The sequence below is a fragment of the Triticum urartu genome, chromosome 3A, assembly GCF_056163025.1.
Source record: "Triticum urartu cultivar PI428250 chromosome 3A, HENAU_Tu73, whole genome shotgun sequence".
NCBI lineage: Eukaryota > Viridiplantae > Streptophyta > Magnoliopsida > Poales > Poaceae > Triticum > Triticum urartu.
In genome coordinates, this window is record NC_141875.1 from 4,544,854 (window position 1) to 4,616,942 (window position 72,089).

Genomic DNA, 72,089 nt, shown 5'->3' on the forward strand with positions numbered 1-72,089 from the left:
GCCAATGAATTTTCTTATCATGGTCCTGCTGCGCCCAGAAGTACCTACAAATCATGGCTGTCATCTGTTCACATAGCCCCTTAGTAAAATCAAAAACTGACATCGCGTATGTCGGAATAGCTTGTGCACATGCTTTAATCAGTATCTCTTTCCCAGCCTTGCTCAACATTTTCTCCATCCATCCTTGGATCCGTTTCCACACGCGGTCCTTAATATAAGCAAACACTTTGTTCTTGGAGTGACCCACAAACACCGGCAGGCCCAAATATTTTTCATTCCAAGTCTCCTTTTGCAGTCCCATGTTGTTCATCATACCTCTCCTATCTCTTTCTTTCGTGTTCTTGCTGAACATGATTGACGTCTTGTCCGTATTGATTGTCTGCCCCGAACAATCCTCATACAAATTTAGAATATGTTGCAAATGAAGTGTACTTTCCTCTGAGACCTTCAGAAGAATCAATGAGTCATCTGCAAACAGTAGATGATTAAAGCTCGCCGCATTTTGAAAAATCTTTACCCCTTCTAGCTGACCATTCATCTCAGCACTATTCAGTAGACATGAGAAAGCCTCGGCGCAAAACAGAAACAAATAGGGGAGATAGGATCACCCCATCGAAGACCCTTACCTGGCGTGATTTCCTCCGTGAGCATGTCATTAACCCTAAATTTGTACTTCACCGTACGACAACATTTCATTATTAAATTAACCCATTCCTCAGAAAACCCCATCTTTGACATCATAGCCTCCAAAAAATCCCACTTGACCCTGTCATAAGCCTTACTCATATCCAACTTCAACGCCACATATCCCACCCCACCAGACCTCCTATTCTGCATAAAGTGTGTCGCCTCATAAGCTAGCAAAATATTATCTGTAATCAACCGACCCGGAACGAAAGCACTTTGGTTCGGGGCTATAATCTCGGGCAAAATCATTTTCAATCGATTTGCCAACACTTTTGACACTAGCTTCTATACCACGTTGCACAAACTGATGGGTCTGAGATCCTTCATTCTTTCCGGGTTATTGACCTTTGGGATGAGTACTACACATGTTTCATTCCGCTCCAGCGAACTTTTCTGGTTTATAAACTTCCCCAAAAAAACCTTAAAAAACTTCCCTAGAAAAAACATTCTCCAAAAAAAAATTCTTATGTTTTTTCAGGAAATTTTTGATCTATCCACCATGCCATGGTAGTACAAAGAACACAGGAACAACACAAAAACTACATCCACATCCGTAGACCACCTAGTGAGGACTGCAAGCACTCACTACCGGGAAAAGGATTATAGGCGGGCTCAAATTACTAGCGGACATGGTCAAGAACTGATACGTATTCGCTGGGTCAGGGACGCCATGTCTGGTTTGGCCAATCCCATGACCTGGCCATGGGCAGCCCGACCCTGACGGCCCGACCCGAAAATCCCGGGCCGGGCTGAGACCAAGTGTGCCATCGGGCCGAGCTCGGGCATGGAAACTGAGCCCGACGGGCAGGTCGGTTCGGGCTCAGGCCTGCACAAAACGTGTTTTAAGCCGTAGTTGGGCCGGGCCGACCGGGCCGTGTCAGGCATTCTCAGGCTCGGGCCGATTTGTAGGCCCGATGGCTGGGTCGGGCTGGGCTCGAGCCTGGGTTTTTAGCATCGGACTTTTTTTTGACCTGGCCCGAAGCCCGACCCGATTTGTGGTTTGTGATGAATAAAACTTGGCTTTCCCCCTAAAAAATCTATAAATTTTTGAAGTATTCATGCTATATTAACATCTATTATATATGATTTTGGTGCACTTTATGTTATTTTTTGGACTAACCTATTGATCTACCTATGCTAGTTGTTGTTTTCTACATGTTTTTGGTTTTTATAGGTCAAAATAACCCCAACAATTTAATATGATTTTTTCTAAAACATATGTGATTTTTGGGTAAAGGAATCAACACGAGATGGTGCCCAAGGGCCCCACACGGCCAGGGGGTACTCACCCCCTGGGTGCGCCATGGGCCCGTGTGGCTGCTCCTTAAGTCGGTTGGAGCTCTTCTTTCGTCGCAAGCTGATGACCCACAAGTATAGGGGATCTATCAAAGCTTTTCGATAAGTAAGAGTGTCGAACCCAACGAGGAGCAGAAGGAAATGATGATAAGCAGTTTTCAGTAAGGTATTCTGTGCAAGCACTGAAATTATCGGTAACAAATAGTTTTGTGATAAGGTAATTTGTAACGAGTAGCAAGTAATAAAAGTAAATAAGGTGCAGCAAGATGGCCCAATCCTTTTTTGTAGCAAAGGACAAGCCTGGACAAACTCTTATATGAAGGAAAGAGCTCCCGAGGACACATGGGAATTATCGTCAAGCTAGTTTTCATCACATTCATATGATTCGCGTTCGGTACTTTGATAATTTGATATGTGGGTGGACCGGTGCTTGGGTGCTGTCCTTACTTGGACAAGCATCCCACTTATGATTAACCCCTATTGCAAACATCGGCAACTACAACAGAAGTATTAAGGTAAACCTAACCACAACATGAAACATATGGATCCAAATCAGCCCCTTACGAAGCAACGCATAAACTAGGGTTCAAGCTTCTATCACTCTAGCAACCCATCATCTACTTATTACTTCCCAATGCCTCCCTCTTGGCCCAAACAATGGTGAAGTGTCATGTAGTCGACGTTCACATGACACCACTAGAGGGATGACAACATACTTCTCATCAAAATATCGAACGAATACCAAATTCACATGACTACTAATAGCAAGACTTCTCGCATGTCCTCAGGAACAAACGTAACTACTCACAAAGCATATTCAAGTTCATAATCATAGGGGTATTAATATGCATAATGGATCTGAACATATGATTTTCCACCAACTAAACCAACTAGCATCAACTACAAGGAGTAATCAACACTACTAGCAACCCACAGGTACCAATTTGAGGTTTGGATACAAAGATGGATACAAGAGATGAACTAGGGTTTGAGATGAGATGGTGCTGGTGAAGATGTTGACGGAGATTGACCCCCTCCCGACGAGATGATCATTGGTGATGACCATGGTGATGATTTCCCCCTCCGGGGGGAAGTTTCCCCGGCAGAACAGCTCTGCCGGAGCCCTAGATTGGTTCCGCCAAGGTTCCGCCTCGTGGCGGCGGAGTTTCTTCTCCAAAGCTTGCTTATGATTTTTTTCCTCGACGAAAGACCTCATATAGCATAAGATGGGTATCGGAGGGTCACCAGGGGGCCCACGAGGCAGGGGCGCGCCCCCCACCCTCGTGCCAGGGTGTGGCCCCTCTGGAACTTTCTTCGCTCAATATTTTTTATATATTATGGAAATAACTTCCATGAAGTTTCAGGACTTTTGGAGCTGTGAAGAATAGGTCTCTAATATTTGCTCATTTTCCAGCCCAGAATCCCAGCTGCCGGCATTCTCCCTCTTCTTGTAAACCTTGTAAAATAAGAGAGAATAGGCATAAGTATTGTGACATAATGTGTAATAACAGCCCATAGTGCAATAAATATCGATATAAAAGCATGATGCAAAATGAACATATCACAAGCAAGCTAATTTTACGAAAAAAACCTCAAAATTCTAGCCTAATCGGAGTTACGGGTCTTTGGATATTTAATTACGGTGTTCGGCCAGAAAAAAGACCAAAAAAATAGAGAAACGGAGAGAGAAGAGATCTAATCATTCATTGTTCCATGATTAATATTTATTACGTTAGTAATTGCAAATCAATCCATGGTCATTTTTTCACGTCCTTGATTTTGTTGTTCCACTTGTAGTCGTGAATTGTTCCATGATGACTTTCTTCTATTTCCCCTTTTCATCCAATAGTGGGCGATGATTATTCTGTGATGGTTTTTTTGTTTCACTTTTTGCATCCTCTAGTTATCCTTGCTGATGATTAATTTTTAATTATCTGTTCACTCGTAGTCAGTGGCGGAGCTACTTGGGGGCCAAACTGGGCCATGGCCCCCCCAGCTCATAGAAAAACATGCACATATGCCTTTATATTTGGTCTAATTTTCAACTAAAATCAGCCTAAAGCAATCATGTTTGCCCCCCCCCCCCCCCCCTTCAGCCCATGCCCCCCCATAATTTCATCTCAAGCCCCGCCATTGCTCGTAGTTGTGAGTTGTGTTTTTTACTGTTAGAACTGGATAGGTTCTGAGCGGTATTTTTAGAATGGGTACATAGCTTAGTTAGATTACACTACTTCCTCCGATCCATATTAGTTATTGCTGATTTAGTATAACTCTGCACTAAATCAGCAATAATTAATATGGATCGGACGGAGTAACATTTACAGATAATAAAGCGAGCACTAGTACAATTACGAAGTTTAAATTATGAATACTCATGCATATAATGAACTGCATTCTTTTGATATATGGTATACATCATGGATGTGTTGGCAGCTAACTATCCCCTCCCCAACCAAGCGAGAGCGGACCGAAGACGATATTGGAGGTCAAACTACTAGTTGTCACTTCGTACAATCTAGAATCATCTATTGACTTTCACTTAAGCTTGGTAGCCTTGTTCTCTAGAATCCTCCACCGAGTTATTTGCTAGATTCATAAAATCTAGAAGACTCGAGTTTTGTAGTCTTGTAGATATTCAATGCGACTCTGAAAAGCAACACATACAAACACTTAGTGTGCTAATAATGGTTTGCTTAGAGTATAATGAAATCCAATGTAAGGGGGGAGTTTCTAAACTACTCACTCCGCCCCATATTAGTTGTCGCTCAAATGGATGTATGGGATACATCCATTTTAGCAACAACTAATTTGGGACGAAGGGGGTATATTTTTGGCGACAAACTATAATAAAATTTAGCAATAAAAACATATTTGTAATGAAAAACATTGGAATATTTCAAAAATATGTACATAAATATGCATTATCGTCTTTACATTGTTAATTATACTAAATGTACCAAAAACGGTATCTTAAGTTATTATGTAAAATAATGTATGTCATTTACAAAGATCATAATATGAGTTACGATGAGGTAAAAAAATCAGTATAAACATAAGAAAGGTGAATTATAACTTAAGAGAAAAAGGCGAAGTAGAGAACGCACATCATATTTATTCCTTAAAAGTTCATATCATACATATATATGATGAGCTATCTCAACTCCAGAAAAAAAAATCCATTACAAAAGAGCGCACCTTGCTTTTAGCCTTCATTGATTATTTTTATGAAAAAACCTCATAATTATCATTTGTGTGTCAGTGTTGATATCACTAGACCATAGTGGCGCGCATTGCCGCGCCCGTCTATTTTGGCAATAAAATGATATTCAGTTTTATTAATGTATATGCAGAGGCGCTGAATATGAAGGTGAAATTTTCATTAAGCTACTTCTTTGTCAGTAAAAAAATGTGTTCTGTTGCTGTGCCCCAAGAACAAACGGTGAAAAATATTGAAAAAAAAATTGAACAGTATAATGACATGACATCACTGTTAGGGAAATTATTTAGATTCAAAACCGATCCACCGACATGCAATTTTTTTAGTAACAAATAATGATGATGTTTCATCGAACCATCTCAAAATAAGAATTCCGATAAAATTATCTCCTTCACTTGTGAACCCATATACATACATGAATTTTTTAGCATTTTCAGTAGTAGTACACCATGTAAATTGTGTCCGCGACTATTTAGAAATTTAATTGCAGAACGGTGCTTGTTTTGCCCTCTTTTTCGCTGTATCAACATAACTCTTAAGCAAAAAGTACATCATGGAATTTATCTTATTTTCCTATGTAAATTAGCAAGCTCTTTTAGTCTGATTAGTCAAACTGAGGACATCATCAAGTTGTAAGTGTTGAAGTATCTAAGCAGAAAAAAAACATAAAGGACAATAATATCACGTAATAGCATGCTGATCTGAAACAGAATGTGCCGCCTTGTAACACCATGTCAATATTGCATGTCTTCCTCAAAATGATAATGCATCATATAATTTATACATGCAATCCACTGGTGCTACCAGATCTAAATAACTTCACCTTGTATTGAGCTAATTTGAAAGCAGTAGAGGTCCAAGAAGGTGTAACGCGCTCGCCTCATTCTTTTAGGGGAGAAGCCCTCGCCTCGTACCTGCTGCTTTGCCTAGCCGCAATGCGTGCATATATGCAGTGGATGATTCCCTTTTTTTACTTGCGACGAAGCGACGGAAAGAAATTGGATAACACGGGCCCAGCAGGCCCAAACAACAGTAGATCGCTGATTTCGTTGCGGGAGCATCGTCCCAATCCGTTTAGCGCTCCTAGCAGAGTGGAAGGTGCATCCAACGGCCAAAAACGCCTAAAACTGTAGATCCGATGGTTGAGATGCTAATAGCCTGATAGGGCTGGAAAAGTGCTCGATTATAATGTATCTAAATATTGTAGCAATAATTATTTTTCCAATAAGGTTCCAAATATTGCTATTAACATAATTTTACTACAAGTGATTGATAGCTATGCAGTTTGCATGATTATCATGCTTATTTATTACCCTCTGTTTTTATTTACTACATATTAGTTTTTTCTTAAATCAAACTTTTTATCTACGACCAAGTTTATATATTTTTTATTAACATCTCTAATACCAAATTAAGATCATTGGGTTCATTATTGAATATATCTTCACATCATATACATTTTTATTATAAACTAGCAAAAGAGCCCGTGCGTTGCAACGGGAGAGAAAACATAACACACGCTCTTAACTCAACAACCATCACTCAAGACCACAATAGGTCAATCTCCTTTATTTTTGCGAGGCATCATATTTGTGTTGCCGCTTATCCTCCTTCTCACCCTCGTCGGCGATGGCCTCGGTGGTCACACAAAACAACAAAAAATGTGTGTTAAATATGGTTAATCCTAAGACGTCTCTCTCTCCCTCTCTCCTCCCTCTCCCTCTCCCTCCCTCCCCCTCTCTCTCTCTCTCACTGTCGCGATGAGAAATCTGTTGTTTTCCCCTGCGACATTTTTCAGAGGTATGCATGTGTAGTTATTGATATTTTCTTTTCCGTATATGGTTATAGTGGGTGTTTATTTGCAATCTGGATCGCCGCCGGTATGAAAAAAACGAATCTTGCGCTATAAATTATAATTTTGCTTCCATAGCAATATTTTAAAAATATTTAACATGTAAAATTAACTTCATATTTAGATTCCACACATTTTTCTAATAAAATTTCATACATAATATGTTAAAATTAAAGTTACGGTTTAAAAGATACAGATAATTTAGAAAATCATTTGGTTTGACTCAAATATATTCCAAAATAATATTTAGAAATACTTAATAGGTAAAAATAATCTTATATTCATATTCTACATATTTTTCTAATCAAATTTCACATATAACACGTTCAAATCGGAGTTACGGTTTAAAAGATATGGATGATTTTAAAAATTATTTGTTTGACTTAAATATGATCCACGGATGAATTACCTAAAACATCAGGTTTTTTTCTTTCAAAAAATGTAAAATAACGGTTCGGATGTGACTTAAATCCGGACGGCGGGTTGATTTCAAGAAAAGACAAGGACTTTTGTGTAAAATACGAATATAACGATTCGTTTTAACTTAAAACAGGACTGCAGGTTGAATTCTCTAAAATAGAGAGACTTTTCTGAAAATGCCATGACGGATGAAAGAAACCCAATTTGCTTTATTATTATTATTATTATTATTATTATTATTATTATTATTATTATTATTAGGTATAAAGAGCCTGTGCGTTGCAACGGGAGAGAAAACATAACACACGCTCTTAACTCAACAACCATCACTCAAGACCACAATAGGTCCATCTCCTTTATTTTTGCAAGGCATCATATTTGTGTTGCCGCTTATCCTCCTTCTCACCCTCGCCGGCGATGGCCTCGGTGTTCACACAAAACAACAAAAAACGTGTGTTGAATATGGTTAATCCTAAGACGTCTCTCTCTCCCTCTCTCTCCTCCCTCTCCACCCGTCTCTCTCTCTCTCTCTCTCGCTTTCTCTCACTCTCGCGATGAGAAATCTGATGTTTTCCTCTGCGACATTTTTCAGAGGTATGCATATGTAGTTATCGATGTTTTCTTTTCCCTATATGGTTATAGTGGGATGTTTATTTGCAATCTGGATCGCCGCCGGTATGAAAAAAACGGATCTTGCGCTATGAATTATAAGTTTGCTTCCATAACAATATTTTAAAAATATTTAATAGGTAAAATTAACATCATATTTAGATTCCACACATTTTTCTAATAAAATTTCATATATAATATGTTAAAATCGAAGTTACGGTTTAAAAGATACAGATAATTTAGAAAATCATTTGGTCTGACTCAAATATATTCCAAAATAATATTTAAAAATACTTAACAGGTAAAAATAATCTCATATTCATATTCTAGATATTTTTCTAATCAAATTTCATATATGACATGTTCAAATTGGAGTTATGGTTTAAAAGATATGGATGATTTTAAAAAGCATTTGTTTGACTTAAATATGATCCACGGATGAATTACCTAAAACATCAGGGGGTTTCGAAAAATGTAAAATAACGGTTTGGGTGTGATTTAAACCGGATGGCGGGTTGATTTTAAGAAAAGACGGGAACTTTTGTGTAAAATACGAAAATAATGATTCGTTTTCACTTAAAACAGGACTACGGGCTGAATTCTTTGAAATAGAGGGACTTTTCTAAAAAATGCCATGACGGACGAAAGAAACCCAATTTGCTTTATTATTAGATAAAGAATATTCATATTATTTCCTATAAACTTGGTCAAACTTCATGAAGTTGACTTAGGATAAAACTAATATGGAGAGTGAAAAACTAGAGGGAGTGGAAAACTAGAGCCAAGTGATGCCCGGCTCCTCGTCGGACTTCATGTGAGTGAAGAGCTTGTCGATCTTCGCTTTCCACTGGTGCAGCAAACGACGGTTGGACTCCACCTCCGCCGCCTTTTTCACTTGGCCACCTCAAACTCCGCCATAGCGTCGGCCATGTCGAAGCCCGCATGCGCCAGATCTGCCTCCTCTGCCTCTTCCTTCTCTATGGCCGCCACCTTCCCCTCCTCCTCTGTCTCTGCCTCCTGCTCCTCTATGGCGGCCGCCTCCGGCTCCGGTCCTCCTCCATGGTTGCGTCCTCCTCCTTCGGCTCTACCCCTCCTCCATGGCCGTGTCCTCCTCCTTACCCGGCTATAGCGAATCCGGAACTAGGACGACGGCGATTCGAGCATCACGCCTAGTCCGGATCTCCTCTATCAGCTGCAAGCGCCGCTTCGGAGTGAGCATGGTTCCCGTTGACTACGAAGTCCTCCGTGACGACTTCATCAATCTCAAGATAATATGCCGGCTCAGCCTCTCAGAGGTGATCATGAAGATAAGATGTGCGTACATGCATTCATAGCAATGAAAAAAATAGCGCGCTATTTGAAATAGCGCAGCCTTCAAAAAAACGCTATAAACGAAATAGCGTGCTATTAGCGCGCTATTTTGCAAAATAGCGTTTCACAAAACATTATTCAGATTTCAGCATATAGCATACAAATGACAGATATATCAACACAAATGACAGATTTCAGCAGCTAAAACCAAGGCTAAAACATTGTTCAGATAACAAAGCATGGTCCAGATATAGGCATATAGCACTGTTCAGAGTTCATATATTCAGATTTCAGACAAACAAAGTAGACGGATAAATTAAACAACCTACAAGCAAGGTCCAGAATAGCAGAAATAAGGACTTAGGACTTTAGGAGCCAGCCAAGAACGATGCAGAAGCTCAATCAGAATCAGATGAACTTGCTGCCATGGCATCATCATCCTAATCAGAAGAAGAACCCACAGATTGCAGCTCATCATCACGAAAAACTGGGAGCAACTTCTTCCTAGGCTGACGAGCTTTATTTCTTTTTGATGCAACAGCTCTTGCTCTCGGTTGTGGTATTGGTTCTTCTTCAGGTTCATCTGTAGTATCCACAACTAGAACCGGCACAATTCCTGTGATCCACTCGTTATCTTCATCTTCCACAACATCTGCACGTGTTCTGTCCACAAGTGGATCCTTGTCTTTGTTCATTCTCTTTTGTTCAAGTTGGGAGTTGGCCTTGATGAAGACAAGATCTCTCATTTTGTCATGAAGTAGCCTGTTGCGCCTTTTGCTGCCTTGAACCTGATTGTACATTGCAAGTAAATAAACATCAGTAAGAAAAAGAAACATATGTGCATATAAAGGATATGTTGACAGTTTGTACTTTGTACTACATTCTTACCTGCTGAAAAACACTGAAGTTTCTCTCACAAGCTGATGAGCTGCATGTCAAGCTCAAAATCCGCATAGCCAGTACCCTGAGATTTGGTGCACTTGATCCATGATTGGACCACCATTCAGCTGCATCAACAAGTAACAAATAACAGTTAACAAAGCTGCAACATCTAATTTGCATTGCAGCCTACACATCTTATTTCAACAATGTAAATATTTAGTTCTTTACTTGGATCAAAGTTCTTGTTTCTCCGCTGCCTTTTAGCACTGTCCCTTCCAAACGACCCCTCTTCATTTTGATATGCCTGACACTCAGCTGTCATTATATCTTCCTTCTTACCATCTCTAACCATCTTCTCCATGCAAACAACAAGGCCATCTTTAAATGTTCCATCCAACTCAATCTCCAGCTTGTTTTCATAGTAGTAGTATGGGTTTAAGAAGTATCCAGCCCTATGTAGGGGCCCCTTCAATTTGTTGTCCCATCTGTTATCAATAATGTGTAGCACTTCCTGGATACTAGCCTCCTCATTGTCAAATCTAGCTGCAATCTCCTTCTTTGCATCCAAAAAAGCGCCATATATGAAACCCATAGCTGGTACATCGCTGTCCATTCGCCGCAGCAAATTAGCCAAAGGCTCAAAGAAGTTGACAGCACGTTCTACTCCTGTCCAAAAATTTCAGAGCGCACACTTCGGTTGGAATCACGTTCTTTCACCTTTTTTAAGTAACCCATTTCATCCATCTGATCTAATCTGAATAGCTTCTGCAGTTCTTTCTTGTTGTCCAGCATGCTTTTCAAGTTCAAGTAAGCTGTAGCAAACCTTGTAATGCCAGACCTCACCAGATCTTTCCCAAGGAATTCCCTCATTAGAGACAAAACTCTAGTGTGTGCATAAAGGAAAACAGTGACATAGTAGAGTCCACTTTTTTAAGCTTGCCAATATCCTCTAACATCAGATCAATAGAATGGGCAGCACAACCATTCCAAAATATGTTGGGGCGCTTTGCTTTCAACAAGGTTGATGCCGCTTGATTAACACTTGCATTATCAGTCACAACTTGAACTACATGCTTCTCACCAACCTCTTCTATGCATCTATCAACAAGCTCAAAGATGTACTTCCCATCTTTCTTCACGGCTGAACAGTCCACAGAATTAAGAAACACCACACCATGAGCACTATGAACTACAAGATTCATTACCCCTCTTCCTCTTATGTCAGTCCATGCATCTGTCATGATTATACATCCAGTAAGCTCCCAAGTCTTCCTGTGTGCATTGAAGGACTCCTGAACTCTTTTCTTCATCTTCATCAATATTGGGCCACCCATTTCATAAGGAGTAGGACCGTCCAAGTCATCACCATACTGTCCAATTGACTGAAGCATGAGGTCAAAGCTGGGAAGTGTGACTACGTTGAATGGAATGCAAGCTTCATAGAACCACTGGCAGATGTACTCACAAGCACGAGCCCTTTTTTGTTCTCTCTTCTCAGTTGTCAGCTTCCCCTGGATCGTGTTAGCACCACGTTTCCTCTTCCTTGCGGCAACAAGCTCTTCGGGAGTTAATTCACAGTATTTGTCCATAGGGCCACTTGAAGATTTAGATTTATTTCTTGTTGATCTCGATGGCTGAAGCACAAGTGCAGAATGGTTTAGTCCATCTTCATCACTTGTAGCTTGTTCTTCCCCCTCCGAGTGGCTCAAGTCAACTCCATTTCTGCGTCTCTTCTGCTCCATAAGCTTGGCTGCCTTTTTGTCACCCTTCTTTGTCAAGTACTGAAGGATCTCCTCTTTGACATCAGCTGGCACTTTCTCACAGTGATCCACACCAGACTTAGGAATGCATGCAAGGTGCAATTTGATTCGACTAGTGCCATTGCTGGACAAATGACCGCAGAATATGCATCTTAGACAGTTCTTCTTGCTGATGTCCGGACATGTGCAATATTTCCATGCTGGATCTTTTGATCTAGGAACAACCTGTGCTCCTTCTCCCTATGTAGCTGTTGATGCTGTGCTTGACACATCACCGCCTACATTCATGAATACAACAAAGTATGTTCAGAAATTTTAACTGGCTTGCAAATAAGGAACATATGATTGCAGCAAAGTATTTATTTACATTTACTAGTACCAAATTTGGAAAGTACCAACTCTGGTTGTACTAACTACAAGGTACAAGCACTGAGAGTCTGAGACTGAGAGCAATCAGCAAGTACTTACTAGCTTACTACTAACAAAGTTAACATGGAGATGATTTAATTAGAAAGTAGAGTACTAGATAGTAGACACAACTACACAAGTCATGGACAATTTAAGATTGACTAATTACGAATTTAAGATTGACTATTTTTGGATCGGTGTTCATCAAGAATCAAGATTGACTAATTAAGAATTTAAGATTTATGAATTGAAGCAACTCTTACCTGGTTCCTGGTTCGCCGCCGCTGAAGCTGGCGCCGACATCGAGTTGTGGAGCAAGAGGAGGCGACAGCGACCCGAGAAGAGGATTAGAGGAGGCGACGAAGACCCGAGGAGGCGACGACGACCCGAGGAGGCGGCCGGCCGTGGCTGGAGGAGACGGGCAAAGCACCGGCGGCCGCCGCTGCCACCGTCGCCTCGTTCGATTTAGGAAGGGCTCGCTCGGTAGGTTGGTTAGGGTTCGCTCGGCTGAAGGAGAAGATATGCTTGGTTACTGGGCCAGAAAGCCCAAAAGTATAGTGGGCTGATGAAAAATTCATCTGGAAAAAAACGCCGTCGAAAAAATAGCACCGATACGCGCTGTAGAAAGAAAAAACCCAGACTAAGGAAGTGCATGCATCTGGCTCGGCGAGTGATTGTAAACAACTGGCTCACTGCATTGCATGCGTACATGCATGCGCAGTACACACGCAGCTGGTGGATCCAGCCAGCGGATTGTCTGTCTCGCTGGCGGGAGAGGCACGCAGTACGCACCCAGATCATCACCCCACACGTGGCACGCCGGTCCTTCCAGAGGCCATGTCCCGGCTACGTGTCGCTTGACCTGTACATGCATGATCCATGCACGCATCAGCGATCGATACGTATGCGTAGGCTGCATGCACGCATGGCGCCAAGGAGGGTAGCCCAAGTCCCAACCCCCGTGACAAAACCCTCAGTTAATAATCCGCCGCGCTAGCCACCTGCTTAGCGTAAGCCATATATACACCCAGCCATGCGTCATTTGTACAGGTCGTCGTTGGCTCTCGTCCAGAGAAAAGCAGGGGAAGACAAGGAGAAAAGAGCAGAGCAGAGGAGCAAACATGTCCCGGTTCGTTGATCCGCTGGTGGTGGGGCGGGTGATCGGCGAGGTGGTGGACATGTTCGTGCCGTCGGTGGCCATGGCCGTGGCCTACGGCGCCAGGGACCTCAGCAACGGCTGCCACGTGAAGCCCTCCCTGGCCGCCGACCAGCCGCTCGTCCGCATCTCCGGCCGCCGCAACGACCTCTACACCCTCGTACGTCCCGCCCCGGCCGGCCCCATGCGTGCATGCACCTGCCCGCCCTCGATGGACTCGTGGATATACACACTTGTTCATATGCATGGGAACTTGATGGTGATTTATGTATGTGTGTGCATGGTGATCCATGGATGTACATGCTTGCTTGCTGCAGGTGATGACGGATCCTGACGCGCCTAGCCCTAGCGAGCCCACCATGAAGGAGTACCTCCACTGGTATGTACTACTACTGCTGCTGCTGCTGCTATGTATGTATGTATGATTTGGCACCTGACTCACAATTAAACAAGTGTCAATTCCATAGATCTCCACACGCACACACCCTGGAGATATGGATATCATCATCGTCCAGCTTCTTTATTTATTAACTGATTCCTACTGCACTCACTGCGTGCGTTTTATTCATTTGTGTCTGCAGGATAGTGGTTAACATACCGGGTGGAACAGATGCAACTAAAGGTTAGTACTTTATTTATGACAAATGGATCATTAGTTTCATATAACACTCACAATACATTGTACTCCAATTAACCATTCACATGTAAATTGCACTCTTATTTTATCGTTCTTGCGTGTCTCTCACGGTATCGCCGATGTACAACTTTGGTTATAGTAGAAATGTCATAATTAATTACTGTACTGCAATTTCAAATTTCAGTATGATGACTTGTACTTTTTTTGGGGGGGGGGGGGGGGGGGGGGTCTTATTTCTTTTTAGTTGCCCCCTTTTTATTTTATGTTTGGGTCCACACTTAGTTCTCAGTATTGTTGTTTTAGGAGTAACCATTTGAGCCATGGGAACACACACTGCGCCTCTCCCGCATCTCGACGAGTAGAATTATAGTTGTCTCGACACTTTGCATCTAGCATCATCTTAGTTAAGGCTTTTAAATTAGGAGCTAAATATTTCTCTATTCTTTCATTTCTTTAAGCTTCTTTTACCATATCTCTCGACACCATGAACAATAAGTGCTACTCATATTATTGTAATGTTTTCCCACACTGACGTTTCTAGTAATGGCCTTACTAGCAATCTTCACCTTTAGTGTCCGCTTAGGCCTTATAAATGATGATGCTCTAATAGACAAACACAACAAAAATAGAACACATTCGATGAAAATACTTGCATATAACTAAACCCCACCTCCACTCCACCCCCACGCACACACACACAAACACGTGCTCCAAACCTACCATATATTGCCAATACGTTGGTCATTGTGCCAAGTTCATCTCTTGCCCGAGCCGGTTTTGGATCGTACGTAAAGTCCTCTATCTCACCTAAGACCCAACCGTCACATGTAAGAGATAGCTCATGTCACCCCATGTGCCCTTATACATGTCACAACCATACACAACACATGTCGTTTTCCATTTATCATTGTATGTCGATACCTAGTGGTCCTGACATGCGTACATTCATACTATGATTGCTCACGCATGCCTTTTATTGCGATGGACGGTTAGAATTTGATTTGCCCAACAAGTTATTTGCCTTTCTACTCTTCAGTTAATCTTTCTTTCTTCCTTTTTTCACCGGTAGTTTTTCACCAACGAGATTAATTATGAAATTAGTTCATCAACCACAAAGGATGACGTTGTGTGTCAACTGGTCTCACATCCTTCTAACAATACAATCCATTGGTGCTAATAGAGTATTTTGTGAACCTTCCCATATATTTACTAAAATAGCTCTTGCGAAAAAGAAAATTCACTCAAATGCCTAATTCCAATATTTTACAAAACTGACTAGTACTTTTTTTTGCGAGAATCCACAATATGTAGCTGATATAAAATGAACAACATGTTACATGATTCCATACTTTTAAGGCCTTCCGCTATATCCGGCATTTACTTATTATGCCTCTATCTAGACCCCGTTTGTGGTTGCTGAATTGTGTTTGTATGCTAATTTAATAGTAAGTTGTAGGAAAGCAACGATAAACATAGGCAAAAACGAGTTAAACAAACAATAAAATAGAAGAAAAAAGAATAAACAAAGTGGAGTACCGTAACACGCCGCGATGGCAACGCAGCCTTAGACGACCGGCCACACCTACATATGTACCCAAGCCCAAGTAACAAAACAAACTTGTTTGGTGGCCGCTTCCTGCGATGACCACAGAAAAGAAGATACGGTGCATAAAATATCCAAGATAACGACAGTGCTCCAAGGTTTATATCTTATGTGCACCACGCGCGCGGTGCATGCATATGCGTGCGATCGCATGGCACAAACTTTCGAGCATGCACGCAAGCATGGCCGCCGCAACGGCGCCGCGCCGCCGGACGGCCAAGCTGCGACCAAGCGTTCGTCCTGGAAGCATCCCACGTGTCCGGCTGCGACACGTGTACATCCGCGCATGCAGGACACATACAGCTAGTAGCTTACATGTAGGTGTACTTCCTCGCCTGTTTTGTATGTAGTCCGCATTGAAATATCAAAAAAACTCATATTTAAAATGAAGGAAGTAGCAAATTCTGTCTTTTTTGCCGCCCATGCATTCATGCACGGTGGATATATTACGTCCGGGTGTATATATTTGTGGTGCATGCAGGTGAGGTGGTGGTGCCGTACATGGGGCCGCGGCCGCCGGTGGGCATCCACCGCTACGTGCTGGTGCTGTTCGAGCAGAAGACGCGCTTCCCCTACGTCCCGGCGGCGTCGCCGGACGACCGCGCCTACTTCAACACCCGCGCCTTCGCCGCCAACCACGAGCTCGGCCTCCCCGTCGCCGTCGTCTACTTCAACTCCCAGAAGGAGCCGTCCGGACACCGCCGGCGTTGATGAAATGGCGCGCCGGCCTAGCTACTCCGGCACGCCCGCTGCATGCTCACCGACCAACAATAGTTAATCCCGGTGAAGAATAATAACTAAACTTCCATAAACCAGCCAGCAACTGGCATGTGCTGTATTACCGTCCTTTAATTGCACTGTGCTTGTGTAATGTGTATGCATGCATGAGTTGCATGAAAATCATATATATCTCCGCGCGACGGGGATATTTCCTCCGCGTGTTCTTGTAATAATAGTACTAGCATGCAGTTGGCGCTCAATTTCATGTTGTTTCGTTTTCAAATTTCATCCATAGCATAGTCTCTTGCCGTCTTTCTACTTGTCATCATGTGTTAAGTTTCTTTCGATTTGCGATATCTTGTAGGTACATATATACGCGCACACTTTGCATGATCATACAAACGCCAAGGTTTTTCTTTCGATTCCGCTTTTTCTTCGCAAAGGGCTGAGAAAAACGGTTTCCGGAAAATCTCAAGTTCGGGGTACTTTTGCCGGAAACTTTTAAACAAATTTCGCATGCAAACCAATATAGCGTCAAAATATGTATCGTGATGATATATGCACACATGTTCTCTTTGGCATTAGCTAGATGCATCATGTGGCTTTATTTCATCGAGAGCCGTTGGTTTTACCTTGGCTCATAGGTAAGCCGAGTACCCGTGAAATGACACTCCAAATTAAACCGAGAGCCGTAAGCCAAGCGCAGCACTCGGTTATTTGAGACTTCGCCGAGTATGTTTCATACTCAGTTTTTTTGTAGTCACGTTTAGATTTAAAAATTTTAATTTTTAAACGCGGTAGGAATTTCTCGAGGTCCACCAAAATTTCCAGTAATGGATAGACACAAAGCTGGTTATATCTTAAAAACCTCGGAAACCATAGTAATATACAGTCTTTCTCATTGTTTTTTGTTTGACTGTTTATTTCTCATTGTTTTTTGGGTAACCGAGACCCAAGATCTCAGTAATTTTTATTTCAGAATCTCCCAAGGTCTCAGTTCAATTGAAGTGTGCAGGCAATAATCCTTTTGGCCCATTCTGGATAGGCCAGGGAGGCCCAGCTAGTAAGCTTGGGCCAATGTTGTCTCCATGTTTAGTACTCTATACTACAGTATGAAACTTCTCTCAAACATAAGTACAAGCACTCAAAATAAAATAAAATAAGTACATTCTCAGGGGAATACCATTGAAGTATGAGATTTTCATTCAGTCGTGCGCTGCCACCTCTTATCACGGTGCTGAAACCGCGGGCTATTTGTGCCAAAACTGCGGTGGAAAAATCAGTATCGCACAGGAAATGATTTTGTGGATTGCTTGCTTATGTTGTCTTGAGCCACACTTTTTGGTGTGCTTATAGTTAGTCCAAACTGTCATTTTAATTATATAGAATAGTTAGATAGTGTCGGCGTTCTGGGAACGGGGTCCCCAGACTTGTCTGCCTGCGGCTCCACCAACGGCCTGATACGGCCCCTCTTCAGCAGCAACCGCTCAAGACCCTCACGAGGGGTCAAGCCTCGCGAGGCGGACGACACAAGACCTCCTCAGGGGCGGCATCGCTAGGCTGGCTCCTGAGGAGCGAGGTGCGCGTGCCGTGAGCCGTGACGATCAAGGCCAGGCGGGCACCAACGGGCGCAGAGTACCAGTTGTCTGTTTGGTGCTAAAGGGGCAAGCGCAGGCGCGGAGTCCTGAGGCATCAGGCAAAGTTTTCTATATCGGTGCAACGAGACCAAGATCAGCAGGACGGCAGGAAGGAGGTCACCGCGGAACCCACGGCCGTGTCACCACCAGAGCCTTTGGCAGACGAAGACCACCTTTTGTCAGGATAGCTTGTACTAGTTGTCTCCCTTCAAACTTGGCCGTTGTGGGATCCCTTCCCGCCTAACATTTGGGAAGAGGATCAGGGCCTCTATAAATAGGACTAGCCACTACCATAAAGGGGACGGATCATTCAGACCATCCTCACACACACCAGCTCACCGAGTTCAAGAACACCTCTCCTCAGGAGGTTGTTCATTCCTTGTACCTGTTCATCCTCAGCCTACAAGGCAATCCACCACACCACACTGGAGTAAGGTATTACACCACAACGGTGGCCCGAACCAGTATAAACCCTCATGTCTCTTGTTCTTTGGGTTCGTCGAGCTAGGCCTTGAGATCGTTGCGAGAGCGAGCTAGGGAGAGAGAGATCTTTGTGTGCACCCCAGTGTTCGAACCTCAAGGGTTTGCCGGAATCCGTAATCCGACAGATAGATAAGATTTGAAGGGCTGCACTCCCTAGCTCATCATTAGAGTTGAGATATGGGGATATGAGACAAAACCTCCAACTCAGATTTTCTTTTGTTTCTTTTTTTTGCGAATAATTCAAACTACATATGTTACAACACTTACATTTACTTCAAAAATTTAAGAACATTGAATTTGCAATATCTTAATGGCAGCGTATAAAATTTGTTAGCATGAGTTTTGAAAAATATTGATGGCATCGAAAAAAATGTTTGTGACATTTGAAATACATTCACGCATTTTAAAAAAATGTACGGAACATTTAAAGAAAGCGTTTATACAATGTACATAAAATTAATCGTGTAATTCGAAAACAATGTTTCATACATTTACAAAAAAAATTCTATGGGACATTTAAAGAAATTTTCATGTGTTTAGAAAATGTTCCTGAAACTTTTAGAAAAAAAATTATGCAAATGTAGAAAAATGTTCACGTATTTTAAAAGAACGAATCTTATCAATCAAAAATGTTTCAGAGCTTATTTGAAATATGTTTAAGATGTATCTATTTTTTTCAACATGTATTTGAACAAAATTATAATCATGTATTTGATAAATATTAAACTTGTATAATAATGTTTCAATGCATACAAAAAATATATGATGTGCATGCAAAAAATAAATAGACATCAAAACATATATTTGATTTTTTTGTTAATCATGTATTTGAAAAAAATGTTAATCCTGAGGAATGAATTGACCCATGGAAAGGAAGTGCCTCCTACTGAAGTATCTAAATCTTTTCTCTGTAGCTACGTACCTTGCCCCAGTTCATCATTCTGATAGGCAAAGTGTTGAAAAAAAGTGTTGAGGAAATTAGAAAGGGCAAATCCCCTATGATTGATAACTTTTCCAACCTGCACCGGTTAGAGCATCTCCAGCCGTTGGCTCCCCAGAGGGCGCGTAAAATCGCCGTCTGGGGGTGAGCCGGCACAAAAATTGGGCCTGGGCGAGTTGGTCCCCAGCCGCCGGCCCCAGGCGCGTTTAAAAATAAAATTTGTATAGCAAATTTCGTCACCGTTCGGCAAAGTTCAGCTAAACACGATAAATTTCGGCCAACTTGGGCATATATTTCGATAAAGTTCGCGGATTTTCATTACATAGCACATATATAAACTAATCTAAAAAAACTGGCTAAAGTCGCCGCCGTCGCCGCCATCCTCACCGCCGTCGTCGTCGTCGGCCTTCTCCTCCTTGACGCGGGCGACCCTGCTGGACCCCTCCCCGGCGTCGCCATGGCAGACTGGTGGCGGCGCGTCGTCGTCGTCGTCGTCGCTGTCGTAGATGACGACGACTCCGCCTTCGTCACGGCCGCGTCGGCGCTCCGCGAAGCGGCGCAGGGCGGCGCACTGGCGCTCCGGCGCTCCTTCTCCATCGCTATGGAGTCCCTGCGCGCCCATTCCAGGGCCGCGTCGTCGTCGTCGAGCTCCGTCTTCACCGGCGCGGCCGGCTCCTTCTTCACCGGCGTGAGCCCCGGCTCCGTCTTTGGCTTGACGAAGCACGAAGGAGGAGCCGACGAGGAGGCGCGCCGGCCGCCCTCGTTGATGACGATGCCGGCGCTGCGAGTGCGCCGGCCGAGCGGCGTCTCCGCCGCGGGCTCGGCCTTGACGCCGAGCAGGGCCGGAGTACCGGAGGAGTGCGAGGAAGATCGCGAGGAGGAAGAAGAGGAGGAGGACACGAACCTCCTTCGCGCCCATGGCCCGGCGCGTCGGTGGTGCGCCAGGGCGGCCACCCTCGCCGGGTACGCCAACGACGGGTCGTTGCCGCCTTCGAGGTACGTCAGCACGCCCTCGAGTGTGCGCCCGGGGACGCCCCACCACAGGTGGCACCCCTCGCTGTTCTTCAGGCCGCCGACCACCGGCGCGCCGTTGGTGGACGCCAACCGCTGCTGCTAGCGGCGCTCGAAGTACGCCGCCCAAGCCGCGTGGTTGTCGGCGGCGTACCGGGGGAGGGAGAGTTGGGCGTCGGTGAGGGAGGCGCGCACGACCTCGACCTCCTCGGCGAAGTATTTGGGCTTGGCCACGGCGTCGGGCAACGGGGGAATGGGCACTCCCCCGTCGCTGAGTCTCCACCCCATCGGCCCAGCGCGCATGTCCGGTGGCGCCGGGATGTTCGCCTGGAACAGGAGCCAGGACTCCTGTTCGCAGAGCGAACGGCGGCCGAAGCCGTTGGCCGCCGCCTCGTCTCCGGGAAAACGCTCTGCCATGGCGACGGGCTCGGGAGAGGTAGAGAGGGAGAGGGAGGGGCTGGGCGGCGGCGCTCGGGAGAGGGAGAGGGAGGGGCTGGGCTGGGCGGCGGTGCTCGGGAGAGGGAGAGGGAGAGGGAGGGGCTGGGCGGCGGCGAGGGGCGGGGCTGGTGTGGGCACAGGCGAGTGAGGCCACCGGCTATATAGCCGCGCTGCGCCCGCGTGTACGCGTGCGAGGGAGGGGAAGCGTCGGCGCGCCGTCCCGTGACGCGCCGCCCGTGAGGAATCAATGGCAAGGCTGACCGGCGGCAGCCTTGCCATTGATTCCCCGCGGGAACCGAGGCCGTTGGGGGAAGACGAGGCGCCGTGTCGCTGACGCGGCTGGCCCGCGGCTTTTTCGCGCCAAAACAGCTCGCCCCGGCACCCTCGGGCGCCCCCAGCGCGCCGGATTCGTCCTGGGTCCGTCGGCGCTGTTTTCGACCCAAGCCGGCGAAAATCGGATTCCTGAGACGCGACTGAGCCTTTTTTTACGCCGGCGCGAAAAAATCATCTGGAGAGGCCTTCCTGAAAACGCGGCTGGAAATGCTCTTAGAACTCCACGCCTGCCTTGGACAAAACCACCCGCTGGTTCGGTGGCCCTATTAGTGGACGCCTCATTCGTGAAGGAGTCCGGTGAGGCAGGTGATTCCGTGGAATAGTGAAGGAGCAGTGATTCTTGCAGCATATCATCATTTATTTCACTGCAAAGATGCCCTAGAAGAAGAGATCAATGCCATCTTGGACGGCCTATCACCGAGTTCGCAATGGTCGGATTATCCAATCTGATAGTTCGACTGCGATTGCCTCTTTGACTGATGAGTCTCTGGACTGGTCAACTTATAGTCAATTAACGCGAAAAATCTAGACGCTTTTGGATCTTCGGGTTTTTGTTTCATTAAAGATAGAGCGTAGTCAAAATAGAGTTGCTCATAGTCTAGCCAATATTTGTCGATCTGGGGGTAGCACCGCCTGTTGGTTGCGCCATGTTCCAGACAATGTAAATGAGTTTGTATTAGCAGACTGTAACACTAATTCCGAGGAATAAAACCTAGGATTCACCCCGCAAAAAAGCCATATGAGCAGTGGCTTAGGAAGTATGGTTCGGGCCACCTTCGATCTTCGTGCTTTTGTTTTAAGAAGTCAACGTCGGGGGAAGGGGGGAGGGGGGGGGGGGGGAGGGTGGAAGACGCCCCACTTGAATTTACCCGAAGTGACGGTAAGCATCCTAAATCCTCAGTAGAGAGGGTTACAAGTTAGTGGAGGGGTTAACGGGAAACATGCGAGAATATTGGAGGCCTAAGGAAAGCAGCCGGAACACTCGATTTGAGAGATCGGAGACAACAACTGCTATGATTTGGTCATGGAGGGTCACACAACACAAAAGACAACTTGGTAGCGGCAATTCAAGATCCTCGACATCAGCAGAAGGCAAACCATGCTCTAGAAGTCGTCTGGGCCAGCGGAGGTGGAGAGAGCTCCCATATTAAGCCACATGAGAGGTTTGTAGGAAGTCCAAGCGCAGACTAGAGGGAGGCGACCTACATCAGTGAAACAATAGATGAACCGTGGTCTATTATGATCACACTGTAACTATCTCATATGATAGTGATAAATGAAAACATAAGTTTAGTAACTATGTTCCCTCATGATAAGATCTCAATAAACTACTCCCTTTGTTTCTAAACTTAAGTCTTTTCAGATATTTCAATACGAACATACGGAGGGAGCACATATGACCTTAGGGCCATGGAGGCATGGTGGTAGGTGGATTCTGTACCGTGCCGATGGGAGGGCTCCGTTTGTAGGTGTTTTCCTGAGTTTCGTGAGGTTTTGCATCTTGTTCTGGAAGGCGAGGCAACGGTGGCTTTCTGAATATGGAATAATAAGGTTCTCCCTGCTTATGCCCCATCCTGCCGGTGTGTCTAGCGTTCTCGGAGAGCGTGTGAAGGTATGTCTCCGGCGTATCTCATATGATTCGATCGGCGTTTGACTTCATGGATTCTCTTGGATCCTGTCTATGTTTGTGTGTCTATAGATTGAATCCTTCTGAATTTTGGATCTACGCTTATCTTGATCAACAACATTTACTGTTTTGATGCGCTGGTCTTGTGGGACCTTAGCACAACTACTTTCTGACTGTCTACTACAACAAGGTTTACCCGGCTCTGACGAGGGAGAGACAATGACAGCGGCTTGCCTTCGGATCGCTCGAGTGCTTGTAGTCACCGCTAGGTGGTCCACATACCTGGATTTTTTTTACTTCTAATATTCTTTGTACGACTTGGCAACAGATAATAGATTGGAAGGTTTTCCTGCGAAAAAAAGGTAATCCTATCCTATATACACCTAAGAGAGTTATCATCACTAACTTATTTATCTCAACATGTAATCATGCCACCTCATCATATAAATATGAGTGAGATAAGGCTCACCACGACATGCAATTATGCATGTGAGAAGACCCACCACAACATCTGATATGCATAGGAAAATATTTTCTATTTAATTATTCTACTTAGATTCAACAAATATTGTTACAACTATACAAAATCAAATATAATAAGTCATATGCATTTTTTTATTTTGGTTCTTATGTTATCAATCAAAATTTTCATCGACTAATTCCCACAGCGACGTGCGGGGTATCCTCTAGTAATATGAAAGCTCGAAGCACCATAATTCCAAAAAAATCAAAGAAGTTCAGGTGACGACTAGTGCACAAAGCAAACAGTAGCTAGTGGTAGTACACACTCGATACGTACACTCATATGTACAACTCTGCCACGTCTCACTCACAACATTACTGAAAAGCTGGAATAAGAAAACTGCACGAACATCAACCCTAAATGACCAAAAAGACATATAGCAAGACGATGGCGCCACTTTCACGAGGCGGTGAAGCTTCTTTTATTACAAACTACTATAAAGTAAAGTAAAAAGTTAATATGGTCATCTGCCACTGATTGCCCAAGACACCTCGCTGCAAACATTGGCCGATGACAACGCATTATCTCCATGTGTTCCAAGGGAGATGTCGGATGTCGGCTGTGACAGGCTTGGCAGCGTGACATCTTTGGACTGCAAGACGTTCATGAGCTGCATGACCGACGGCCGCGCACTCGGGCAGGGGTGCGTGCACCAGAGCCCCACGACAAGCGTGCGGTGCATCTGCCACTTATAGTCGCCGTCATCATCGAGCAGCTGCTGCCAGTTTCCTCCCTTTAGCTTCTCATCCACTGCTTCAACAACGGCCCCCTTCTCGTACAGATCCCAGATCCACCTGAGTAACGGAATGAATTTGTCGCCTGATTGCTCCATTTCCATGTCCGGGTGCCGACCGGACACGACCTCCAACAAGACAATACCAAAGCTGTAGACGTCGGCTTCGGCGCTCGGCCGACGGGTGCGGATGAACTCCGGGTCTATGTACCCAGCGGTGCCCATGATGATCTTGGTGGTCTGTGGCCCTGCTCCATGCTCCACGAGCCTCGCCAGCCCGAAATCCGCAAGCTTGGTGTTGCATGATGAGTCAAGTAGTATGTTGCTGGGTTTGATGTCGCCATGCAGCACACATTGATCCCACTCTGTGTGGAGATAGCGTAGTGCAGATCCTAGACCAAGGCTGATCTTGTACCTCTCTGATCTTGCGGCTGTCGGACTAGCCTAGCAAGTGCACAAGGTTCCGGTGCCTCAGGCGACTTATGATCTTCACCTCCGACTCAAACTCTTTCCTCCCCTGCGAAGATGATTCCGCAGACAACATCTTGATGGCCACCGGGCGGTCATGGTCGCTAAGGTTGTCGCCTCGGTAGACATTACCGAAGCCCCCTCGCCCGAGTTTCCCCTCCTCTGCAAAGTCTTTGGTGGCGGCGGCCAGCTCACGGTAGCGGTACCTTCTAGGGCCTACTCCTCTCTCAAACTCAGCTTGCTCACGTGCTTCGTCGTCGGAATCATCTACCCTCTCCCACACGCGTCGTCGATGGACTACGAAGGCGGCGACGCAGAGCAACACGAGAAATGCTACTACTGTGGAAGGCACTAGCACGGGCACTAGTAGCCACTGTCGCGGACTAGTAGCCATTGTGACATCATCTAGAGTGGAGCTAAACGACCAAGACAACACTTGATGCAGCTCGACGCACATGCCAGTTGGTGCAGCAAAGCCGACTGCAACTTTCTCGGGCAATTCCTTCTTCATGTCCACCGACGTGCTTACGTTGTAAAGCGGCTCATCGCCGTCTATGTGGAGACGGGCGACCAGGACACTTGTGCGGTTGTCGTAGCTGATCTCGGCAGTCATGGTGTTGTTATCGTCGGAGACCAGGCGCTTCGCCACGTTGGTGTAGGCCCTGGAGTTGATGGAGTTCACGTCTATGCCGACGTGGTTGTCGTTGTGGTCCCAGGCGCTGCGAAAGGTGTCGAACTCCACCGCGACGACACGGCCGTCGCCAATGGCGTTCAAGTTGTTGCTGTCATTGAAGAGAGCGAGGTTCCCTTCGTGGCTGTTGGGAGGAAGCCTGGACGGATAGTGCGCCAGGAAGAAAGACATACCATCAGCCACACCGTCGTTGGGCGTGAAGCTTAAGTTACAGAGACGAAGCCGGTCGTCCGTCTCGTTTTTTAGCCTGATCTGGAATGTGAAGTTGGAGGAGAAGCTGGCCACCTCGCCCGTGGCATTGTCCCAGAGCGGCACCGGGCGCGCATAGGAAGCCCGGCCGATGCTGAAGAAGTTGCCTTTGATCTCGTTCTTCGTTAGCTCGATGGCGTCGGAGCCCATGCGTGTATCACGCTCGCACCTGAGCTCCGTGTCGCAGAGGTCGCCGGAGCTAGAACTGGAGAAGTTGAAGCTCAAGGAGAGCGTGGTAGCTAGGCCCAGAGGTCCACTGACTAGCAACGACAGTGAGTAGCAGAGACAAATGGAGATGGAGAGAAGGTGGTGATGAAGGCTCGTTACTACAGTAGCCATTGTTGCTGTTAGGCTCGGGGGTCTAGCTAGCTTGGGTTTATCTTTTTTTTTTGGCAAAAGAGAGCTACCTCTCCGATGTTATATAAACGAAACCAATGTTCGTAGTACTCTGTAAACTAATACAAGATCTCACTAAAGTTGCCACTTGGCACCATGCAGGATCGATGTGATATGGTCGGCAGTGTTTCCAACTATAACACCTTAGCAGCCTAGCTATAATACTATGTTCAAATAATGTTGATTTGGTCGATTTAAGGAAAAAAAAAACTCTCGAGTAGTTTATTTTTTCACCGCCTCAAGTAAACAAGCAGTCTAAGTCATGGTGGCATGGCGCCAGGCACTTCTCATGTTTGTGTCCTGGAGTCAATGGAGTTCGGCCAATATGTTGGTCTTGAACTGGGGTTGAGGCAGCGGCCAAATTTCAACGCCGTTGGCGTTGATGCGATTGCTAGTCAAAACACCCTAACTAATAATACTATGTTGAAGATAATCTTGACTAGATCAGTTGAAAGAAAAACTTGACTAGGCCGTTTTTGGCATCCAGCTGTCCAGTAAACAAGCAGTCCAAATCGCAGTGGCGTGATCGGAGACCAGACGCTTTCTCACACGATTTTTTAAAATATATCTCCTTTGTTTCTTAATATAAGTCTTTTTAGAAACTTCAATAAGAACTACATACGGATGCATATATGCATATTTTAGAGTGTAGATTCACTCATTTTGCTCCGTATGTAGTTTATATTAAAATCTTTAAAAAGGCTTATATTAAGGAACAGAGGGAGTATTACTTTTTTAAAGATTTTTCAGATCTATACTATCAACTGAAAAATTGCAAATGTATGACCTTGTGGTTGCGCAGGGCAACTAAAAGGTCTCTTGGTTGCCCTCTTGGACGAGAAGACGGTGTTCATGGGTTCGACATCGATGTGGGCAGAGGTAGGTGCCGAACTCCAACCTGATTGGCACTGTTGCGATTGCTAGTCAAAACACCGTAACTAATAATACTATATTGGAGATAATCTTGACTATGCCCATTTCAAAAAAATTAACTAGGTTGTTTTTGGCATCCAGCTGTCAAGTAAACATACAAGGAGTCCAAGTCATGGTGGCCTGATCAGAGACTAGATGTTTGCTCACGTGATTATTTTTGAAGTTATTACTTTTTATGAAATTTCATATCGATACTATGAAACTGAAAAATTGCAAACTATGGCATTGTCGTTGCACATGGCAACTAAAAGGTATGCTTCGTTGCCCTCTCGAATGGAAAGACTGTCTTCTCGAGTTCGGGGTCTATGTTGGCCTGGTTGTCGCCATGGGCACGGGGCTGAGGTAGGTGCCGAACTCCAACGCAGTTGGCATTGAGGTGATTGCTAGTCAAAACACTAACTTTTTTTGATTGATCAAAACACTCTAACTAATAATACAATGCTGGAGATAATCTTGACTAGGTCGATTGAAAAAAGAACATGTATGGGTTGACTTTGACTTTTTGTCATCCAGTTGTCAACTAAACAAGCAGTCCAAGTCACAGTGGTGTGATCGGAGACCAGACGCTTGCTCATGTGGTTTTTAAGAAATATTAGATCCACATTAATTGTCACAGATTTAGTACAAAATTGTTTTTGATAAACCAACAACAATTAATCTGGATACAAGGAAGTACTTTTTTTAATGAGATTTTATATTTATACTATCAAAATGAAAAATTGCAAAAGTATTACCTTGTCATTGTGCAGGGAAACTAATACGTATTCTTCGTTGCCCCCTCAAATGAAAAGACGGTCTATGTGAATTCGGCGTCTCCGCCGAGCTGATTGTAGATGTGGGCATTGGGCTGAGGCAGATGTCGAACTCTAAGGCAGTTGGCGTTGATGCGATTGTCTTGGCGCAGGTCTGCACACACTCACTAGAAGTTTACTTACTTTCTGACAACTGCACTTAGGCACAGTCACCGGGCAGGCGGGTTGAGTAGTTTTTGGCCATCGTACGCCGACTGCACGTATGTATTCCCACTGTTTCTTTTTTATTCCACGTATTAGATTTGTTTGAAGTCAGAGTTTGACCATGTTTATAAAAAATACTCCCTCCGTCCGGAAATACTTGTCGAAGAAATGGATAAAAATGAATGTATCTACAACTAAGATATGTCTAGATACATCTATTCCTCCGACAAGTATTTCCGGACGGAGGGAGTATATTAATAATCACAATACAAAATCAATATAATCAGATTCATCGTGAAATATATTTTCATATTATATTTATTTGATAGTATTATAGATGTTCTTCAATGGTGAGTGAAGAAACCTCGTGGAGTTTCTCAGTTCAGTACGTCCCCAGTGATGATCTCTTGCACGAGGCTAAAACAGTAAAACCAGCAGGTCCGCACTGTGCCATCGATGCTGTGAATTAAGATCTTTTCCGAACCATCACATTTCATTGCATGCATATGTGCTTGAATTTACATTTTTTTTCTGTCAACAAAATATCATGTGTTACTAATGTTTATTCCTGCATGAGGCTGCTGAGTAGTGACTTCAACAACGCAAGCTGATGTCGTTCACTCTTGGGAAAAGGTTACTCTCTTCAGTAGAGAACCAAACGGCAATGAGATCAGTGAGTTTCCTGCCACACTTCTTTTATTTTGTTTTGTCTATACAACCAACATAAACTACTTGTAGACTTCGCTTTTAAAAAAGGCCTATCGTCCAATGGCAATTCCCATAAAGCAAAAGGAAAAAATAAATCAAAAGGACGTTTATTAGTTAGCAACATCTATCAACAACAATTTGCTTTTCTTTATATTTCAAATATTAAATTTGTAACACATAATTGTAAATTATTTTCCTGACATTCTATTTTTTCTTAGGATTAGGATTTATTTATAAGTCTGCTTTCATTTCTACCAAGGGTGAGTAGCTTATCAAGCGTCGAACACGAGAGGTAGAATCACAGGAATAGGTAATTACACGTTATCATTGCACTAGCACATTTGATATTTACCATGAACTGAATTTCTCCACACCTAACTTCTTCATTGCAGGAAAACCGTTGTTTATTTTTACGTTCTTTACTTTTGTTTTTTAGTAGCAACCTTAGTTATAGCCACTTAATTTTACACCTCACTACTTGTTTTCGGTCCAAATTATAATCTTTGCAGACACCAAAACAACCAATTCATATGAGACCTGTAACAACTCAACATTCACATTTACCATCGTCTCCTACTCTTCGTTGGGACGGCACTCTATTAAGCTATTTACATGAGAGTGCTGCGACTAACCCTGTTCACTTGCATGACATCAATTAACATGTAGGCAATTTGTGCCAAAACTATGGTGAACCTTTTTGTATCATATAGGGAATGATTTTGTGAAATTCTTGCTTACATCGTCTTTGCTATTATCCTTCCCATAAATCTGAGCCACACTTTTCATATGGTGCGTGTATACTTAATCTGAACTATGATTTTAATTGTATATAGTAGATATATAGATAAGATTTCATGGGTTGCACCCACCAGATCATTATTAGAGTCAAGATACAGGGATATGAGACAAACCTTCGTTCAAAGGAAATTTTGAATCGTCCCTTGTAAATCTGTCCGGAAGGAGTACTTATTGTAGTTGACAAAATTCTGGCTAATGTACCACCAAATAGTGCAAGTATTGAATTCGCGCTCTAGCTAGCTCATCCAAAACTCCCAATTAATGGAGAGACAAAGAAAATATATGTTTCAGCACCGCCGTCATATCTAGGCTTTCTTTTAGTCCTTAGACATGAGATTGATGTAGGCCGCATAATCATTTTCTTTAATACGATGTTAACATGGTCTTGAACTGGAGACCTATTGGCTCTAATTGGATATTGAATTCATGCTGCAATCAGGTCATCCGAACATATGAGCTGATGAAGAGAGGACAGACAATATAGTTAAACAGTAGCAAATTAAAATTGTTGCAAACCTGCTCTACATACGTAGGAGGTCAAGTGAGTGCTTATAAATACGTAAATTATTTGGTGCTAAGCTTAAGGTGGATTTCATAGCAACGACCAACAAACGTGATACAACCATGGATCGTATAGCTAGCAAACCGTTTCTAATATGTTTCTCATGATATCATCTAGCGAATTCTATGCTCAATGCGGCTTTCTTTTCAAGGCTGAAAACCCCGGTGGTGTCACTCTCAGATGACATGGAGCTCTCCATACCTTTGACAGTGAGGCTATGACACTCCAAAACCAACGGCTGCTGCACTTGGTCTGCCAATTTCTGGAGCTCCTCAGCAACGCACCTCATCGCCGGCCTCCTATTCCCCGGCATAACTAAGCATCGAGTCGCCAGCTCTGCAGCCTGAACGGCCACTCCCATGCTAGCATCATCGACTATTTCCCTGTCAAAGAGTTGATGGAGCGTGCCATCCCCCATAGACTCTTGAACCATCACCATGAGGCTCTTCCGTTGCTTTGACAGCGGCTTCTTCCCGGTTAGGAGCTCCAGAAGGAGGACCCCAAAGCTGTAGACGTCGTTCTTGTGGGTGAGCTGGTACTCAAGCAGGTACTCTGGGTCAACGTAGCCCGCTGTGCCTCTGGCCACCACCTGAGTCTTCTCATCGATGGTGGAGCAGCCGAAGTCAGACACCTTGGCGACCCATCCGTCGCTGAGAAGGATGTTGGCGGGCTTCACGTCGCCGTGGAGTATCGGGTGCGCCAGCGAGTGCAGGTACGCCAGTGCTCCGGCGGACTGCGCGGCGATCCTCAGACGGGTTCCCAGGGTGGCGCGACACGAGGTCGGCTGGCTGTACAATAGCTCCTGCAGGGTTTTGTTCTTCACGTACTCGTACACCAGGATGGGCACCTCGAACTGCAGGCAGCAACCCAGGAGCTTGACGATGTTGGGATGGTCGACACGGCAGAGTATCACCAGCTCCTGCACGAAGTCCTTCCTCCTGCTCTCATCCACCTCCTTGCATCTTTTTACAGCCACGAGTGTGTCCTTGCCGTCGACGTCGAGGACCCCCTTGTACACGGTCCCCTGCCCTCCTTCCCCGATGATGTTCTCCTTGTCGAACATGTTTGTTCCCGCCTCGATTGCTGCTCTGGCATAGACAGTGAACCCAATATTACGCTCTACTCTCATAATTTCTGATAGTATCTCGCCCCCGTGTTGTTGATAGTATTCATCACTCTGTCTGATCAGTGCTTGTCTCTTGATACTCCTTTTGTGACTGATGATTTCTACTGCAAGGATACAAACCAGGCCAACCAAAACAACGCCAAAGGCTCCTGAAGAGTAGATGCCACGGTTAGTCGTCATTTCTCATTTGGGGTGAAAGATAACATGTTTTTTTATTTGACTAAAAGATTTAATTAATTTGCACTAACATGAAATTAAAGACACTGCTCTGGTATAATGTTGATATATTGTGTACATAGATTGTAGTAGACATATATCATAGATGTGGACGTACCAATACCGAGTTTTTCTCCAATACCAAATGTGTGGTTTCCGTCGCACGTCCCATTTTGGGCGTCGCCTTTGATATGCTTGGGGCAACCACACTCGAATCCGCCAAGAAAATTTTGGCAAGTTCCAGGCACATTGCAAGGGTATTTCACCAGGTCTGTGCACTCGTTGATATCTGCCACCAAAGATCAAATTAATTAATTTTTATTGCCAATCATCTAGTTAGTATAGGTAAAAAAAGTGATAGGAAACAACGCAAAGCTCTGTTATTTTCTCTAACGATTTTTTTTAATTTCCCTTATGTTCGATGGTATACTCCTACAAGATTGAGTAAGGATCTTTCACTTACATGTGTAATTAATCTTAGATTGCTAGATCTGATTGATAAGATAAGACTGTTAATTTTTGTCTAGACGAGAATTTGCAAGGTGTGTGGCTAGCTCTCGTCTAGACGAGAATTAACTAAATCTCATCTAGGTGACATCAACAGGGGATTTTGTTATTGTTCCCTTTTCTCTTCTTCTTTCACTTATTTTTTGTGTCTCAATATTATTACTGTATTCTTTAAAAAAGCAAATATAGTTGCACTCATTCGGTGGACGCCCAACCACGGTTGCGCGCGGCCAATGGACACGCAGTTGCGGACATCAGACGAGCAGTTGCACACCGTTGTGCACGTCGGCAGATTTGCAGCTATTGTTGCACGCAGATGCATGGGTGTGCAACTGCAGTTGCACGTGGTCTGGCGGACGTGGAAGTGTAATTGCGCGCGCCATGGAAAAAGATAAAAAAATATCAAATAAATAAATAAATCGGTGGACATTTAACGGCAATTGCGCATGACCGACGGACGTGTAAGTATAGTGTGAAAAGGGGTCCTGCAAAGACTGGACTACTTTAGATCCAGATTCTTTTGGCAAGGAGATGGTGAAAAGAAAAAATACAGGCTGGCTAAATGGAGCGTGGTTTGTAGGCCTAAAGACCAAGGTGGCCTTGGAATTCATGACCTGCAGGTCAAGAATGGGGCCCTTCTCAGTAAATGGTTATTTAAACTTCTTACTGAGGATGGTGTTTGGCAAACCATGTTGCGCAACAAGTATCTAGGCCAAAAGGCGGTATCCCAGGCATATTGGAAACCTGGCGACTCGTACTTTTGGGCTGGCCTAATGGCGGCAAAGAAACATCTCTTTCGCTTTGGGTCTTTCGCAATAAAGAACGGGTCGGAGATTCGTTTCTGGGAAGACATCTGGATAGGCAATGCCAGTCTCAGAGAAAAATATCCAGCCTTATATAACATCGCTCGCGATAAGAATAATACTATTGCGCACGTGCTCGGTTCTTCCTCGCCGAATATTTCGTTCAGACGGGATTTGATTGGCCCCCGGCTTGTGTCACGGCATAATCTTTTATCCCGGCTGGATTCAATTAACCTGACAAAAGGTCGGGATGTGTTTCGCTGGAACCTTACTACATCAGGGTCTTTCACAGTAGACTGTATGTACCGTGCGCTCACGCATTCTGATGTGCCAACGAGTAATAATAAGAAAATTTGGAAGTCTAAAATTCCATTAAAAGTGAAAATCTTCATGTGGTATCTTCGTAGGGGAGTTGTGTTAACCAAAGACAACCTCGCACGGCGAAACTGGCGAGGGAGTAAGAAGTGTTCTTTTTGTACTCATGACGAGACAATCAAACACCTCTTTTTCTAATGCAAGTTTGCACGTTCTACGTGGTCAGTCATCCAAATAGCGTCAAATTTGTATCCGCCCACAAGTGTTGCCAATATTTTTGGTCATTGGTTGGACCGTATTACAAATAGGTTCAAAACGCTAATAAGGGTGAGAGCGTATGCCTTGATTTGGTCGCTTTGGCTATGTAGAAATGATTTGGTTTTTAATAACAAAAATGCTTCTCCTCTATAGGTTATTTTTCGGTGTACGCACTCGCTACGTATGTGGTCTATGCTACAACGGCCGAAGTACCAACCGCTGTTCATGGTGGTGTGTACGCGATTGAAGCAGGTGGCTACAGAGGTTTTTTCCCAACATGGGTGGCAGCATAACCTACGGATCGATCCACCACCTTCTTCGACATAGGCATAGTGTCGGTCTAAAGGACTCTAATGTTGCCGATTTGTCAATTTTTATTTCATGAATTTTTGTCAGACTTCTGGATTAGGCTGTGTGCATCTTAATTATGCAGAGGCCGGGTGTTACTCATAATGCTTTGTATCCGCTTGATGCTACATTTTGAGATAGTAAAGTCGCCTTTTATCGAAAAGTGAAAAGAATGAAACCAAAAATAGAAAATAAAAAACAGAATCAATCAAATGGAAAAATAAATCCACTGAAATCTACGCGTAAAATCAAATGACACAGAAGTACTCCTAGATGAGTATTAGCAAATCCATATATATTGTTTTGAGTTTCTACATACCTTTGCATCCGTGCTCCGGATCTTGCAGGTAAGGATTGCCTTGGTAGCCTTTGGAGCAGTTGCAGATGTAGCCTGCTCCATTGAGCGAGTCCAAGCACTCGCTGTGGTCGCTGACGCAGGCGTAGGACGAGGAATTCTTGCGCGCCGCGTCGCATGTCTCCTCTCCAACAACCCAATCCACCGCCAGCGGCGCCTTTCCGCCGTAGGTGCTGTTGAGCCCCGGCGAGGTCGCGTAGGTAGTCGAGAAGCTGAAGCCGGCCGCGTCCATGAGCACGGCGTAGCTGCAGCGGCTGACGTTGTAGATCTCCGTGGTGTTGAAGCCGGAGTCGAACTCCACTTCATAGTACTGCAGGCCCCTGGGGATGGCGGTCTGGCAGCACCCAATCCCGGAGCAGGAGTCGTTGCTGAGGGCCGACCTCACATCGCCGTCGCTTTCTCCTCGGCACATGGCCACGCACCCACTCGTGTAATCGCCGGCGTGCTCGCCCAGGATGTACGCCAGCGTTTGGCAGCCGATGACGGTGAACTTGTTGGTGTCGGCGAACCTGTAGGGCGTGCCCGTGAAGTTGAGATGCCACCGGTGGGGGTCCATGCCCCGGGTGGCGGCGTTGTAGCAGTAGGTGGAGATATGATTCTGCATCCGGACCTGGCCTTGCTGCAGCGAGACGTCGACGACCTCCACGTCGTAATAAAACGGCCTGCGGCGCCCGCCATTAACCCCGGCCTCTTTGCAGGTCAGGCCGAAGCCGGGCATGGCGCAGCCGCCGCCGTCGTCGCCAGGCGAATCGACGATGCCGAACGGGTAAGGGATGTCTACGCCGCCGCATTCTCTCTGGCAACTGCTGCTAGGCCTAGGCGGTGCCGCTCCAACCCCAAGCAGCGCTACGCCGAGCCATACTGCCAGTAGAGAAGCAGCTGCAGATCTGTGGGACGGCATGGAGTGGATGGAGGGCTTGCCTTGCTGCGCCGCTGGAGACGCCATGCTCTGCTCTGGGTACGAGTTGTTTAATACTCCAGCCGTTCCGACGACCAACGACGACTCGGAAGCTTGCAATTACGCGGGAATTGCCTGCAATCATTCAATCCATTTTCCTCACTTCCTAAATATAAGTCTTTTTAGATATTCCATTACAAAATATTTAGAAACAAAGAGAGTAGACGTGTGAAAACTTTGATGTAATAAAGCTTTTATTTAGTTGCTTATAAATACTTCAACCGAGCCGACGGGTTGGATGTGAGAAAGGTAAAGTGTGAATGAATGAATATTCCAGTAACACTGGAGTATCCAACAAATTTTATTGAGACCAGGCAACATCAAGGCCTGAATATTCCAATGATACTGATGCAACCTACTGGTATACTATACGGTAGCACATGACTCTACTACTACTACAAGACAGTGTACTCCGTCAGTCTACTCCCAGCTGGACATGGAAGTACGTGAGTGATTGCTTCCGGGTGTGCTGTCAAGTCATGCAAGCTATTGAAAATTTCAATCACAGTACTGTTGGGCCAGGGTGGGACGGCATGGAGTGGATCGAGGGATTTGCCTTGCAGCGAAATTTAATGGTTGATATAATAGCTAATTGCGCACTAGTTTGAGGATTAGTTTTGTAGAAACAGAGAAATCTACGATGAACATGTGTTATTACTACCGGGACGACGGCACGCCATTTTTTTAGGGAAATTTCAAGGTGGTCCAAAGCAATATAGACCGATAATTTTTAATTATCTAATGGTTGCTATAACTATTACTCCCATCATTTTTATTTACTTCATATGCTAGGTTTGTCCAAAATCAAACTTTACAAACTTTCAATAAATTTGTGAAAAAATATATTAACATAAACACCACCGAATCAATACCATTGGATATATAATTGAGTATATTTTCACATCATAAAATTTGACTTCAGTCAAACCTAATATGTGTAGTAAATAAAAATGAAGTTCCTCTTAGCATGAAGTATGAGGTAATAGACCATTAATGATGGCATGGGGTTAGTATGGACATTGTTGTGGTATAATTAAGAAAATAAATTATTATAATTTATTCATTTCCTTTTTAACCTTGAGTATATACGAAAAAGAAATAAACAGAGCTAATTAATGCCAGATTTTGTTTCCAACCATTTTTTCGCTGAACGTACCTTGTAATCATGTCTAACAATCAAAATAATAAGTTTTTCATGTTGTCATATATGTCTATGCATATTTTATTTTGTTGGTTCGGAGCTATACAATAGAAAATGCAAAGAATTTGTTTTTAGAACACACCAAAACTGAATACCAGTTGACAAAATCATAGCAAAAAGCAGTCAAAATACCATCATAATTTTTCTATAACAAAGAAACCATGTGTAGCAGTGTTCTTGCACTTTTCTTTTTGATAAGAAAATGTATAACGGAGAATGTTATGTATATTTCTCACACAAGAAGAAGGCATAGACATTCCTAGCATGGCATGTGTACATTTATTTTCATTACCGGCTCTCTAAGAATGATGTGAATACACGTAGTGATGATTATTATTATTTTGCGGGAACGTACTGATGATTATTACATTGCAATCTAGCTGAATTACAATAATGTCTTTTGTAGTGTGTATACAATTTCTTAGGATCGCATGGATATGTGTCATATTTTCCAACACGGGAATTATTCGTCATTATATGGTAGATACAACACATATGTACGGGGTTTGAACGTGAACTTTTATTATATTAAAAAGGGATGTGGGAAATATTGTAAACATTCATTTTTAAAAAATCCCATATAATTTTTTTGTGTGGTCAAATATATCGTTGATAATGGAAAGTTTAAATAATTTCTCTTACCTCTTAAGGGGTAAGAGGGGACCATCTTAATAGAGCCTTTTTGAATAAAAAAAGAGAAGCACAATTAGTCAATTGTTTTCTAAAAAATAGTAGCTAACTGCACACTAATTTGAGGATTAGTTTATAAAAAAGAACAAATTGCCGAATAGAAAATTGGTACTTATTGAAGCTGCTTTTTCATTGGGCCAGTTCAGCAATTATTGCCGCTACAACTCTCCGGACGGGGCAGGCTTATCCTGTGCTATTTCAAAAACCGGGACATGTCCCATCCATTTAAGCTATGAGAGCAGACCCTGACAATGTGCAACTCCCATACGTGCTGCACTATTCATGCAGATGTATATTGGCCCGTATATCTCTGAAACGCCAGACAGGAATGAATCACGAAGCTCATTCCCACGAAGGGGATACAGAGCTACCTGATGCTCGGCCTCTGCAACGCCGCTTTTGTGATTCTACACTCTAAAATATGTCTCTATATGCATTTGCAGTGGAATACCTAAATAAACTTATATTTAGAAACAAAGAGAGTAGATGTGTAAAAGCTTTGATGTAATAAAGCTTTTATTTAGTTACTTATAAATACTTCAACCGAGCCGACGAGTTGGATGTGAGAAAGGTAAAGTGTGAACGAATGAATATTCCAGTTACACTGGAGTATCCAACAAATTTTATTGAGACCAGGCAACATCAAGGCCTGAATATTCCAATGATACTGCTGCAAGCTACTGGTATACTATACGGTAGCACATGACGCTACTACTACTCCCTCTATTCCAAATTAGTAGTCACAACATCCATTTCCGCGACGAGTAATTCGAAACGGAGGGAGTACAAGACAGTGTACTCCGTCAGTCTACTCCTAGCTAGCCATGGAAGTACATGAGTGATTGCTTCCGGGTGTGCTGTCAAGTCATGCAAGCTATTGAAAATTTCAATCACAGTACTGTTGGGCCAGGGTGGGACGACATGGAGTGGATCGAGGGTTTTGCCTTGCAGCGCCGCTGGGGACGGCATGCTATGCTCTGGGTACGAGTTGTTTAAGGGCCAGTTCTTTTGGGCGATTCTACCAGAATCGCCTTTCTCCCCAGCTTCTCTCAGAATCGTCACTTTATATATTTTTTACAATCCTAGCTAATTAGAGTTTAACTAGATAGGATTGTAAAAAAAGGAATGGCGATTCTGAGAGAAGCTGGGGAAGGGGGCGATTTTGGAAGAATCACTGAAAAGAACTGGCCCTAATACTCCAGCCGTTCCGACGACCGACAACTGACCTGGAAGCTTGCAATTACGCGGGCAGGAATTTCCTGCAATCATTCAATCCATCGTTGTACTCCCTCGTTATATGTAGCAAAAATGCGTGATTCTACCGAAAAAGCCCTGCAGAGGCCGGTCTGCAGCAGTTCTTAATCCACCCCACCGAACGAGCATGGGGATATGTGTACAAAATGTATTACAATTTGCAGCCCTTCATTAAAGATCGTATATCAGCGTATTTAAGAGTAGGCTCCATGCCGCGTACATGCATACTTTGCTATTCTCTTCGTTAAGGCTATGTGCATCTTAGCTATGAAGAGACCAGGTGTCGTTCATTATGCTTTGTATCCACTTGATGCTATATTATGAGTTAATAAAAGCGCCCTTTTATCGAAAAATGCCGCGTACATGCATGAAACATGTGGGCTGGTGACAGGCACATGCGTGGCTTTGTTTTTCCCCCCGCAGAACGGCACATTGTGTGTATCTGTTTGTGTTTAATCTTTGGACACACTTAGACGATGGATTAAGTTGAGTTTTGCTAAGGAGGAAAAATGACGTGATGATGGTGTGCTTTTAGCAACCCAAGGGGGCCACAACATTAATTTTTTAAATCAAAGAGGCACATTCATCTAATTATTTGTTAAAAAACAATAGCTAGTTGCGCACTAGTTTGAGGATTAGTTTTGTAGAAACAGAGAAATCTACGATGAACATGTGTTATTACTACCGGGAGGGCGGCACACCATTTTTTTAGAGAAATTTCAAGGTGGTCCAAAGCAATATAGACCGATAATTTTTAATTATCTAATGGTTGATATAACTATTACTCCCATCATTTTTATTTACTTCGTATGTTAGGTTTGTCCAAAATCAAACTTTACAAACTTCCAATAAATTTGTGAAAAAATATATTAACATAAACACCACCGAATCAATACCATTGGATATATAATTTAATATATTTTCACATCATAAAATTTGACTTCAGTCAAACCTAATATGTGTAGTAAATAAAAATGAAGTTCCTCTTAGCATGAAGTATGAGGTAATAGACCATTAATGATGGCTTGGGGTTAGTATGTACATTGTTGCGGTATAATTCAGAAAATAAATTATTATAATTTATTCATTTCCTTTTTAACCTTGAGTATATACGAAAAAGAAATAAACAGAGCTAATTAATGCCAGATTTTGTTTCCAACCATTTTTTCGCTGAACGTACCTTGTAATCATGTCTAACAATCGAAATAATAAGTTTTTCATGTTGTCATATATGTCTATGCATGTTTTATTTTGTTGGTTCGGAGCTAAACAATAGAAAATGCACAAAATTTGTTTTTAGAACACACCAAAACTGAATACCAGTTGACAAAATCATAGCAAAAAGCAGTCAAAATACCATCATAATTTTTCTATAACAAAGAAACCATGTGTACCAGTGTTCTTGCACTTTTCTTTTTGATAAGAAAATGTATAACGGAGAATGTTATGTATATTTCTCACAAAAGAAGAAGGCATACACATTCCTAGCATGGCATGTGTACATTTATTTTCATTACCGGCTCTCTAAGAATGATGTGAATACACGTAGTGATGATTATTATTATTTTGCGGGAACGTACTGATGATTATTACATTGCAATCTAGCTGAATTATAATAATGTCTCTTGTAGTGTGTATACAATTTCTTAGGATCGCATGGATATGTGTCATATTTTCCAACATGGGAATGATTCGTCATTATATGGTAGATACAACACATATGTGCGGGGTTTGAACGTGAACTTTTATTATATTAAAAAGGGATGTGGGAAATATTGTAAACATTCATTTAAAAAAATCCCACATAATTTTTTTGTGTGGTCAAATATATCGTTGATAATGGAAAGTTCAAATAATTTCTCTTACGTCTTAAGGGGTAAGAGGGGACCATCTTAAAAGAGCTTTTTTAGATAAAAAAAGAGAAGCACAATTAGTCAATTGTCTTCTAAAAAATAGTAGCTAACTGCACACTAATTTGAGGATTAGTTTATAAAAAAGAACAAATTGCCGAATAGAAAATTGGTACTTATTGAAGCTGCTTTTTCATTGGGCCAGTTCAGCAATTATTGCCGCTACAACTCTGCGGACGGGGCAGGCTTATCCTGTGCTATTTCAAAAACCGGGACATGTCCCATCCATTTAAGCTATGAAAGCAGACCCTGACAATGTGCAACTCCCATACCTGCTGCACTATTCACGCAGATGTATATTGGCTCGTATACCTCTGAAACGCCAGACAGGAATGAATCGCGAAGCTCATTCCCACGAAGGGGATACAGAGCTACCTGATGCTCAGCCTCTGCAACGCCGCTCTCGTGATTTTACACTCTAAAATATGTCTCTATATGCATTTGTAGTGGAGTACCTAAATAAACTTATATTTAGAAACGAAGAGAGTAGTTGTGTAAAAACTTTGATGTAATACAGCTTTTATATTTAGTTGCTTATAAATACTTCAACCGAGCCGACGAGTTGGATGTGAGAAAGGTAAAGTGTGAACGAATGAATATTCCAGTTACATTGGAGTATCCAACAAATTTTATTGAGACCAGGCAACATCAAGGCTTGAATATTCCAATGATACTGCTGCAAGCTACTGGTATACTATACGGTAGCACATGACTCTACTACTACTCCCTTCGTTCCAAATTACTCGTCGCAGAAATGGATGTATCTAGAACTTCTAGATGCATCCATTTCTACGACGAGTAATTCGGAACGAAGGGAGTACAAGACAGTGTACTCCGTCAGTCTATTCCCAGCTGACCATGGAAGTACATGAGTGATTGCTTCGGGGTGTGCTGTCAAGTCATGCAAGCTATCGAAAATTTCAATCACAGTATCGTTGGGCCTGGGAGGCATCCATCAACGAAGGTGCCAATGGGAGAAATGTCACAAATGATCCATATCGACGCGGTTACAGTTACTGGTTGCTAGCAAGCGCAGGTCTCCGGCGGGGACGCGGGCGACGACCTGTCAATCGCAGTCGTCTCGTCTCTTCCTTGCCCGGTCAAGCTGGCGGTCAAACAAACAAACAAATCTCCCCTGTCGCATTAGGGCAAGTATAATGGTTGGTAGATAGTCTTATCTTAAATCTTGCACGTAGTTTAGAGATAACAAAACAAGATGTTTACAATGGGCAATTTCTTAGTCTTATCTTCAATAAATAGTTATTCCTAAAAACATAATGAGACATACTCCAACTCATCGTGCTAAAAGATTATCTCTTGTCTTCTCTTAAATAAGAGAAGACAAGCCTTTTTTTACGAGTTTTCTCTCCTTCAACTTATCATTTATCCTACATGACACTTCTAAGATAGAACCATTGTACATGTCCTTAGTCTGCGCATGCTTGCGGTTTTTCTTCTTCTTTTGATTGATCGCTGAATAAATTGAAGCCCGTGATGGACGCACGCGACCCGATGGGATCTCCGCCCTCCCGCTCACGACCTTGCCGCATCCATTCCATCGCTTTTTCTCCAACTTTGCTACATCAACGAAGGATTACGGGGCTTTACGGGCCTTGGCGCCCACCCCCACCAGTTAAAATCAGGGGGGCGATTAATTAGGAAGAGAGGATTACTTAGACTAATTAGAAAATGACAAGTCAGCTCATCCGTAAAGGTCCATTGGTTTTGTCCGTGTGTCTAGCATTTTTACTTTTTCTCTCTCTCTCTACAAAAAAAAAGAACTAAAAAAATCACGCCTTCGCCGCCTTCTTTTAGTAACCTCTTCTCTCAAACTCCCAACCTCCGCCGCCGGCGTCGGGAATCGCCGCCGACGCGACTTGACCCAACCTAGCTAGGCATCTTCTCCTCTCCTCTCCTCACCTCCTCCAGGCAGGTTCCTTCCCTTCCGTCGGCCTCCGATGAGGTCTGTCCTGTCTCATCAGACCTGCTCCATGCAAGCCACGACGACGAGACAAATAGACCGCCGATTCCGGCGGTCGGCTGTGTTGGGGAACGTTGCAGGAAACAAAAATTTTCCTACGGTTTCACCAAGATCCATCTATGAGTTCATCTAGCAACGAGTGATCGGATGCATCTACATACCTTTGTAGATCGCGAGAGGAAGCGTTCAAAGAACGGGGATGATGTAGTCGAACACGACGTGATCCAAATCACCGAAGATCCTAGCGCCGAACGGACGGCACCTCCGCATTCAACACACGTACGGTCAGCGTAACGTCTCCTTCTTCTTGATCCAGCAAGGGGGAAGGAGAGGTTGAGGAAGATGGCACCAGCAGCAGCACGACGGCGTGGTGGTGATGGAGCTGCAGTCCTCCGACAGGGCTTCGCCGAGCTCTACGGAAGAGGAGGGGGTGTTGGAGAGGGAGAGGGAGGCGCCAAAGGCTGAGGTATGAAGTCCTCCTTCTCCCCACTATATATAGGAGGGCCTAGGGGGGGGGGGGCGCCGGCCCTAGGAGATCCAATCTCCTAGGGGGGCGGCGGCCAGGGGAGGTTTCCCTCCCCCCAAGGCACCTAGGGGGTGCCTTCCACTAGTGGGACTCCTCCCTTTTGGAAACCCTAGGCGCATGGGCCCCTTGGGGCTGGTGCCCTTGGCCCATGTAGGCCAAGGCGCACCCCCTACAGCCCATGTGGCCCCCGGGGCAGGTGGCCCCACCCGGTGGACCCCCGGGACCCTTCCGGTGGTCCCGGTACAATACCGGTGACCCCGAAACTTGTCCCGATGGCCGAAACAGCACTTCCTATATATATAATTCTTTACCTCCGGACCATTCCGGAACTCCTCGTGACATCCGGGATCTCATCCGGGACTCCGAACAACATTCGGGTTACTGCATATACATATCCCTACAACCCTAGCGTCACCGAACCTTAAGTGTGTAGACCCTACGGGTTCGGGAGACAGGCAGACATGACCGAGACGACTCTCCGGTCAATAACCAACAGCGGGATCTGGATACCCATGTTGGCTCCCACATGCTCCACGATGATCTCATCGGATGAACCACGATGTCGAGGATTCAAGCAACCCCGTATACAATTCCCTTTGAATCGATATGTTACTTGCCCGAGATTCGATCGTCGGTATCCCAATACCTCGTTCAATCTCGTTACCGGCAAGTCACTTTACTCGTACCGTAATGCATGATCCCGTGACCAGACACTTGGTCACTTTGAGCTCATTATGATGATGCATTACCGAGTGGGCCCAGTGATACCTCTCCGTCATACGGAGTGACAAATCCCAGTCTTGATCCGTGTCAACCCAACAGACACTTTCGGAGATACCCGTAGTCTACCTTTATAATCACCCAGTTACGTTGTGACGTTTGGTATACCCAAAGCACTCCTACGGTATCCGGGAGTTACACGATCTCATGGTCTAAGGAAAGGATACTTGACATTGGAAAAACTCTAGCAAACGAACTATACGATCTTGTGCTATGTTTAGGATTGGGTCTTGTCCATCACATCATTCTCCTAATGATGTGATCTCGTTATCAATGACATCCAATGTCCATAGTCAGGAAACCATGACTATCTGTTGATCAACGAGCTAGTCAACTAGAGGCTCACTAGGGACATGTTGGTGTCTGTTATTCACACATGTATTACGATTTCCGGATAACACAATTATAGCATGAATAAAGACAATTATCATGAACAAGGAAATATAATAATAATGCTTTTATTATTGCCTCTAGGGCATATTTCCAACAGTCTCCCACTTGCACTAGAGTCAATAATCTAGTTACATTGTGATGAATCGAACACCCATGGAATTCTGGTGTTGATCATGTTTGGCTCTAGGGAGAGGTTTAGTCAACGGATCTGCTACATTCAGGTCCGTATGTACTTTACAAATATCTATGTCTCCATCTTGAACATTTTCACGAATGGAGTTGAAGCGACGCTTGATGTGCCTTGTCTTCTTGTGAAACCTGGGCTCCTTGGCAAGAGCAATAGCTCCAGTGTTATCACAGAAGAGTTTGATTGGCCCCGACGCATTGGGTATGACTCCTAGGTCGGTGATGAACTCCTTCACCCATATTGCTTCATGTGCTGCCTCCGAGGCTGCCATGTACTCCGCTTCACATGTAGATCCCGCCACGACGCTCTGCTTGCAACTGCACCAGCTTACTGCCCCACCATTCAAAATATACACGTATCCGGTTTGTGACTTAGAGTCATCCAGATCTGTGTCGAAGCTAGCGTCGACGTAACCCTTTACGACGAGCTCTTCGTCACCTCCATAAACGAGAAACATTTCCTTAGTCCTTTTCAGGTACTTCAGGATATTCTTGACCGCTGTCCAGTGTTTCTTGCCGAGATTACTTTGGTACCTTCCTACCAAACTTACGGCAAGGTTTACATCAGGTCTGGTACACAGCATGGCATACATAATAGAACCTACGGCCGAGGCATAGGGGATGACACTCATCTCTTCTATATCTTCTGCCGTGGTCGGACATTGAGCAGAGCTCAATTTCACACCTTGTAACACAGGCAAGAACCCCTTCTTAGACTGATCCATATTGAACTTCTTCAATATCTTATCAAGGTATGTACTTTGTGAAAGACCTATGAGGCGTCTCGATCTATCTCTATAGATCTTGATGCCTAATATATAAGCAGCTTCTCCAAGGTCCTTCATTGAAAAACTCTTATTCAAGTAGGCCTTAATGTTGTCCAAGAGTTCTATATCATTTCCCATCAAAAGTATGTCATCTACATATAGTATGAGAAATGCTACAGAGCTCCCACTCACTTTCTTGTAAACGCAGGCTTCTCCATAAGTCTGCGTAAACCCAAACGTTTTGATCATCTCATCAAAACGAATGTTCCAACTCCGAGATGCTTGCACCAGCCCATAAATCGAGCGTTGGAGCTTGCACACCCTGTCAGCATTCTTAGGATCGACAAAACCTTCCGGCTGCATCATATACAATTCTTCCTTAAGGAAACCATTAAGGAATGCCGTTTTGACGTCCATTTGCCATATCTCATAATCGTAGAATGCGGCAATTGCTAACATGATTCGGACGGACTTTAGCTTCGCTACCGGTGAGAAAGTCTCATCGTAGTCAACCCCTTGAACTTGTAGATAACCCTTAGCGACAAGCCGAGCTTTATAGATGGTCACATTACCATCCGCGTCTGTCTTCTTCTTAAAGATCCATTTATTTTCTATGGTTCGCCGTTCAACGGGCAAGTCAGTCAAAGTCCATACTTCGTTTTTATACATGGATCCTATCTCGGATTTCATGGCTTCTAGCCATTTGTCGGAATCCGGGCCCGCCACCGCTTCTTCATAGTTTGAAGGTTCACCGTTGTCTAACAACATGATTTCCAAGACAGGGTTGCCGTACCACTCTGGTGCGGAACGTGTCCTTGTGGATCTTCGAATTTCAGTAGAAGCTTGATCAGAAGTATCTTGATCATTATCATTAACATCCTCTCTAGTCGGTGCAGGCACCTCAGGAACATTTTCTTGAGTTGCGCCATTTTCCGGTTCAAGAGGTAATACTTCATCAAGTTCTACTTTCCTCCCACTTACTTCTTTCGAGAGAAACTCTTTCTCTAGAAAGGTTCCATTCTTGGCAACAAAGATCTTGCCTTCGGATCTGAGGTAGAAGGTATACCCAATAGTTTCTTTAGGGTATCCTATGAAGACGCATTTTTCCGACTTGGGTTCGAGCTTTTCAGGTTGAAGTTTCTTGACATAAGCATCGCATCCCCAAACTTTTAGAAACGACAGCTTAGGTTTCTTCCCAAACCATAATTCATACGGTGTCGTTTCAACGGATTTCGACGGAGCCCTATTTAAAGTGAATGCGGCAGTCTCTAAAGCATAGCCCCAAAAAGATAGCGGTAAATCGGTAAGAGACATCATAGATCGCACCATATCTAATAGAGTGCGATTACGACGTTCGGACACACCATTACGCTGAGGTGTTCCAGGCGGCGTGAGTTGTGAAACTATTCCACATTTTCTTAAGTGTGTGCCAAATTCATGACTCAAGTATTCTCCTCCACGATCTGATCGTAGAAACTTGATTTTCCTGTCACGTTGATTCTCAACCTCACTCTGAAATTCCTTGAACTTTTCAAAGGTCTCAGACTTGTGTTTCATTAAGTAGATATACCCATATCTACTCATGTCATCAGTGAGGGTGAGAACATAACGATAGCCACCGCGAGCCTCAACACTCATTGGACCGCACACATCAGTATGTATGATTTCCAATAAGTTGGTTGCTCGCTCCATTGTTCCTGAGAACGGAGTCTTGGTCATTTTACCCATGAGGCATGGTTCGCACGTGTCAAATGATTCATAATCAAGAGACTCTAAAAGTCCATCTGCATGGAGCTTCTTCATGCGTTTGACACCTATGTGACCAAGGCGGTAGTGCCACAAGTATGTGGGACTATAATTATCAACCTTACATCTTTTGGTACTCACACTATGAACATGTGTAGCATTACGCTCGAGATTCATTAAGAATAAACCATTCACCATAGGAGCATGACCATAAAACATATCTCTCATATAAATAGAACAACCATTATTCTCGGATTTAAATGAGTAGCCATCTCGAATCAAACGAGATCCCGATACAATGTTCATGCTCAAAGCTGGCACTAAATAACAATTATTAAGGTTTAAAACTAATCCCGAAGGTAAATGTAGAGGTAGCGTGCCGACGGCGATCACATTGACCTTGGAACCATTCCCGACGCGCATCGTCACCTCGTCCTTTGCCAGTCTCCGCTTATTCCGTAGCTCCTGCTTTGAGTTACAAATGTGAGCAACTGCACCGGTATCAAATACCCAAGAGCTACTACGAGTACTGGTAAGGTACACATCAATTACATGTATGTCACATATACCTTTTGTTTTGCTGGCCTTCTTGTCCGCTAAGTATTTGGGGCAATTCCGCTTCCAGTGACCACTTTCCTTGCAATAAAAGCACTCAGTCTCGGGCTTGGGTCCATTCTTTGGCTTCTTCCCGGCAGCTTGCTTGCCGGGCGCGGAAACTCCCTTGCCGTCCTTCTTGAAGTTCTTTTTACCCTTACCCTTCTTGAACTTAGTGGTTTTATTGACCATCAACACTTGATGTTCCTTCTTGACTTCTACCTCTGCTGATTTCAGCATAGCAAATACTTCAGGAATGGTCTTTTCCATCCCCTGCATATTGAAGTTCATCACAAAGCTCTTGTACCTCGGTGGAAGCGACTGGAGGATTCTGTCAATGACCGCGTCATCCGGGAGATTAACTCCCAGCTGAGTCAAGCGGTTATGTAACCCAGACATAGTGAGTATGTGCTCACTGACAGAACTATTTTCCTCCATCTTACAGCTGAAGAATTTGTCGGAGACTTCATATCTCTCGACCCGGGCATGAGCTTGAAAAAACATTTTCAGCTCTTCGAACATCTCATATGCTCCATGTCTCTCAAAACGCTTTTGGAGCCCCGGCTCTAAACTGTAAAGCATGCCGCACTGAACGAGGGAGTAGTCATCGGTACGTGCCTGCCAAGCGTTCATAACGTCTTGCTCTGCAGGGAGAACGAGTGCGTCACCCAGCGGTGCTTGTAGGACATAATCTTTCTTGGCAGCTATGAGGATGATCCTCAGGTTCCGGACCCAGTCCGTATAGTTGCTGCTATCATCTTTCAGCTTGGTTTTCTCTAGGAACGCGTTGAAGTTGAGGACTACGTTGGCCATTTAATCTACAAGACATATTGTAAATATTTTAGACTAAGTTCATGATAATTAAGTTCATCTAATCAAATTATTCAATGAACTCCCACTTAGATAGACATCCCTCTTCTAGTCATCTAAGTATAACATGATCCGAGTCAACTAGGCCGTGTCCGATCATCACGTGAGACGGACTAGTCAACGTCGGTGAACATCTTCATGTTGATCGTATCTTCTATACGACTCATGCTCGACCTTTCGGTCTTCTGTGTTCCGAGGCCATGTCTGTACATGCTAGGCTCGTCAAGTCAACCTAAGTGTTTGCATGTGTAAATCTGTCTTACACCCGTTGTATGTGAACATTAGAATCAAACACCCGATCATCACGTGGTGCTTTGAAACAACGAACTGTCGCAACGGCGCACAGTTAGGGGGAACACTTCTTGAAATTATTATGAGGGATCATCTTATTTACTACCGTCGTTCTAAGTAAACAAGATGCAAAAACATGATAAACATCACATGCAATCAAATAATAATAGTGACATGATATGGCCAGTATCACATAGCTCCTTTGATCTCCATCTTGGGGCTCCATGATCATCTTGTCACCGGCTTGACACCATGATCTCTATCATCATGATCTCCATCATCGTGTCTCCATGAAGTTGCTCGCCAACTATTACTTCTACTACTATGGCTAACGCGTTTAGCAATAAAGTAAAGTAATTTACATGGCGTTTCTCAATGACACGCAGGTCATACAAAAAAAATAAAGACAACTCCTATGGCTCCTGCCGGTTGTCATACTCATCGACATGCAAGTCGTGATTCCTATTACAATAGCATGAACATCTCATACATCACATATATATCATTCATCATTCATCACAACTTTGGCCATATCATATCACAAAGCACTTGCTGCAAAAACAAGTTAGACGTCCTCTAATTGTTGTTGCAAGTTTTACGTGGCTGAATTAGGGTTCTAGCAAGAACGTTTTCTTACCTACGTGAAAGCCACAACGTGATTTGTCAACTTCTATTTACCCTTCATAAGGACCCTTTTCATCGAATCCGCTTCAACTAAAGTAGGAGAGACAGACACCCGCCAGCCACCTTATGCAACTAGTGCATGTTAGTCGGTGGAACCGGTCTCACGTAAGCGTACGTGTAAGGTTGGTCCGGGCCGCTTCATCCCACAATACCGCTGAAGCAAGATAAGACTAGTAGCGGCAAGAAAGTTGACAAATCTACGCCCACAACAAATTGTGTTCTACTCGCGCAAGAAGAACTACGCATAGACCTAGCTCATGATGCCACTGTTGGGGAACGTTGCAGAAAACAAAAATTTTCCTACGGTTTCGCCAAGATCCATCTATGAGTTCATCTAGCAACGAGTGATCGGATGCATCTACATACCTTTGTAGATCGCGAGCGGAAGCGTTCAAAGAACGGGGATGATGTAGTCGAACAGGACGTGATCCAAATCACCGAAGATCCTAGCGCCGAACGGACGGCACCTCCGCGTTCAACACACGTACGGTCAGCGTAACGTCTCCTTCTTCTTGATCCAGCAAGGGGGAAGGAGAGGTTGAGGAAGATGGCACCAGCAGCAGCACGACGGCGTGGTGGTGATGGAGCTGCAGTACTCCGACAGGGCTTCGCCGAGCTCTACGGAGGAGGAGGGGGTGTTGGAGAGGGAGAGGGAGGCGCCAAAGGCTGAGGTATGAAGTCCTCCTTCTCCCCCACTATATATAGGAGGGACTAGGGGGGGGGGGCGCCGGCCCTAGGAGATCCAATCTCCTAGGGGGGCGGCGGCCAGGGGAGGTTTCCCTCCCCCCCAAGGCACCTAGGGGGTGCCTTCCACTAGTGGGACTCCTCCCTTTTGGAAACCCTAGGCGCATGGGCCCCTTGGGGCTGGTGCCCTTGGCCCATGTAGGCCAAGGCGCACCCCCTATAGCCCATGTGGCCCCCGGGGCAGGTGGCCCCACCCGGTGGACCCCCGGGACCCTTCCGGTGGTCCCGGTACAATACCGGTGACCCCGAAACTTGTCCCGATGGCCGAAACAGCACTTCCTATATATAATTCTTTACCTCCGGACCATTCCGGAACTCCTCGTGACATCCGGGATCTCATCCGGGACTCCGAACAACATTCGGGTTACTGCATATACATATCCCTACAACCCTAGCGTCACCGAACCTTAAGTGTGTAGACCCTACGGGTTCGGGAGACAGGCAGACATGACCGAGACGACTCTCCGGTCAATAACCAACAGCGGGATCTGGATACCCATGTTGGCTCCCACATGCTCCACGATGATCTCATCGGATGAACCACGATGTCGAGGATTCAAGCAACCCCGTATACAATTCCCTTTGAATCGATATGTTACTTGCCCGAGATTCGATCGTCGGTATCCCAATACCTCGTTCAATCTCGTTACCGGCAAGTCACTTTACTCGTACCGTAATGCATGATCCCGTGACCAGACACTTGGTCACTTTGAGCTCATTATGATGATGCATTACCGAGTGGGCCCAGTGATACCTCTCCGTCATACGGAGTGACAAATCCCAGTCTTGATCCGTGTCAACCCAACAGACACTTTCGGAGATACCCGTAGTCTACCTTTATAATCACCCAGTTACGTTGTGACGTTTGGTATACCCAAAGCACTCCTACGGTATCCGGGAGTTACACGATCTCATGGTCTAAGGAAAGGATACTTGACATTGGAAAAACTCTAGCAAACGAACTATACGATCTTGTGCTATGTTTAGGATTGGGTCTTGTCCATCACATCATTCTCCTAATGATGTGATCTCGTTATCAATGACATCCAATGTCCATAGTCAGGAAACCATGACTATCTGTTGATCAACGAGCTAGTCAACTAGAGGCTCACTAGGGACATGTTGGTGTCTGTTATTCACACATGTATTACGATTTCCGGATAACACAATTATAGCATGAATAAAGACAATTATCATGAACAAGGAAATATAATAATAATGCTTTTATTATTGCCTCTAGGGCATATTTCCAACAGGCTGCCCCACTTTTCGCTGCTTCATCTTCATTTCCGTCACTCCCTCCTCCTCTGCGCGCTCGCCCGGCCCAACCAACGAGCAGAGGAACACCGCCGGCGGCTTATACAGCTCCCCACCTCATCCTCTCTTCGTCCTCGCCACCGACGTACCCACAAACAACGCCGTCGATTCCCAGCCCGCCCAAAGCACCGGCGTTTTTCTTCGATGCCGGCAGAACCAGTACCACCGTCCACTCCCACGCTAGCTCCAATTTCACCGAGTGGACAGCTGAGATGCCCTCCCTCTCCCTCCACCGCGCCCATCCAATCGGCATCGCCGTCCATGATTTCACGCTCCTTGCCTCGCCCTCACCCATGCTCTGGCACGCACACCCCGGACCCCAAGAAGATAACAGAAGGACCTCTCTCTCCATGCCCCACCCAACGAGCAGACGAACCCCACGCGCCGACATGCATGGCTCCGCTGCTCCCAACCTCTCCGGTCCGGTCGCCGGCCGGACCGCCAACGACGCCAGCCTTTGTTTTCTCCCTCTATAAAACAAAGCTTCGCCGCGCGCCCGCCCGCCCGCACTAACGCACCCACGCACCCAACGAGAACGAGCGAGCAGAGGAACAACGTCGTGCCAGCTCTCTTCATCCTCGACGACCCGCCGTCGATTCCTAGCAAACTCCAATGTCGGCCGAACCACTACTCCACTCCCACGCTAGCTCCAACAATTTCACCGGACCGGAGAGCCCAGATGCCCTCGCTCTCCCCAAACGGCGGCCATACGCGCCGCCCATGAATCCGCATTTCCATCCATGATTTCACGCATGCTCTGCCTCTTCCTCTGGCTGGCAACCGAGAAGATCCTAAACACAACGGGAGACCTCCCAAGCTCTCGTCTCCGCAATCTCCTCCTTCGTCACGCTCTCGCCCATGCGCATGGCCCATCCAACGAGCAGAGCAGAGCAATCTCTGTCCTTTCCGTCTTCTCCTCCTCCGGCGTGTATGGCTCCGCCGTGAACCGATATCCTCCTCCTGCCAACTTCCATCCGCATGCAATCTAGCCCAGCCTCACTCCCTGACGGCCACCCCGCGCCTACGGGCCTCTTTTCCTCTTGTCGGCCATACACCAACAACGCCATCGATTCCTAGCCAAAGCAACATCCCTTTCCCCGATATGATTCCAGCCGAGCCAACTGTCTGTCCCTATCGTGGCTCCTTTTTTTTAGAAGAATGGGGCATCGCCCCGGCCCCATTTTTATAAATGAGACCAAGAGCAAGTCACAACATCAGGTTTACAGTACTCGGGATGGGCACAAACGCCAGCATCCAAAACGTAACAGAAAGACTCACAGGCAGCAAAACCCAAGCCCTTCATACAGAAATCTCTAAGGAGGAGGAGAGGGAAGGGAGGACCAATCAGGTGGCCTATGAAGGAAATATGCCCTAGAGGCAATAATAAAGTTATTATTTATTTCCTTATATCATGATAAGTGTTTATTATTCATGCTAGAATTGTATTAACCGGAAACATAATACATGTGTGAATACATAGACAAACTTAGTGTCACTAGTATGCCTCTACTTGACTAGCTCGTTAATCAAAGATGGTTATGTTTCCTAACCATGAACAAGGAGTTGTTATTTGATTAACGGGATCACATCATTAAATGAATGATCTGATTGACATGACCCATTCCATTAGCTTAGCACCCGATCGTTTAGTATGTTGCTATTGCTTTCTTCATGACTTATACATGTTCCTATGACTATGAGATTATGCAACTCCCGTTTACCGGAGGAACACTTTGTGTGCTACCAAACGTCACAACGTAACTGGGTGATTATAAAGGAGCTCTACAGGTGTCTCCAAAGGTAGATGTCGGGTTGGCGTATTTCGAGAATAGGATTTGTCACTCTGATTGTCGGAGAGGTATCTCTGGGCCCTCTCAGTAATGCACATCACATAAGCCTTGCAAGCATTGCAACTAATGAGTTAGTTGCGAGATGATGTATTACGGAACGAGTAAAGAGACTTGCCGGTAACGAGATTGAACTAGGTATTGGATACCGACGATCGAATCTCGGGTAAGTAACATACCGATGACAAAGGGAACAACGTATGTTGTTATGCGGTCTGACCGATAAAGATCTTCGTAGAATATGTAGGAGCCAATATGGGCATCCAGGTCCCGCTATTGGTTATTGACCGGAGATGTGTCTCAGTCATGTCTACATTGTTCTCGAACCGTAGGGTCCGCACGCTTATCGCTACGATGACAGTTATTATGAGTTTATGCATTTTGATGTACCGAAGTTAGTTCGGAGTCCCGGATGTGATCATGGACATGACGAGGAGTCTCGAAATGGTCGAGACATAAAGATTGATATATTGGATGACTATATTCGGACACCGGAAGGGTTCCGGAGAAGTATCGGATAAAACCGGAGCACCGGGGGGTTACCGGAACCCCCCGGGGGGTTAATGGGCCTCATGGGCCTAATGTGGAGAAGAGGAAGGGGCTGCCAGGGGAGGCCGCGCGCCCCCTCTCCCCCTAGTCCGAATTGGACAAGGAGGGAGGGGCGGCGCCCCCCCCCCTTCCTAATCTCCCTCCACCTCTCCTAGTTGGACAAGGATTGGGGGGGAGTCCTACTCCCGGTAGGAGTAGGACTCCTCCTGCGCGCCTCCTAGGGCTGGCCGCACCCCCTCCCCTTGGATCCTTTATATACAGGGGCAGGGGGCACCTCTAGACACACAAGTTGATCCATGTGATCGTTCCTTAGCCGTGTGCGGTGCCCCCTGCCACCATATTCCACCTCGATCATATCGTTGTAGTGCTTAGACGAAGCCCTGCGTCGGTAGAACATCATCATCGTCACCACGCCGTCGTGCTGACGGAACTCTTCCCCGAAGCTTTGCTGGATCGGAGCCCGGGGAGCGTCATCGAGCTGTACGTGTGCTAAGAACTCGGAGGTGCCGGAGTAACGGTGCTTGGATCGGTCGGATCGGGAAGACGTACGACTACTTCCTCTACGTTGCGTCAACGCTTCCGTTGCGGTCTACAAGGGTACGTAGACAACACTCTCCCCTCTCGTTGCTATGCATCACCATGATCTTGCGTGTGCGTAGGAAATTTTTTGAAATTTCTGCGTTCCCCAACAATGGCATCCGAGCTTGGTTTTCTGGTTTGATGTTATATGCACGAGTAGAACACAAGTGAGTTGTGGGCGATATAAGTCATACTGCCTACCAGCATGTCATACTTTGGTTCGGCGGTATTGTTGGATGAAGCGGCCCGGACCGACATTACGTGTACGCTTACGTGAGACCGGTTCTCCCGACGTGCTTTGCACATAGGTGGCTTGCGGGTGACTGTTTCTCCAACTTTAGTTGAACCGAGTGTGGCTACGCCCGGTCCTTGCGAAGGTTAAAACAGAGTCAAATTGACAAACTATCGTTGTGGTTTTGATGCGTAGGTGAGATTGGTTCTTGCTTAAGCCCGTAGCAGCCACGTAAAACTTGCAACAACAAAGTAGAGGACGTCTAACTTGTTTTTGCAGGGCATGTTGTGATGTGATATGGTCAAGACATGATGCTAAATTTTATTGTATGAGATGATCATGTTTTGTAACCGAGTTATCGGCAACTGGCAGGAGCCATATGGTTGTCGCTTTATTGTATGCAATGCAATCACGCTGTAATGCTTTACTTTATCACTAAGCGGGAGCGATAGTCGTGGAAGCATAAGATTGGCGAGACGACAACGATGCTACGATGGAGATCAAGGTGTCGCGCCGGTGACGATGGTGATCATGACGGTGCTTCGGAGATGGAGATCACAGGCACAAGATGATGATGGCCATATCATATCACTTATATTGATTGCATGTGATGTTTATCTTTTATGCATCTTATCTTGCTTTGATTGACGGTAGCATTATAAGATGATCTCTCACTAAATTATCAAGAAGTGTTCTCCCTGAGTATGCACCGTTGCGAAAGTTCTTCGTGCTGAGACACCACGTGATGATCGGGTGTGATAGGCTCTACGTTCAAATACAACGGGTGCAAAACAGTTGCACACGCGGAATACTCAGGTTATACTTGACGAGCCAAGCATATACAGATATGGCCTCGGAACACGGAGACCGAAAGGTCGAGCGTGAATCATATAGTAGATATGATCAACATAGTGATGTTCACCAATGAAACTACTCCATCTCACGTGATGATCGCACATGGTTTAATTGAATTGGATCACGTGATCACTTAAAGGATTAGAGGGATGTCTATCTAAGTGGGAGTTCTTAAGTAATTTGATTAATTGAACTTAAACTTATCATGAACTTAGTACCTGATAGTATCTTTCTTGTTTATGTTTGATTGTAGATAGATGGCTCGTGCTGTTGTTCCGTTGAATTTTAATGCGTTCCTTGAGAAAGCAAAGTTGAAAGATGATGGCAGCAATTACACGGACTGGGTCCATAACTTGAGGATTATCCTCATTGCTGCACAAAAGAATTACGTCCTGGAAGCACCGCTGGGTGCCAGGCCTGCTGCTGGAGCAACACCAGATGTTATGAACGTCTGGCAGAGCAAAGCTGATGACTACTCGATAGTTCAGTGTGCCATGCTTTACGGCTTAGAATCGGGACTTCAATGATGTTTTGAACGTCATGGAGCATATGAGATGTTCCAGGAGTTGAAGTTAATATTTCAAGCAAATGCCCGGATTGAGAGATATGAAGTCTCCAATAAGTTCTATAGCTGCAAGATGGAGGAGAACAGTTCTGTCAGTGAGCATATACTCAAAATGTCTGGGTATAATAATCACTTGAGTCAGATGGGAGTTAATCTTCCAGATGATTGCGTCATTGACAGAATTCTCCAATCACTGCCACCAAGCTACAAGAGCTTCGTGATGAACTATAATATGCAAGGGATGAACAAGACTATTCCCGAGCTCTTCGCAATGCTGAAAGCTGCGGAGGTAGAAATCAAAAAGGAGCATCAAGTGTTGATGGTCAACAAGACCACTAGTTTCAAGAAAAAGGGCAAAGGGAAGAAGAAGGGGAACTTCAAGAAGAACGGCAAGCAAGTTGCTGCTCAAGAGAAGAAACCCAAGTCTGGACCTAAGCCTCAAACTGAGTGCTTCTACTGCAAGCAGACTGGTCACTGGAAGCGGAACTGCCCCAAGTATTTGGCGGATAAGAAGGATGGCAAGGTGAACAAAGGTATATGTGATATACATGTTATTGATGTGTACCTTACTAATGCTCGCAGTAGCACCTGGGTATTTGATACTGGTTCTGTTGCTAATATTTGCAACTCGAAACAGGGACTACGGATTAAGCGAAGATTGGCTAAGGACGAGGTGACGATGCGCGTGGGAAACGGTTCCAAAGTCGATGTGATCGCGGTCGGCACGCTACCTCTACATCTACCTTCGGGATTAGTATTAGACCTAAATAATTGTTATTTGGTGCCAGCGTTGAGCATGAACATTATATATGGATCTTGTTTAATGTGAGACGGTTATTCATTTAAATCAGAGAATAATGGTTGTTCTATTTATATGAGTAATATCTTTTATGGTCATGCACCCTTGAAGAGTGGTATATTCTTGTTGAATCTCGATAGTAGTGATACACATATTCATAATGTAGAAGCCAAAAGATGCAGAGTTGATAATGATAGTGCAACTTATTTGTGGCACTGCCGTTTAGGTCATATCGGTGTAAAGCGCATGAAGAAACTCCATACTGATGGACTTTTGGAACCACTTGATTATGAATCACTTGGTACTTGCGAACCGTGCCTCATGGGTAAGATGACTAAAACACCGTTCTCCGGTACTATGGAGAGAGCAACAGATTTGTTGGAAATCATACATACCGATGTATGTGGTCCGATGAATATTGAGGCTCGTGGCGGATATCGTTATTTTCTCACCTTCACAGATGACTTAAGCAGATATGGGTATATCTACTTAATGAAACATAAGTCTGAAACATTTGAAAAGTTCAAAGAATTTCAGAGTGAAGTTGAAAATCATCGTAACAAGAAAATAAAGTTTCTACGATCTGATCGTGGAGGAGAATATTTGAGTTACGAGTTTGGTGTACATTTGAAAAATTGTGGAATAGTTTCGCAACTCATGCCACCCGGAACACCACAACGTAATGGTGTGTCCGAACGTCGTAATCGTACTTTACTAGATATGGTGCGATCTATGATGTCTCTTACTGATTTACCGCTATCGTTTTGGGGATACGCTCTAGAGACGGCCGCATTCACGTTAAATAGGGCACCATCAAAATCCGTTGAGACGACGCCTTATGAACTGTGGTTTGGCAAGAAACCAAAGTTGTCGTTTCTGAAAGTTTGGGGCTGCGGTGCTTATGTGAAAAAGCTTCAACCTGATAAGCTCGAACCCAAATCGGAGAAATGTGTCTTCATAGGATATCCAAAGGAAACTATTGGATACACCTTCTATCACAGATCCGAAGGCAAGACTTTTGTTGCTAAATTCGGAAACTTTCTGGAGAAGGAGTTTCTCTCGAAAGAAGTGAGTGGGAGGAAAGTAGAACTTGACGAGGTAACTATACCTGCTCCCTTATTGGAAAGTAGTACATCACAGAAAACTGTTTCTGCGACACCTACGCCAATAAGTGAGGAAGTTAATGATAATGATCATGAAACTTCAGAACAAGATACTACTGAACCTCGTAGATCAACCAGAGTGAGATCCGCGCCAGAGTGGTACGGTAATCCAGTTCTGGAAGTCATGCTACTGGATCATGATGAACCTACAAACTATGAAGAAGCGATGGTGAGCCCAGATTCCGCAAAATGGCTAGAAGCCATGAAATCTGAGATGGGATCCATGTATGAGAACAAAGTATGGACTTTGGTTGACTTGCCCGATGATCGGCAAGCAATTGAGAATAAATGGATCTTCAAGAAGAAGACTGACGCTGACGGTAATGTTACTGTCTACAAAGCTCGACTTGTCGCAAAAGGTTTTCGACAAGTTCAAGGGGTTGACTACGATGAGACCTTCTCACCCGTAGCGATGCTTAAGTCTGTCCGAATCATGTTAGCAATTGCCGCATTTTATGATTATGAAATTTGGAAGATGGATGTCAAAACTGCATTCCTGAATGGATTTCTGGAAGAAGAGTTGTATATGATGCAACCGGAAGGTTTTGTCGATCCAAAGGGAGCTAACAAAGTGTGCAAACTCCAGCGATCTATTTATGGACTGGTGCAAGCATCTCAGAGTTGGAATAAACGTTTTGATAGTGTGATCAAAGCATTTGGTTTTATACAGACTTTCGGAGAAGCCTGTATTTACAAGAAAGTGAGTGGGAGGTCTGTAGCATTTCTGATATTATATGTGGATGACATATTACTGATTGGAAATGATATAGAATTTCTGGATAGCATAAAGGGATACTTGAATAAGAGTTTTTCAATGAAAGACCTCGGTGAAGCTGCATACATATTAGGCATAAAGGTCTATAGAGATAGATCAAGACGCTTAATTGGACTTTCACAAAGCACATACCTTGACAAGATTTTGAAAAAGTTCAAAATGGATCAAGCAAAGAAAGGGTTCTTGCCTGTATTGCAAGGTGTGAAGTTGAGTCAGACTCAATGCCCGACCACTGCAGAAGATAGAGAGAAAATGAAAGATGTTCCCTATGCTTCAGCCATAGGCTCTATCATGTATGCAATGCTGTGTACCAGACCTGATGTGTGCCTTGCTATAAGCTTAGCAGGGCGAGGTACCAATGTAATCCAGGAGTGGATCACTGGACAGCGGTCAAAAACATCCTGAAATACCTGAAAAGGACTAAGGATATGTTTCTCGTATATGGAGGTGACAAAGAGCTCACCGTAAAAGGTTACGTTGATGCAAGCTTTGACACTGATCCGGACGATTCTAAATCGTACACCGGATACGTGTTTACATTAAACGGCTGAGCTGTCAGTTGGTGCAGTTCTAAACAAAGCGTCGTAGCGGGATCTACATGTGAAGCGGAGTACATAGCTGCTTCGGAAGCAGCAAATGAAGGAGTCTGGATGAAGGAGTTCATATCCGATCTAGGTGTCATACCTAGTGCGTCGGGTCCAATGAAAATCTTTTGTGACAATACTGGTGCAATTGCCTTGGCAAAGGAATCCATATTTCACAAGAGAACCAAGCACATCAAGAGACGCTTCAATTCCATCTGGGATCTAGTCCAGGTGGGAGACATAGAGATTTGCAAGATACATACGGATCTGAATGTTGCAGACCCATTGACTAAGCCTCTTCCACGAGCAAAACATGATCAGCACCCAGACTCCATGGGTGTTAGAATCATTACTATGTAATCTAGATTATTGACTCTAGTGCAAGTGGGAGACTGAAGGAAATATGCCCTAGAGGCAATAATAAAGTTATTATTTATTTCCTTATATCATGATAAGTGTTTATTATTCATGCTAGAATTGTATTAACCGGAAACATAATACGTGTGTGAATACATAGACAAACTTAGTGTCACTAGTATGCCTCTACTTGACTAGCTCGATAATCAAAGATGGTTATGTTTCCTAACCATGAACAAAGAGTTGTTATTTGATTAACGGGATCACATCATTAGATGAATGATCTGATTGACATGACCCATTCCATTAGCTTAGCACCCCGATCGTTTAGTATGTTGCTATTGCTTTCTTCATGACTTATACATGTTCCTATGACTATGAGATTATGCAACTCCCGTTTACCGGAGGAACACTCTGTGTGCTACCAAACGTCACAACGTAACTGGGTGATTATAAAGGAGCTCTACAGTGTCTCCAAAGGTAGATGTTGGGTTGGCGTATTTCGAGAATAGGATTTGTCACTCCGATTGTCGGAGAGGTATCTCTGGGCCCTCTCGGTAATGCACATCACATAAGCCTTGCAAGCATTGCAACTAATGAGTTAGTTGCGAGATGATGTATTACGGAACGAGTAAAGAGACTTGCCGGTAACGAGATTGAACTAGGTATTGGATACCGACGATCGAATCTCGGGCAAGTAACATACCGATGACAAAGGGAACAACGTATGTTGTTATGCGGTCTGACCGATAAAGATCTTCGTAGAATATGTAGGAGCCAATATGGGCATCCAGGTCCCGCTATTGGTTATTGACCGGAGATGTGTCTCAGTCATGTCTACATTGTTCTCGAACCGTAGGGTCCGCACGCTTAACGTTACGAGGACAGTTATTATGAGTTTATGCATTTTGATGTACCGAAGTTAGTTCGGAGTCCCGGATGTGATCATGGACATGATGAGGAGTCTCGAAATGGTCGAGACATAAGGATTGATATATTGGATGACTATATTCGGACACCGAAGGGTTCCGGAGAAGTATCGGATAAAACCGGAGCACCGGGGGGTTACCGGAACCCCCCGGGGGATTAATGGGCCTCATGGGCCTAATGTGGAGAAGAGGAAGGGGCTGCCAGGGCAGGCCGCGCGCCCCCTCTCCCCCTAGTCTGAATTGGACAAGGAGGGAGGGGCGGCGCCCCCCCCCCTTCCTAATCTCCCTCCACCTCTCCTAGTTGGACAAGGATTGGGGGGGGGGAGTCCTACTCCCGGTAGGAGTAGGACTCCTCCTGCGCGCCTCCTAGGGTCGGCCGCACCCCTCCCCTTGGATCCTTTATATACAGGGGCAGGGGGCACCTCTAGACACACAAGTTGATCCACGTGATCGTTCCTTAGCCGTGTGCGGTGCCCCCTGCCACCATATTCCACCTCGATCATATCGTTGTAGTGCTTAGGCGAATCCCTGCGTCGGTAGAACATCATCATCGTCACCACGCCGTCGTGCTGACGGAACTCTTCCCCGAAGCTTTGCTGGATCGGAGCCCGAGGAGCGTCATCGAGCTGTACGTGTGCTAAGAACTCGGAGGTGCCGGAGTAACGGTGCTTGGATCGGGAAGACGTACGACTACTTCGTCTACGTTGCGTCAACGCTTCCGTTGCGGTCTACAAGGGTACGTAGACAACACTCTCCCCTCTCATTGCTATGCATCACCATGATCTTGCGTGTGCGTAGGAATTTTTTTGAAATTTCTGCGTTCCCCAACAGCCTACATGGGCGACAGCACCACAACATCACATCACATCCCACTCCCATTGTGCAGCACTTTAGCATGGAGGGCCTCGAGGGGGGCACCTGACCCTTTTTCAGCCTGGGTTCGGCCAGAGCAGCATAGGAGGTCTTCTTGCAAGCTCCCAGACCGCCTTGGTGGCCTCCATCAACCTTGATCGATCTGCTCCAGTGCAGAGCACCTTCCACATATCGCACCAGCTTGCAGCGCTTCTCAGCACGTCCTGCAATCCCAGCCAAGGAGATCCATTAAAACAAATATCATTCCTACGTTTCCAAATGGCCCAAAGAATAGCAGCGTTAAGAACATTATCTACAATGTGTTTTTATTGCTCAGCCACCACCCAGCTATGTCTAGAAACTGAGTATTTGAGATGCAACCAGTAATCTGATGCATACAGCTCCAGATCTCTCGGGCAACCGCACACTCAAAAAATAAGTGAATGCAAGTTTCAGGTTCAGAGCAAAACACACAGCACAAATCGTCTACATTTTGTCTCTCGGAAAGATTGTCTCTAGTGAGCGGCTTATTATGAGCAAGCAACCAGAGAAAAATATGAATCCTGGGGGGGGGGGGGCACATGAATCTGCCAAACAGCAGGCACAAAAGTAGGCATAATGCCCCTAAAATTCAAAATGGCATATAAAGAGCTGACTGTGTAGGCCCCTTTGGAGTCTAATTTCCAAATAAGAGAATCCTCCTCCTCATATAGGGATAAGGAATGAGCAATGCTAAGGAGGTCGAACCATTGATGGAGTAGCCTCTCACCAACACATCTTCTAAAAGTAATTTTCAGATTATTCCCATCCCAAGCTTCAGCAATGGTAATTTTTTGCTCATTGCAAATGGAATATAATTCCCAGAATTGGATAGCAAGACTACAAGTACCAAACCACTGATCCTCCCAAAATGTAACCTTTTTCCCGTTACCAACCTGCCAGTTATAGCCAAACTTGGCAGCATGGGCGGCCCACATCACCCCTTTCCAAAAGGGGGAAGCATGTAGAGTGGGGCAGGCAAAAATATTAGGGGAACATGTACTATACTTAAAATCAATAATCTGCTTCCAAATCTTATCTCCTCCTGCTCATATGTCCTAACCCAAGAGGCTAGGAGGCATAGATACATATCAGCAAGGTTAGGGATACCAAGACCACCATATTCCTTTTTCATAGTTAGCAACTCAATATTAGCAAGATGGTACTTGAAATGACCATCATAGCTATCCCAAAAACAATGGGCCAGCTGAGAATTCATAAGAGAGATGGCCCACTTGGGGAACCTAATAAAACTAAAGAGGTAGGTGGGGATACTGGCCATACAGGCTTTGACCAACACCAGTCTCTTGGCTGGGGATAGTAGCCTACCTCTCCACCCACTCCCCCTACTGAGGGTTTTATCTACCACCGGTTGCAAATCCTCTCTCCTCAGCTTGGAGTGTTGCAGAGGAACACCTAGATATTTCATAGACAACTTCCCAAGTTTGCACCCCAAAGCTTGGGAAACAGGGCAGAGATGCAATCAGGGACATTAATGGGGATCAAATCACATTTTATGAAAGTTGATCCTAAGGCCAGATAGCTGCTCAAAGCACGAAAAAAACATTTTAAATTTTGAGCAGTTTCAAGCTTGTCATCGATGAAAATAAGGGTATCATCTGCATATTGCAGACTGATTATCCAAGTAGGATACAACTTGGCCATCAGTCCTCTAATGTGAGAGTGCTGAGCAGCTCTAGTGAGCATTCTGGTAAACACATCGGCTACCAGGTTAAAGAGTAGGGGAGAGATGGGGTCTCCCTGCTTCACTCCTTTAGTGGCAATGAAGAAATGGATGTTAACATTATTTATCCTAACCCCAACAGAGGCTTTGTCCAGTAAGGAGTGAATCAACCTGACCCATTTGGGGCTAAAGCCCCTATGAGCCAGCATCTTAAGAAGGAATTCATGACTAACTCTATCATAAGCCTTTTCGTAGTCTAGTTTGAAAATGAAACCAGGGGTTTTGTGTGTCATAGCATCATGAATAATTTCATGCTCAGAGACCACACTCTTAACTATATACCTCCCCTTAATGAATGCAGATTGATTGGGAGCAATCAACTCATCACAAATGGGGCCCAGCCTATTGGTGGCACATTTGGCAAAGATTTTTTCACTGCAGTTAGTGAGAGCAATAGGTCTGAACTTTTGGATAGTAGAAGCATCAAGCTCTTTAGGGATTAAGGTAAGAAGAGAAAAATTGAGTCTATAAAGGTCCAACTCTCCTTTATCCCAGGCATCAAACATATCTAATAAATCTTTCTTAACTAAGTCCCAAAACTTCTGGTAAAAAAGAAAAGGAAAACCATCAGGGCCAGGGGCCCCTTCGGAATAAGATCCAAACACAGCTGCCTTAACCTCCTCCTCAGAGAAGGGGGCATCTAGGATCTCATTCTGCTCAGGAGAGACTCTAGTAGTGTCATCCCAAAAGGCGTCATCTAGCTCTAAGTTTAATCCCTCTTCTTTACCAAACAGAGACTTGTAGTAATCTACAACTATCTTAATAATACCATCTGTATTATCAGCATGACCTAATGGCCCCTCCAGGGAGAAGATATTCTTTTTCCTCCTCCTCTGGTTAGCAACATCATGAAAGTATGCGGTATTATGCTCACCTTCAAGGATATCTCTCTCCCCATTGTGGCTCCTCGCTTCTGAATCCAATTTCACCAGACCGGAGAGCCAATAAGCACTCTCTCCTCCACCGCGTTCCTCCACCCCACCATTGTCGTACGTCGATTTGACGGTCGCCGTTGTCCATGGTCCGGACCCGGAGAACATAGCACAACGATCTCCTCCCAGCGGAATGGATGGTGCCGGGAGTCGCCGCCGGCGCCCTCCTCTGATCGTCCCCGATGGTGCCGCGTTTCAGAGCCACGCCTCTGTCTGTAATACGTCTTCTGTTCTGCCCCATAAGACGCTTCACGTAATAACATGGGCCTTTATTTTTAAAGAAAATAAAAAAACGTTGAATAACGTAGACCCATTGATATGGGCCTTCTTCACAAGAACTGAATCCTTCTTCTTCTTTTTACGGGAAAAAACTAAATCATTTTTGAGTGATTTTTCTCCACAAAAGCTTTTTCGAACATACTTTCACGTCACTATGCTTGATTTGGTGATTTTTTAAAATCGTTTTTGATTGCTTTTTGTTGAACATGTGCTCTGCGATGTCTAGTAAAAAATAGAAGAAGAAAAAAAGGACCAAACCTTACATTTTCGAAGATCACACCCCCATAGTCTTCTTACATTTCCACCGACCAAGCGACCTAAGATATGATCGATTTTTTGCATCGTCCACTCTTTTTGTGTTTACTACATTTATAATTCCAATTAAAGACCATATATATACTCCCTCCGCCCCGGATTAGTTGTCCTATATTTGTGTACATACCCATGTATTTAGGCACGTTTTAGTGTTAGATACATTCGTATCTAGACAAATCTAAGAAAACCAATTTTGGGACGAAGGTCATATTTTCACCCGGTTTTTTTCGTGAAAAAAAAAGTTCGTCAAAACCTATCAACATGGGATCTAGTTTTGAAAATCTCGACGCGAGGAATCCAATGGTGAAAACGGTTCGAGATTTGGACGCACGGTTTAAGAGATAAAACGTTTTGAATAAACGGATCTACGAAAAAAGGGAAAACTCTCAGGTTGCGTGTGCGCCACTTGTCGCGACCTGGGAAAGTGGAGTGTTCTTGCAACGAGTACTCCTTGATTTGTGATTTCGGGGGGAGAGGGATTGTGTGGAAGACGCCCCACCTGAATTTACCCAAAGAGACTCTCAGCAGCCCAAATCCTTAGTACAGAGGGTTACAAGTTAGTGGATGGGTTAAGGGGGGAGCTGCAGGCTGGCCATGGCGGGCGTTATCTGCTCCTGTGGGGGGAGCTGCAGGTTAGGCTTGGAGAGTTAAAGGCCGCCGCCCTGTGCTCTGCTGTTGTGGCCGCTCCTATGGCGAAGAAGATGAAGAGAAAGGGGGATCTGGTTTTGGGGTATGAGAAGGGCATAGAAACGACTAGTGGTGGGTAGGACGGTATGTCTCTTAGAGATAAGATGAGTTTTTTGTACTGCGGTTGCTTCACGAGGACACATACTTCAGTTAGTATAAAGTTGAGTTATCTATTTTGAAATGAATAAAGTATGTGTTTGTTGTCCATATTTGCTTCTAATTGTTTCTTTTGACGGACTATACGCTAGACCGTAAACGGACATTCGTTTTGTCCGGATTTTGTTCGTTTGCGTCTAGAAAACAGGCGTCCATACCTAGCTTTTTCAGAGGCGTCCAATGCTACAGACTATCCCAGAAAATGTCCGACCACGGCCTCACCGTATCCGCCGCGCCGGCCGCACCCGCTGTGCGCTCGAGCTCACGTGTCCACACGCGCTCGTACCAAAACTCACCCGTGCTCTCCGCGCCGCTTTGTCCGCCGAGCGCGAGGCGCCGCCCCGCCCCACAGCTGCCGCCATAGCGCCCTCCCGCTGTAGCCGTCGACCCATGGCTTGTGCCGGCCTGCCCTGCAGCAGTCGACCCTCGGCGCTTGGGGCTCGAGCCGTCCCGCCCTGCAGCCGCCGAACTGCTGCTCACGCCGACCAGCCATGCCCCGCAGTAGCCGCCGCCGTCGGGCCCTGCGGTCCACCTCCCTCCCATGCTCATCTCCGCGCCCGCCCCCACGCTCCGGCAGCCCCCACGCTCGCCCGCAGCAGAGCCCACCTCAGCGCGCTCGCGAACGTTGAGCTCCGGAGCCGCTGCAGCAGAGCCCACCTTTGCGCGCTCGCGAGCGCTAAGCTCCGGAGCCGCCACAACTCGCCCGGCGCAATGCCCGCCCCCGCGCGCCCGCATGCTCGCCAACCAGCGCACCCGCATGCCCGCCACCACATGCTGACTGGCAGTTCCACAAAGGTCGTCGATGTGTTCAACCAGGCGGGGTGGTTCTGGACGCCAACCCGCGGCTCTCGGCGGTGACTACGACGACAGGGAGATGCGGCGGCTCGAGCCCAGAGCCGAACCACCGGCCAGGGATGCGCGCTGCGGTGCAGATCCGGCGTGACTCGACAGGGTCGTACGCGCCGGCATTGTGGGGAAGAAATAGAGAAAGGAGGAGAGAGAGAGGTGGATGGGTGAGAGGACCTATCTTTTTCTCCCGTTGCAACGCACGGGCTCTTTTGCTAGTATATCTCTCCCTAATAATAAAGCACGAATTGATTCCGTGGGTTCACCGTCACAATACGCTTTCTTCATATGAATTTACGCTTTCGGTTTGAATTAAAAACATATACATGCGCTACCCCGTTTGCAGCCAAAAAAACATGCCCGACTCTTGCTTTACTTCTGTTAATTTGGCCGCTTCCCACGCACGTTTGGAAAGAAATCGGAACAGAACTCACGAAAAGAAAGGAAACCTCAGTGCACACCAATCCTCATCTCTCACGTCCTGGGTCATCGTCTTCCTCCTCGGTCACGACACGGAGCCTATATACAGTGAAAAAATCGGCTCCTTACCCCTCCTCCTCGCGAGAGTGAAGAACCTTGCCCGTTACTCCATGGAACCTACCTGATGCCGCAACGGCTGGCACAATCTCTCGGCCACAACACAGTAGCCCTCTTTGCGCCTGAGGCTCCTTCGAGCAATTTCTTCCCTGCGTGTGGTAGCTCGAGATGGATTCGTCACCGTTGGCTATACCCGCCCGTGCACCCACCCCGGCCGCCTTTCACATCGCCGTTCTGCCACAAAGCTAGCAGCATCGCCGCAGCCAGAGCCGGCACAAGCAAACTCGCCGTGGGATGAGAGGGGAAGGAGGAGAAGGGGAAACTATGGTGCGATGGGTCGTAGAAGACTCCGCGGAGGCGACGGCCGCGGCCGCCGAGCTCTCGGACTTCCAGCAGCAGCACACTGTCCCCAAACCGATGATATCCACATCAACGGTGCTTAGCCCTCCATTGCAACATCGAATAACAACGGAGACAGCACACCTGTCGAGATCCACCAGGAGGTGGGCGCCTGCATGCCAGAGATGATCTTCGGCCGTCAAGAAATAAACGCAGGTGAGGCAGAGCGTTTTACAGTTTGATATTTTGCTTTTGGTGTTTCGGGTTGATTAGTTGGTTACATAAAAAGGATATCCGAGAAATCGATGTGCCATGTGACTGTAGGTGAGTTTGCTTGCCAACGACACTAGAATTCAGAATCTGCCCATACCACCATATTGGAGTGCAAGACGGCAGTTCTCTTTTGACCATGACTGGTATCTTGATAGTAGTTGGAGTGGAGTATCTGGACTATTTAACTGGGCAAAGCAGATAAAAATACTGTAGAATCAGTCCACAAAAGTTCGCCTATATGAACTGCTGAGGAGAAGTTCCGCCATAGAAGGTCACACCCATCGCCGGTCAGTACATGGTGCTTTGTGCTGAAGGAGCCGATCCGAGAAATGTTTTAATCGCGTGCACATGGTGCTTTGTGGCTACTTTCTCTCGTCATACTATCAAGCAATGGTTCAAATCTGATCAAGGTTATTTCTTGCTTTGACTCGATGAGTCCCGAGTTTCTTATGCCATAATTAAACAATTATCTCTTCTCAAGTGCTTATTCATGGAATAGGAGTAGTTCAGCACAATCTTAAAGTGAGCCTATTTAGGACTTAGGATTTCTTTGGCCACTTTTGGTAGATATATTAGTTAAGGAGTTCGTTTTGTTCTGCCCTTATTTTACCTCATTAAAGTTTCAAGTAGTATCTGTTGTAGACAAAATAAGCTTGTTTATAAAAACATTCATGGCATGCATACCTGTATGAGTTATTTAAAAGGCAAACCCATCTGATTTTTTTTACACTTCAAACTGATTTATATGCATGCAGCTATTGGCCGAGAGCACCATTTTAGTTTTACTGAACTGTCAAATAATGTCTGTTCTCTTATAACCCCAAGCCTGATCCCAAGGTTGTGAATGCATGTGCTTCTTAATATGAGTCTAAAAAGAAGTGCCTATTAGAGGGTGTGCTTTTTTGCAAAAAAAATTGATATAAAGGGTGTTCTAAATGTGAACATAAGTAACTTGGAAAATACCTATGTTTCTTAATACATCTCTCTATTTTGCATTGAATTTCAAATCTATTATTTTTACAGTTTTGCTAAAGCACATCTAGATGTATCCTGCAAAAAAAAAATCTAGATGTATCCCGCAAAAAAAGCACATCTAGATGTGCTCTAAGTATTGTACATCTAATCTAAGTCCTATGCCATTGATTTTATGCTAAGATTCGTGCAAGCATTTTCTTTTGTTTTATTTTTCTTTTCTTTCTAGATTGATTGAGTCAATTAGACACGCGATAACTAGGGCACATCTAAACAGACTTAATTTGTTGAGTTGTAAAATTTAGGTTGACTTCTTATTACCAATGGTTCCAATTTCTTATTTCTGACTGACACAGGGAGGACGCTTAGATGGTTTTTAATTTTACAATATTTATTTTTTGTATTTCTCAGCGTCTACACAGGCGACCCACATTATAGATGATGTTAGCCTGCTGCCATTGTCGTTCCTCTATAGACACACGCACATTTTTCCCGGTGAAGAGAATGCCTCAAATCATCAACCCTGATAATGTGTCATGTTTTTTGCAAGACTGAAGCTTACAAATTCGGTTCTAGATGTAAATGATGACTGATTTAATGTGGCGGTTGTGTTGTTGAAGCTCATATGATGGAGCGTTTATGCACAACTGAAGTGGCACATTCGCTTCTGCACACGTATCGAACGGCTTCCAAAACTTCTGAAAGCAGAGAGCTGGAGAACCATCCTCTAGGCTCTTCTTTACCACCATAGATTATTTTGCTTCCAAAACCAACGATAAACGCAGCAAGTTTTAAGTGCAATTTCACATCCAGATGTTGTTATTCAGGTTGTCATGATACTATATCAGATTCAAAGTTTATTTTTACTCGCAAGTAGTCCATAACTATGTGAACCTGAACACTCAAATCGCTGCTGGGGGAGGATTTCCACAGTATCTCTAGGGTGGTTAACCTGTTTGGAATTATTTGGAACTGAACTCCCTGAATTGACGTCAAGCTTGGCGACCACATAATACATTATCTCGAGGTATAATAGCACTTGATTCTCTAACAATCGCTGATGCATAAATTGCAGCAGGGTGAACCCAAAGGCCTCTCTTGTGAATCACATTGCTTCCAATGATTTCATGATTGAGATCTCAGGATTTAATATTTAATATTTTCATGTTTATTTTCTTTTCTTTTGGAGGAGAACTAGATGCAGCTTGTAAATGTGTGACTTTACAAGTTTAGCTGAATAAACAGAATATATCCTCTGTAAGTTGATGTATAGAAAAGTGTATCCTTGCATACGTTTTGTATTATATATAGTTAACTCAGTATAGTTAACATTTTCCATCTTTCTCTAGGAGCTTTTTAGATATCATCTACACACAAGTAACATTCACTTGCTAAAAGCAAGAAAAGTAACACAAGGTTTGCAAGTTTGACAAAGTTTTCCCTCTGTTCTTGAATGTAGCTATTTTTATATTTCCTTTTTGTCAAACTGTTGTAGGCATGACGACAAAAACATTACTTCCACATTGTTGCTAGCTGTGAAGTTTGTCAAAGTTGAACAGAAGAAATATCCCGCAGTGTCAAAGTTGGCTAGAAGAAATAGTGTGGCACACGAAGTGGGTTTGTAAATGAGTGACAACACCAATATTTTTTTCAAGCTTTACTGAGTCATGATGCACATTGAGAAGTTAGTGGTGTGTTCTCTTTTCTTTTGAGATAATTGTTGAACAATGGAAAAAGGGCACTGTTGTTGGGGGTGATACCCATCATATTTCTAATGGTATGTACAACCAAAGTTAGGGTGAGACCAGATGTTATACTGAAAAAGTCAGGTTAGTGAGTACAAATTGATTTTTTTTTCTCCTGTATGTTTGACATGAAACGATGATATCTAATTGCATTTGTTTTTTAACCATTTAAACTGAAACCATTTACCAAATTTGCTCATGAATCTTATCCCAATACTTTTGGCCACTACTGTACTCCGACCACAAAAGTTGTTCAAACTTGCCATGTGCCAAATAACCAATGGTACAGAGGCCATGCAACTTGAAACATCAAGTAAGAACATGTACTTTTACTTATTTAGTTTCTTGGGAAAGTTATGGGATTTGTTTTGTGAATAAGAAAGTTATGGAATTTACAAACTGGAAATACTAATTGTTTGGAAAAAAATTAACCAAAATTGTTTCAACAATGTTTGTTCTGCTATAGTTTTTTTTTATTATTTTTGAAGTTTAAGTGGTATTTTTTCAACTGTTTAAGCATTTATTTATTTATTTATTTTATACCCGGTGCAACGCACGGGCCCTTTTGCTAGTAATAAATAAAGCACGGATTGAGTCTCCGGGTTCACCGTCACGGCGTTTTTGCAAAGAAGTCCTTGTGCTTTTTGATATTTAACCCGCGCTATAGTTTTAAGTGGTGAACAGAGGGAAAACGTTTCGTGTACGATGGCGTGTTCACGCCACCACGCGCAGCCGGTCTTCCTCTCTAGCTATCCTCCAGCAGCGCCGCCGTTGCCCTGTTCTTCGCCTCCTCACCCCCAGCCTCCTCCGCCTCGAGGAGGACGGCTCCGATTTGGAGCTCAAGTACTGCCTCCCCGACACCTCCATCCCCAAGTACGTCCTCCCGTCAGACGAGGACGAGTTGAGTATTCTGCTTTTTTCTATTGGCTACAAGGACAAATTTAAGATCTCAAATTAAAGGATTCTAAGGTTGAATAGAAGGGGGAACAGAAAGAATGGGTAGCAATTTGTTCGGCGATTTTATTTTTTGTGCTAACCTCTAATATCCCCTTCTCTGCCATGGATCTGGATGCTTTGCAGATTTGGATTGGGGCGCAACCATAGTAGCCGGAAACGGGGAACGGTGGGCCGTCCCTCGATCCGGATTCACCGACCCGGAATCAGATTCGGGAACGAGGGTCGATTCAGTAAGATTCGATGCGGATTCGGTGTTTCCGCAACCGGATCGTCGATTCAGGTTCTGCGACTCGACAGTCTTGGTTCTTGAATCGATCGAGTAAGCAAAAGATCAGCCATATCAATCACGAACTCCTCGTTTTACTCTCTGCCCCGTTCTTTTCCACTCCCCTAAATAACTCCTCGTTCTGCTCTCCAATTACTCCAAGGCTGCCAATAAATTTTCCATTGGGAAGGAGATGATGTATTTTAGTCTTCATGAATCGACGATGCAGCCAGTTGCTCCCAGCCCAGCCAGTTCCCTGTATAAGTATTCCCTCGGTCCCTCCCAGCCAGTTGCTCCCCGCATCCGTAAAGATTCACGTTCCTCGTTCCATGGTACCGTACCGGATTCATCGTACCGGAATTGATTGGATCACGTTTCCACTTTAGAAAAATCGTTCTAGAGATGTATACCCCCACTGTACCCTATTTTTTCCAGCCCCCGACTCTCGTCCCCCATTCCCGTTCCTCATTCCCACCGTACCGGAAACATGGCAACTATGGGCGCAACAGAGATGAGGAAGGACAAAGCATGAATAGCTCCAGTGAGAGTGAACGGATATGAACACCACAACCCTCTCAGGTGGGATTGCCATATTCTATGCTCATATTCAAAGTATCATCTAATGTTTGGCCAAAGGCTCCATATATAATTTGATCTTTGATTTCTGGATCGCTAACCACCTGTGCCATTTAATTTTAGAGTATCTATTATTTTTTCCTGTTCTTCAGATCTTTGAGAGGTAGTCTGATTTGCCGTGGTTTCTGCAGGGGATGTTGGCTTATCAGGATACCCAATTCTCAAACAAGCATGCTGAGATGCTCAAGATATGGAAGTTATCCCACAAGCTTGACCACCAGGTTTTTTCGTTCATATTCAATGGGAGGCGAATAGTGTAGAGAGGGTATCTGATGCATGTCCAAGGTAAACATTTGTTTCTTTTATTGTGTTTAGGTGAACATGTCAAAGGTGCAGATGGACATGATGAAGCCGTGAACTGTCACACAAGTCACTGAGCTTCTTGGGTTCGAAAAACTACCTAACTGCTATTATCCT

At 44.7% G+C, this 72,089-nt stretch overlaps 2 protein-coding genes and 2 pseudogenes across 3 annotated transcripts; 1 reads left to right on the plus strand and 3 right to left on the minus strand.

Moving 5' to 3' along the window:
- Positions 1-9,567: 9,567 nt before the first annotated feature.
- LOC125547453 (uncharacterized) lies at positions 9,568-12,934 on the minus strand (annotated as a pseudogene). The gene is made up of 4 exons (XR_015617892.1): positions 12,706-12,934; positions 10,503-12,312; positions 10,281-10,399; positions 9,568-10,180 (listed from the first exon to the last, which is right to left on the minus strand). The product of XR_015617892.1 is annotated as an uncharacterized LOC125547453 (transcript).
- Positions 12,935-13,483: 549 nt separating this feature from the next.
- Positions 13,484-16,818, plus strand: LOC125547452 (protein MOTHER of FT and TFL1 homolog 2). The gene is made up of 4 exons (XM_048711316.2): positions 13,484-13,758; positions 13,916-13,977; positions 14,180-14,220; positions 16,320-16,818. The coding sequence occupies exons 1-4, from the start codon at positions 13,564-13,566 to the stop codon at positions 16,547-16,549; spliced, it is 528 nt and encodes a 175-aa protein (XP_048567273.1). The 5' UTR covers positions 13,484-13,563; the 3' UTR covers positions 16,550-16,818.
- Positions 16,819-24,013: 7,195 nt separating this feature from the next.
- LOC125542211 (L-type lectin-domain containing receptor kinase IX.1-like) lies at positions 24,014-26,030 on the minus strand (annotated as a pseudogene).
- A 4,027-nt stretch (positions 26,031-30,057) lies between these two features.
- On the minus strand, positions 30,058-34,940 carry LOC125547451 (wall-associated receptor kinase 2). Its single transcript, XM_048711315.2, has 3 exons — positions 33,937-34,940; positions 31,505-31,675; positions 30,058-31,319 (listed from the first exon to the last, which is right to left on the minus strand). Exons 1-3 carry the CDS (start codon positions 34,916-34,918, stop codon positions 30,154-30,156), a joined length of 2,319 nt encoding a protein of 772 aa, XP_048567272.2. The 5' UTR covers positions 34,919-34,940; the 3' UTR covers positions 30,058-30,153.
- Positions 34,941-72,089: the final 37,149 nt, after the last annotated feature.

Coding starts and splice junctions, on each gene's coding strand:
- LOC125547452 (XM_048711316.2), top strand. CDS start 13,564: ATGTCCCGGTTCGTTGATCCGCTGGTGGTGGGGCGGGTGATCGGCGAG. Junction 13,759..13,915: donor GCAACGACCTCTACACCCTC/GTACGTCCCGCC, acceptor TGCTTGCTGCAG/GTGATGACGGATCCTGACGC. Junction 13,978..14,179: donor ATGAAGGAGTACCTCCACTG/GTATGTACTACT, acceptor TTGTGTCTGCAG/GATAGTGGTTAACATACCGG.
- LOC125547451 (XM_048711315.2), bottom strand. CDS start 34,918: ATGGCGTCTCCAGCGGCGCAGCAAGGCAAGCCCTCCATCCACTCCATG. Junction 31,676..33,936: donor TCCGGAGCACGGATGCAAAG/GTATGTAGAAAC, acceptor CTTTGGTGGCAG/ATATCAACGAGTGCACAGAC. Junction 31,320..31,504: donor TGGAGAAAAACTCGGTATTG/GTACGTCCACAT, acceptor TCTACTCTTCAG/GAGCCTTTGGCGTTGTTTTG.